A 72,089-nucleotide genomic window follows, 5' to 3' on the forward strand; every position below is an offset into this window, starting at 1 on the left:
CAGTGTTCTGTAAGAAGGAAGTCAGCTCCAGGACGAAACTATCTTTACACCGGTCTTTTTTAGATCACACACATAGAAAGTTAATGAAACTAAAATATGTGTAGTTAATAATGAGCGAACATGTGCGCTCTGCCCTGTCTTGCCTCATAGTATAATAATCTTATGATAATTCATTTTCCACCACTAGTGGACATATGGGATTTTCTCGGATGACGGAGTCATTTTATTCTCATCCATCTAGCCCAGTTCGATTCCTGGCGCTTTTTGACTCAAGTATTAGTATTGAGATGAAAATTGGATTTAAATTCATCCTAGAATCCTAAACCCTTTATATGAAGCAATAATAATAAACAACTCATCAGTGTCTGAATAGTGTCTTGTGCAACTTTTCAAGCAGAATCTTCAGTTCCGTATGTACAAATAATTCACTGCCATTATTCAGGACATTGAACTGTAGGCCTGTTAGCGTAATAATGCAAGAAACTTCATGTTCCATTCATCTGGTCGGTTTTTTTTTTTTTTGGCAAATCACTGCCCCTGTCATTGGATTGGTGTATATACATTTTTTTTTTGTTTTTGTTTTTACACATAGACTCATCTTTACATACAACAAACGCTGTTCACATATTATTAAGTCGTGGTATCCTCTGAGAGGTCTGGCCTAAAATAGAGCTGTAACAATCTGCAGGCAACAGAAGAACGGGTAATCCAACTTATTTCTCAGAGCTCGAATCTTCTGTATTTCCGATTTATATATATATGTAAACTCATGTTCATAAAAACCAGAACACCTTCAAGGACTACAGATAGGAAGTTCATATTCAGAGGACATGCACATTAATATGTTCTGAAGAAATGATTAGCATTTGAACCATGTCAGCCCTCAGGTTCAAGGTTCACAACATCGATATCTCGGCGCACCACCATCGACTGGTTAAATGTGCCTGCGGCTCTCGTTGTCGATATAAACCGTAGGTAATGGACCAGTATGACTTGAGCAGACGTACAGGATGCCTCGGAGACGTATACGAAGACCGTACCTTCAAATGAGTGAGTTTGAAAGAGGGCGCATTATTGGCATGAGAGAATGTGATGCATCTATCCGGGATATTGCTGCTCGTGTGGGACGAAGTGTGTCATCAATGCAACGGGTGTGTACAGAATGGTTCACAGAAGGCCGCAGAACACGACGGAATGGGTGTGGTCGCACCATCGAAACCACCTCCCGAAAAGATCGACACCTCATCCGAATAGCATTGCAGGACAGATCTGTGGCCTCCTCGCTTCTGGCGCAACAGTGTAACACATCGTAGACTATCAGGAGTGACAGCCCGTCGCCGTGTATTACGGTCGGGGTTACCGGCGCGTCGTCCACTTCTCCCCCTACCTGTGATTAATGTACATAAACATGCTGGACTACATTGGTGTATGGAACGACGTCACTTGGGACAGACATGGCAGCAGATAAGTGTTTCAGACGAATTCAGGTTCTGTTTGTTTGAAAATGATGGTCGTATTTTGGTTCGCTGCAGACAGGGGGAGAGGCACCACATTGACTGCAATCGCACAAGACATACAGCGCCAACTCAAGGCCTTATGGTGTGGGGTGCTATTGGGTACAACCACAAATCACAGTTGGTGCGTGTCCAGGGCACTGTGACCAGTTCGACTTACGTGAATGACATCCTGCTACCCGTAGCCATACCCTTTCTGCATGACACCCCAGACGCCACATTTCAGCAGAACAATACATGACCGCATGTTCCTGCATGAACACGTGCCTTCTTGTTGTCACAGGATGTCAGACTGTTGCCCTGGCCCGCCCGATCACCGGACTTGTCGCCAATCGAAAATGTGTGGGATATGGTGAAACGACGGGTGCAACGCTGTGACCCATTGCCAACCACCAAAGATGAACACTGGAACCAGGTGAATGCAGCATTGATGGGTATACCTAAAGACGCCATTCGCGCCTTATAGGTGTCGATACCATCACGCATGGAACAAGTTATCAGAGCTCATGAAGGACCCAGTGCCTAATAGGCAACAGGAACATGCTGAACCTAGATGACTGAAATGCTAATCGTTTCTACAGAAGATACTAATGAACATGTCCTGTGAATATGAATTTCCTATCTCTAGTCTTTCAAGGTGTTCTGTTTTATGAACATGAGTTTATAAGCAAGCATGTTGTTTTGCGTGACTGTTGATATCGTGATCATAGCCACGGGATCTGCACTTTTTCTTTGAATGCGAGCCACAGGGAAGAGGCTTTCAATTTGAAAAACTACACGTGCATTAGCCGAGGAGCTTCTATGCAATTCGGCAATCAGGCCCCTTCCCCCGTCTTTTATGTAAGAAGTGATGGAGTATCGACTACAATGAGTGTTCTGTTATGTTAACACTCGTTTAATTCAGTGCTCAAGGCTGCTGTGCCCTTCAGGATGTTGTGCATGTAGCGTGTGAAACATTGCTCAAAGGATGCGAGTGCTCCATACTGCATACAAATTAGCTTCATTATTATTTGTTGAAGGGGCGTTACCGATGCGATTTTCTATCACTGAATGAGTTTGTGTGGTATACATTATTTTTTAAATCTAGTTGGGCAGTGTTGACGTGTAGGTAACTTGAGAGTGAGACCACTGGATGTAATTGTCATTGTCGTAAAATCACAGCGTAGATATGTAGTCAGATCAATGATAGCTAACGCTCTTAGAGGACAAGGTTATAATGTCTATGAAGAAGTACACGGTCTCTCCAACAGAGGAAGCAACCGACGCATTGACATTATTGCTTTTAAGCCATCCTGTTCTGAAGGTTTCATCATTGATCCAACAATTAGATTTGAGACCAACGAAAACCAGCCGGAAGAGGTCGATGCAGAAAAAAGAAGAATTTATGAAGAAACGGCGGACTTCTACAAGCAAAAATATAAGCTCTCATCCATTTCTGTAATCGGCTTGATGTTAGGTGCTCGAGGAACAATACCTGCATTTTTTGTCAACTTCTGCAATACCTTTGGGCTAAATAGAGATTTTATCTATAACATCGCCATTACCACACTCAAGAAGTCCATCATGATCTTCAAGAACCATGCTTGCGGACCTCAAATAAATGTTTGACATGCCTCACTCGACTGCCTACATTTAACATCATACGAACACATTATCTATTGTATCCACATCCATTATTGTTGTGAAGGTACTCTTTGTCTTTGGGCAACCTGCAGCTGTTGCAGGAAGATTGTATAATAAAATAATAATAGACCTTAGCATAAATACTTAGAATGAGTGGTTGAAATGGATCGTGGGTTCTGCCTGGTAGATCCTGTCTCCAAGATTCTTCTCTCTGATACTGCAATAGATTAATACTAGGTTAAGGCACAAGCTAATTAAAATCCTACAGTCGTAGAAATCGTAGGAATACAGCACGCTAGAGATCACATTCGGGAATTGTTTTAAGGATGATACATTGATGACTGACTTATTAACTACTGCAGTAAGGATTGCAAAGTAACTTTGTTAGTTTCATTCGATGTTACTATACGCAGATAACATTCGTCAATATGAATCAGAGGATGTTCTTTTTGAACGAAACATGCTATTCTGTTACTAATATTTGATTATTTTACACTCCGAAAACCGTAAAAGTGGGTAGTGGGACGTAAAGCCATAATTATTATTAATATTCTACAGCTATGTTATAGTGTTCTAAATGTTATATTTCGTGTTTCGACATACTGGAAAGCCGTTTGATTTGTAACTTTGCTTGCCTTAATGCATACAAACATCTTTATTATAGACTGTTTTGCCTTTTTAGAATTCAATCTGCAATATTCTCTGTTTGTTACTAGCTATGCGGCCTCGTCTAGTTCTACATCTCTTACTTTGAAATAATTAAAAACTGAGCCTCCCTATACTTCTCTTATCCTCCATGACTGAATCCATTATTTCTGTAGATAACCTAATGTATCCTCTTCCATTCGCGTCACATGACCGTACCACCGAAGCTGGTTTACTGTATATGCACAACTTCATCTCTCAAGTTCATCCCCAACTCCTTTTTTTAAGTTACTCTCCTGCCATTATTCTCCTGCAGTATTATTCTCGTTACCTTCATGTTTGTTTCTTCTAATTCTACCCAGTTTTCACGCCTGTACAGCAGAGCCGGTGTGAAAGCAGAAAAATGTATCCGATGGCTTACTTCCTTCTTATAGAATACCGTTGATTTTTTACTGCTAGCTCAGTGCGTTATCTTTGTTGCACCTAATATCTTTTACTATACTACCATCCTGGGAGAATACACATCCTAAATGCTTGGAACGAACCATCTTTTCCAGTTTTGTATTTCCTATCTGAAATTCGATTCCCTTTTGGTATCTTCCGAAATAATACCACTTTAGTCTTGGAAATGCTTATTTTCATACCATACTCGCTGCATCATTTTCAAACTCCAAGAAATTAGATTGCAGGCTTTTAGCGCAGTCTGCCATTAACATCAATTGGCCGGGATGGGCTAAGCTGCTTACTACTTTTCCACCCACCCGAATTCCTCTTTACCATGTTATACCTTTTGGTAAATGATCCGTGTATGCTGTGAAAGATACGTAAATGTGAAGGATTACAGCCTTGTCTAACTCCTGTTTTAACTATTTTGACCCGGTTAGCTGTAAGTAATAACCTACCTGATCCCATAATTCTTCATTGTGGCCAACACACAGTGTCTCTCATATAAACTAAGACCGAACGCACGGAGTTTGTACTCTGCCCTACGGCAGCTGCCTCAGCCGAACTTAGTCGCGCGCGGCCGCGCTGTTTAAAGCTACCTACCTTATAAAAGATGCTGGAAGTGTCGTCCTTCCTGGGTTATACATGCATTGTATTTGGCTGAAGTGAGTGTGTTCTGCTACTAGAATGTTTCTGATTTCATTCGTTGTTTTCAGTTACTCCGGTGATTGAGGATTTGTTCGATACACTTTTTCTTTCAGTTTACCCCACAAGTAAAAGTCACACACTGTTAGATCTGGAGAACGAGGGGGAAATAGACCAGCACTGATCACTCTGTTTGTAAACACTTCCGAGATTGTATGAAGAGAATGTTCTGCTGTATGAGCAGGAACTGAATCTTGATGAAACCACCCACGCGAATTTTTGTTCTTCCGTTAGCAGATGGAAGAACAGTGTCAAAACATCATCTTGGTACCTCTTTGCATTTATTGTCGTCTCGAAAAAAATAGGCCCAATTATTCGTCTTGCACTAACAGCACACCGGATGCCAATCTTCCTATCATAATGAGGGTCTTAATAAACACCATTAGGATTTTCTGCACACCAATAGCGAGAATTATAACTGTTCACATGACCATTAAGATGAAACTTGAACTTTTACATACAAAAATACGGTGTTGCAATGATAACTGTCTCACCATGTTAACGGCTGAGATTTAGACTGGCGACTGATGCTTGCCAGGTCGAACACGTGCAGGCTGCTTGCAAGGTCAAGAACCAGGCGTGCGCCTCCCATATTGCAACTTACGGATCGGAGAGTAAAAACGCCGCTTCGACGGGTTTAGTTTATGTGAGAGGTCCTGTATTTTTCCTGATATTATTGCCTTGGTATATTATATCTAAAATGGTAAAGTGACATAGGGCAGTGACAAGCTTGGACGACATTCAGCTCCTTTAATTGTTTCTTGTATTGTTCCTAACATTCCATATAATGGGAAGGTCTTTTTCATCTGATTTCATTATCGGAGATGGTACATTTTTCTGACTGTTTAGCATGGCCTCCTTTCTAATTGGAAGCCCAATTTAATCTACTTACGCCATAAATCGGAAGCTACTACTGGACATGATTAGCTTGATTATTAGGGATTTGCTCTGTAATTCCTATCATTAATTAGTAATTTTACGGATCAGTGTCTTGCTTTTAGGAAACGTTTCAAATATAACTTGAGTTGTTCTTACCAGGTCGAAACGGCACAGATATTATGAGAACCCGTACCGGCACGTTACTCATTACGAAAAATAAAACCAATCACGACTCAGAAGTATAACAGCATAATGGGCATCGACTTTACAACAACACTGAACACAGATATGACAGAATAACTGAAATAAATATCATAAGCATCTCCGTGTTAGCTAACAACATGAAACGCGCAGTAACTTCCAGGATTGCTATATCTGAGAGTCCTCGCGGTGATGTCACGGTGAAACTCAGCTCAGATGGTGTCACCAACTACCCATCTACGAACGGCCTAAATTCACAGCCTACCTATTGTTTATTCTACTCACCTTGGGTCTAAATCTCTCATCCATCTTTATTTAGGCCTATTTGAAATAATAGAGGGCAACATTTGGTATCCGCGAAAGCTCTTGTAAATGGTGAACTTATTCCTTAAAATAGGGGTTCCTAACCGCTAAGACTCAAAATGTCATTGGTATGATACTTCAAATTAAATATATTTTTCAAAGATTGTTCGCAAAGAGTGAAGATTCTCTTTAAATACAATATTCCTTTATTTTAGGGTATAGCATACGACAAATGCTATCGCTGTGGTGTAAGGACAACGCATCTGCCTGTAGTCGAGATGCTCAAAGTTCACTTCTCGTCCTTAATGCCGGACTGAGTGCTGGAACGGTGGGCACTGAGACTCATGAGACCAACTGAGGAGATGTTTGATATAAGGATATCAGGATATAAGGCCGTGCGGTTAGGAGCGCGCAGCTGTGAGCTTGCATCCGGGAGATAGTGGGTTCGAACCCCACTGTCGGCAGCCCTGAAGATGGTTTTCCGTGGTTTCCCATTTTCACACCAGTCAAATGCTGGGGCTGTACTTTAATTAAGGCCACGGCCGCTTCCTTCCTAGTCCTAGCCCTTTCCTATTGAAGGCTGGAATGAATGGTTTGACGAAACATTAACTTTTGAGTCAAAAGGCTTAAATGAATTTGAAAGACGAGACGACCCTATAGATCTTTATATGAGATTATACCTATAATCAATCTGTCCAGTATTCTCAGGTGATTCAGAATTGACAAAATAATAGTATTAAAATTTATTTAATTAGTTTTGTTTTGTGGCTGATTATATTGATCATGTTGATTTTATACTTAAATAGCTTATGTAGAGCACAACACTTTCCTATCCCATCGTCGCCATAAGACCTATCTGTGTCGGTGCGACGTAAAGCAAAATAGCAAAAAATAAAATAAAAACAGATATAAGGATATGGGAGGCAGCGAATTCAGCGATGAAAGCTAATTTGTACTACTGAGGGCCATTTTCTCCAAATCGAGTTAAACCTGGTATAAATTAAACCTGTTTAAGTTTAGTACCTAGTTTAAACTTGCGTCCATTTTCTCCACCAATTTCTGACACTCGTTTAGTTTAAACGGGCGAGCTGTCGTTGGCGCTAACGTTGGCTGCACTGAAGGAATAGTCGAAGGTATGATCGATTGGAATTGGCCAATCAGAGCCAAGTAATTCAATGACCGACATTTTTGTAATAATATCAGCTGTTTGTGGCGAATTAATGCTATCGTACGTGGTGAATAAAGAACAAATTCGGAGGGATATTAGCTTTACTGATAAATAAATTGTTTACAATTGTGCGAAGTGTTGTGTCGTATAATTTTACCTATTGCTGTCTACAATTTCTTGGAACGCACTTTTATTTCTTATTTTTCTCTGTCATGCTTTACCATAAACAAGTACCGTGGGCCTAATACGTGTCTTTTGATGTCTGTATTGTCTTACGGAACACACTCGAACGTTGAAATATTAAAATCCTAGTCTTTCAGCAATAGGCATACGGTATTCCTTTCCTCAGAAAATCAACATTTATGTAAATTTCAAGTAAACAAATTCCAAGCATGTTCGGGATCTATCTCCTATTAAAATCCATCGCCCTCGGCCTTGGATCCAGCAGACAGACCACTGAGGATGTATTATTTGGAGATGTATTACTTGATTCCATATTCGTTTATAACATAACCAAGTTCGCGATATGTCGTACTGTATGCATAATAGTCTTCTCCCTATAGCATTAATATTTCTATTGCTGGTATGCTGGCAATAGTTACGATGAAACATTCTTAACTATAATTTATTCTATTACAAGTTTACTAGCAAGCATGAAACACTTTAACTATATAATCTAGCGATTAGAAATTGTATACCACCGCCTCTCTTACCGTGCCGGTCAACATTCTGATGGGAAAAAATATTTTCGTCAAACTGTATTCGAACCGTCTAGTCACGGATTCGGACGATGCTGACCTAACGCTTTAGCGACCACAGCCACCAGGCACCATACGAAGAGCGGGCGTATTACACGGCTTATGTAGGAATATTTTTATGCTTCACATTACAGTATTCATACCACCAACAGTAGTCTACAGTATATAATATTATAAGGAGACTGCAATTTAAGGTCTGTGGTCCCCGTTGTTAATAAGAAAAATTCCTGTTGCATCATATCTTAAAGCAACCAGAATCATTGCTTCTAGCGAAATAACATTATTTCGTGCAGTTGACGTTTTAAATGAATCCTTCTTCGATATTAGACAATCCTTGCTGTTCGCTTATGAATTATAAATCCATCAAAAAACTCCGGTACATCCGATTTTCCAGTATTGTAAATTTTTGTTGGAATGCGGCTTCTTAACCTCACTTGCACATCAAAATTATTTCCTATTTAACCAAAGACTTCAATAAATTCTCCCATTTTTCTAATGCTAATACTAGGTTATAATTTTAGTACGTTTTCTAGTAAAGTGCTGCAGAACTGGTAGTCAAAACTAACCCTTCTACTAGGAAAATCTCAGATACGTTAATAAAATGTCAAGAAGGTTGAATATAAACAGCAGTTTAAACCAACAATATAGAAGGTTTAAATTTGAACCAAGTTTAAACTTGATACAAAGTTTAAACCAACATGGGGAAAATGAATGTTACTTTAAACTCAGGCTTAAACCAGATTAAAATAAACCTAGCTTAAACTCATTTGGAGAAAACGGCCCTGAGGATGTTATCCTGACCACATGGCACTAGGCCATCTGACTGTGCAGTTGTCATTTTGCGGTCAAGTCCCTTAACGGATTGTACTGTATGTGTTACAGGTTTGGAAAACCCTGAAGAATATGATTTTTATAGGCTTTCACCTTATGGAAAAGGAACATATCCTTTGAGTTGTGTACTGCGTGAAATGAAGCGTTTGTGAAATATCTGTTTCTTACAGAACTTCCAAACGTTAATTGCACAAATGAGATGCTAGGCCAAGCAATGCTAGATTACTCACAAATTAATAAACCATACTAATTTTCTGCTAAGATTGTTGTTAATGTATCTCGGACTTCGGCGCTTTTTTTTTAGGCACTTCATATTTCTCGAAACGTGTATTATCAGTGAACGTAGTTTTAATTGGAGATGCCTGGGCGAACCGAGTTGTAGTAGGGACTGTAGTCATCTTTCTGACAAAATAAGTCCCTACAGATAAAAATGAAAGATGTTAGATAATGTTCCTCCGAATTATAAAACTCTACTATATGCACGATGAACAAGAGTCCTTGTTTGCTTTATTTTGGAAGAGCGAATGCGAAAGTTATGAATTTATAAGATACTGAGTTGATACTGCACGTATGCTAGGCTTATTTAGAACGAATACAGAAACGTTTACTTTTATTATTAACGTCGCTAGCTAAATATATTCATATTTTTCATCTAGAATTTAATATTCTCTTCATCGGACAAACTAAAGGGAGAAGTAACCAATTCATTACTTGAAGTCTTGGGGAAGAAACAGTAGTATTCATTCGAATTTGCAGAAAAGAAGAATAGTACATTATTTTATTGTTAGTGTAGACGGATGCAGTACTTTTGCATCTGTCTCTTGGTATAGGCTAGAGCAAAAATGTTGCTTCCACCGAAGTGACAATACGGAAGCTGCTGGGGCATGGGTGGTGCTGAGTAATGACAGTCGTAGCACGACCAGTGTGTCTGATTGTTATAAAAGTTGTTGCTCATAGGGCCGGTCGTGCTGTAGTAGCACTTTCTGGCCCAGTGAGGAAACCAGTGGTGAACTGCCTTACTCCTTATCTGCTTAATACGCCTCATTTTGGTGCCGCCATCAGTTGTTGCGGTTTCCCTATGACCGAATAACCTTTGGTGGTGCTCTTTGAGGATCCAACCAGCATCTGGGCTGATGACGTAACAGACTGACAGAATTGTTAATGACTGGTGTGCTGGAGGTGGTAATTATTGTTTTAAGAACTACAGCTGGGCACCATGCTATCTTTACGCTAAACAAAGGTAAAAAAGAAGAAGAAATAAGTATGAATCTTTAGAGAATGAAGGTGTGGGAAAAAAGAAAGGGTAGGCCCACGAAGGGCTTGAAAAAGAAAGACTCTGTAAGCCTCACAAACCTAATATCATCGGGGCCGGTGTCCGGCTCCATGGCTAAATGGTTAGTGTGCTGGCCTTTGGTCACAGCGGTCCCGGGTCCGATTTCTGGCAGGGTCGGGAATTTTAACCATCAGTGGTTAACTTCGCTGACACGGGGGCTAGGTGTGTGTGTTGTCTTCATCATCATTTCATCCTCATCACGACGCGCAGGTCGCCTATGGGAGTCAAATCAAAAGACCTGCACCTGGCGAGCCGAACATGTCTTCGGACACTCCCGGCACTAAAAGCCATACGCCATTTAATTTTTTCATCGGGGTCGGATGAAAGAATTGACAAATGGAGGCCTGATAGGGAAGATGAAAGTGAGGAGCCTGGCACTAGTAAGTGGCAGTTGCGTCAAACCCAACTAGGAGAACCGTGGTTGCCAATCCTTGCTCCCAAGTTGAGAGCCCCTGGTTTCCCTTTTAGTCGCCTCTTACGATAGACAGGGGACACCGTCGGCAACTGATTGGTGGTCATTATAAACAGAAAAATAATGGAAATGTCAATTCATGCGAAGTATGATAGTCCAGTTTCGAGAATGACTGTTTCGACGCCAACGTTGTGTTTTAAACCTTCGGTTATAGGCCTATGTCCGGGAAATATAAAGCATGCTGGGTGGTTTCGTCGCTTCAAAGTGTAGTTTATGTTAGGTTGGTCTGACTCACCAAGTGAGTTTCCTGATGCACCGCAGCGTGTGAGCGACTATACAATGCAGCCCATTCAGCTCAACGCACAAGCTTGTGGGTGGCCAGCAGCTCGATGGGAAAGCAGCCAGGCTTTCTGGCATGATCTGGCTCATAAATAAGCGAAGTGCTAATCTCTGGCTGGATTGCACCTTATCTGCCGTCTTTGGGGAACTGTTAGTATAGTTAAGGCCTTTCGTTTATTTATTTTAATTAATGTCACAATACTTGGCGAGAACAATTTACACTGAAACGGGTTCCGGGTCATTTACGGTAAGGAATGATCAGGTGATCCGTACTGGTAGACTTGATGGACAGGTGGCTACGATGGTATCCAGATCCTTCTACGTGTTTTAGTAATTAGCGCCAACAAATGCATTTTCCAGGAGCCTCCGTGGCCTATATGATATGATACTATCTCGGATGTCAGACAGTTACGTTGCCTGAAGCTGACCAAAAAAAAAAAAAAAAAAAATTAGAATTCAGTTGTATCACAACTAAGAGAATAACAATTTACACAGTGTTGTCTGTTAATACGAATTCACAGAACAACAACAATACCGGTAATAATAATAATAATAATAATAATAATAATAATAATAATAATAATTACAAGGATTCCATTGTAACGGGTGTTACATTCAAATAGAAGAACGGTATATTTTCTCCATATATACATTACAAATTCACATAACCAAATTAATAGTTGTGAGATACTAAATTATACCAACTAAGCACAATATTGGCCCTAGTAGAGCTGTAACGGGTGTTAGAGAAATTGGACACAGCTTTACGTTATGTACCAAAATACTGTAAAATTTCTGTGAGTTTTCTACTTTTAAAGTTTCCATAAAAATTCTGAATGGAAAATATCAACATTGGAACGCCTGATGTTCACCCTTTATTTGTAAAACGTTTTTTGTACTCTAACAGGTGTTAAAAGAATTCTAAAATGTTTTCCAGGATACAATCGAACTAAATATAGTTTGAAATACAAGAATTATTAAACAAACAAATGATAATCTACAGTGATTTGATTACTTGAGACACACAGAGCAGTTATTAAACCTAACAACAAACAAACATAAGTGTCATGATCAGTCATTTACATTAACGATTGAATCAAATTCGTATACAATTCTATTCTGACTTTAAACTTTAATGGCTGGCAACTTTCCAGTTAACTGAAAAAAGTTCACAAGGCTTCATCATGTTCTTCAGTCTTTAATTGTTTCCCCACACATAATATACTGGGGGTCACTTTTTCTTGAAAACAATGGATAATAATAATAATAATAATAATAATAATAATAATAATAATAGCACACTAAACCAGAAAGACATCTGAAAGCTGTAACAGGTGCGAAGAACAATTTTCCCCAGGTTCTTTAGGGACAACAGGGACTACATCCAGCAAATCGGTATGTACAGCGTGCGGCAGAAATACCTGACGAATTTGAGACGTAAATAACTCACCAACGCAAAAGGCCATTCACAATTTTGTTGCGCAGCTTAAAAGAGCAGGGTTTGCCATTTATGTCACGTACAGTAGATTGGAGCGAACTAAAGGTCGTATTGGCCACAGCTTTCATACAGGTGTTATTGTCGTGGTGCGCGCGGTCTTGGCCTTGGCTTTGGAGAACACGTGTATCGTCTTGTCCGGTGTTGTATGTCCGGCGCTCCCTTTCTCGCTTCGCCAGCCAGCTGTACGCGCGCCTGTGTATCATTCTGCTAGCTTCGACGCGCAGCCCTCAGTGCGCGTGCCTGACCATCGAGTGTACTATAAATAGGAGCTCCCTGTCTGCTCAATTGCCCACTTGCCCCGGTGTCCAGCTCCAGAATACACCCTACGTCGAGCACGGAGGCTACTCCTCTTGAAAATGTGCTTCGACCAGGTGGACTGAATTTCTGGCAGTACGAGGTTTCACCTCTGGTCACCGCTCCCTTACCTGTTTCCGCTGCCTATGTTCCGTAATTCTTTTACAAGCCATTTTCATTCCCTAATTTATGCAAGCTCCCTTAGTTTCGCTAGGTGGAATTTCTTCAATCAATTGAACTTGCTTTTTAGGAATTCAGGCACTTCAACAAACAAGGACTCTCAAGGACATTTATGTTAGTGTGCCAGATAGTTTTCGACTATCAACGTGTCAATTCACAAAGACTATCTTTTCAAGATAGAAGTGTATATAAAGACTGTAAACCTGTACATATTGTATAAAGACAGACTTTTCTCAAGATTCAATATTCCTTCTTGCTTCAAAATAAATTTCAGTTATTTGTGTAAATATCATAAAGTGAAGCAATAAAAGTTGTGTTTTGTAAACTTCAACCTTGGTTACAACACAACTCTATGGCGACGAGGTAAAACAGCAACTCTCCAATTCTTCGCCCCAGTTGCCAACTCTATAGCGACGAGGTAAAAAGCAACAAACTACACGTCATCAGCCCCAATCGCCAACTCTATGGCGACGAGGTAAACACGACACTACAATTCAACAGGCCCAGTTGTCAACTCTACGGCGACGTGCTAAACAACAACGACACTCCAACCAGTTCTGACACACAGCTTACCTTACTCTTTCTTGCACGCATCTCGCAATGGCTACTGCGGAACAACTCGCTACGGTCTTCCAAGCCTTACAGCAGCAACAACAACAGTTTATGCAACAACAACAGGCAGCATTACTTCAGGCTATTCAAGCTATTTCTATCTCTATACAGCCATCAGCTATTCCTCCGTTCTCTGCTTCTGATCCAGCTAAGGAAGAATGGTCAGTTTATTTAGCCCGTTTACAACAGCATTTCATCTGCCATTCTGTCACAGATGATCAACGCCGCCGCGCACTATTTCTTAGTTCGGTTGGCAATGCTACGTGTGAATTACTACGTAACTTAAGTCCAGAAGAACACTTATCTGAGGTACCCTTCACGCAGCTCTTGGCCCGTCTCACGGAACACTATGCCAAAGCTCCTCACATAGTGGCTGCTCGCTATAAATTTTTTCAGAGCAGAAAGCAACCCCATCAGACACATACTGAATGGATAACTGAATTGCGTGGTCTAGCTAAACCCTGCCAGTTCATCTGCTCCAAGGACGGTTGTGGTTCATCCTACACTGATTCTCTCATTCGGGACATGATAATTTTACATACTCCTGAAGACAAAATACGTTTTGACGCAGTCAAGCAGAGTAACCCTTCTTTAGAAGACGTCCAGCGTATTGCTACGGTTTATGAGCTTACTACCAAGACTGCCGCAGCCATAGCTTCTCCACACGAAGTTGCACAAGTCTCGCCTCAGGCCCGCAAGTCCTCTGCTACAGTGAACCGTACGGATAAGGCGCTCTCCACCAAGCATTCTCGCCAGGTTCCCTCTCGTAATGCTACACGGAAGCCCAATTCTAAAAGCACCTCGAAACTCCTGCCTTCCTGCCGAGGTTGTTTCAAGCATCATGAACGTCGTGACTGTCGTTTTTTCAAAGCTACTTGTGAACGATGTCATAAACTTGGACACATTAAGACTGTCTGTCAAAGTTCGCTCCGCCCTGCTAAGACTACTGCAGCACGCCGGAAGCATATACAGCCCCGCCAAGACATGGAAGTTGATCAGATCAATCTTATTCTTCCCACAAAGGATTCTCACAAAATCATCATTCCTCTCTCATTCTCTGATCGATCTGTCGATTTTCAATTAGATACTGGATCACCTGTCTCTATTATTAACCTGACTACCTACCACGACTTAGGTTCACCTTCATGCTCTCCAGCTGACATCCAGCTCGTGACATTTAACAAGAAGAAAATTGACATCAACGGTCAAATCAAGCTTCAGGCTAGTTATAAAGGAATCCAGAAGGCCATTCCTCTTCTCGTAGTTAACAACTACACTGCATCAAACATTATGGGCATGGATCTATTTAACTTATTTGGTTTCCAGATACATGACAACATTAACGTCGTATCTACATTGCATCCTACTTCTGATGTTACCGCTCTCCTAGCGCAGTTTCCTGAAGTCTTCGACTCTCAGCTCGGAACAGCCAAAGACTATACAGCTCACATACAGCTGAAATCCGGAGCTAAGCCTCGCTTCAAGTCCAGTACCCCTAGCACTTCAAGACCAGGTCACGAAAGAATTAAAAAGATGGATACAAACTGGAATTGTTGTACCAGTTACTTCTAGTCAATGGGCTACTCCACTCGTGGTAATCAAGAAACCGGATGGTAATGTTCGACTTTGTGGCGATTTTCGATCTACAGTCAATGCACAACTCGACACAGATATCTTTCCTATTCCACGTCCAGAAGACTTATTCCGTCGTCTCTCTGGTGGACAATTCTTCTCTCGAGTTGATCTTAAAGAAGCATATCTCCAGCTACTTTTAGACGAAGAATCTAAGAAATTTCTCACACTCAACACTCCTCTCGGACTGCTCCAGCTCCAACGGCTCCCATTCGGTGTTTCATCCTCAGCGGCTATTTTTCAGCGCTATTTGGCTCAACTCACCGCCTCCATTCCCGGTTGTGCTAACTACCTGGATGATATTATTGTTACTGGAAAAGATCATCAGGAACATCTAAACAATCTACGCCTCCTTCTCCAGACATTGAAAGACAATGGCCTACGAGCGAATCTCGCTAAATGTACCTTCTTTCAGCCTCAAGTTCACTACCTAGGACATATACTTGATAAGAATGGAATTCGTCCTAGTACACAGAATGTCTCAGCGATAGTAAACATGCCAGCACCTCAGAACCTCAAGCAGCTTCAGTCCTTCATAGGCAAAGCGAACTATTATAATAAGTTCATTCCACGCTTCGCTACAGTGGCAGCTCCATTAAACGCTCTACGTAAAAAAGGTGTTAAGTTTCAGTGGACTCCGCAATGCCAACAGGCATGGAAAACAATCAACAACGCCTTAATTCAAGCTATACAACTCACTCATTTTCAGCCCGACAAGATCATCACGCTAGCTACTGACGCTTCAGACTACGGTGTCGGTGCCGTTCTCTCCCAGAAGGATCGTTATGGACAAGAACGCCCCATCGCCTTCGCTTCGAAAACACTTAATGACCATCAACGTCGATACTCACAGATAGAGAAAGAAGCTTTAGCCATCATCTTTGGTATTCGCCGTTTCACGCCGTACCGGCGTATTTAGGAGGGGAGGGTGTTGTATGTCCGGCGCTCCCTTTCTCGCTTCGCCAGCCAGCTGTACGCGCGCCTGTGTATCATTCTGCTAGCTTCGACGCGCAGCCCTCAGTGCGCGTGCCTGACCATCGAGTGTACTATAAATAGGAGCTCCCTGTCTGCTCAATTGCCCACTTGCCCCGGTGTCCAGCTCCAGAATACACCCTACGTCGAGCACGGAGGCTACTCCTCTTGAAAATGTGCTTCGACCAGGTGGACTGAATTTCTGGCAGTACGAGGTTTCACCTCTGGTCACCGCTCCCTTACCTGTTTCCGCTGCCTATGTTCCGTAATTCTTTTACAAGCCATTTTCATTCCCTAATTTATGCAAGCTCCCTTAGTTTCGCTAGGTGGAATTTCTTCAATCAATTGAACTTGCTTTTTAGGAATTCAGGCACTTCAACAAACAAGGACTCTCAAGGACATTTATGTTAGTGTGCCAGATAGTTTTCGACTATCAACGTGTCAATTCACAAAGACTATCTTTTCAAGATAGAAGTGTATATAAAGACTGTAAACCTGTACATATTGTATAAAGACAGACTTTTCTCAAGATTCAATATTCCTTCTTGCTTCAAAATAAATTTCAGTTATTTGTGTAAATATCATAAAGTGAAGCAATAAAAGTTGTGTTTTGTAAACTTCAACCTTGGTTACAACATCCGGACTAGTCAGTCAGTCAGCCAGCCAGTCGCTAGCATGGCGTGGAGTGGTGAACATCGAGGTTTCGTGATTGAGACTTATTTAAAAAATGCCGACTCTGTTACCACAACACAGCGTTTGTTTCGCAGACACTTTGGCTTAGGTCGACATAAGAAAGTTCCGAGCAGGAACACCATTCTGTTATGGGTGAACAGTTTGAGAAAAAGTGGTTCGAGTGTGAAAACGAAGCTGCCTGGTAGGCCTCGTAGCGTCCGAACACCAGAGACCGTCCGCGCAGTGAGACATGCCATTACACAATCTCCTCAACGTTCGGTGCGTAGGCATTTACGTGCTCTGGGACTCTCGTATCGCACCGTAATGAGGATTTTACATGCAGACATGAAGTTCTATACCGTACAAAATGGTGGATGTTCAGAAACTCAGTGAACGTGATTGGGCCAACCGCAGAGCGTGTTGTGAGAGTATGATGGAAGGTGTAGCAGCTGACACCCGTGTCCTGGCAAGTGATGAAGCGCACTTTCATTTGTCAGGCTACGTTAATAAACAAAATTTTCGGTACTGGTCCACAACCAATCCTCAACATATCCATGAGCGACCTCTCCACAGCGAGCGTGTTACTGTTTGGTGCGTTGTCGCTGATACTTTTTTGAAGAGGAGGACAGAACTGTAATAGTAACATCGGATCGTTACGTACAGCTGTTACACAACTTCCAGCAGCCGTCACTCACTGACTTAGGGAATCCTGCTGTGTGGTTCCAACAAGATGGTGCCACTGCACACACAGCCAGGGCATCGATGGGTCTCCTCAGAGAAATGTTTCCAGGACGTCTCATATCCTTACGGGGTGACGTTCCATGGCCAGCCTGTTTCCCTGACCTCGCCCCGTGCGATTGCTTTCTCTGGGGATATTTGAAGGATTGCGTCTTCCGACGTAAGCCGCGAACACTACATGACCTGAAAGCTGCCATCCGTGAAGAAATCGAGGCAATAGCACAAGACATGCTCAAGCGAGTCATGCGGAACTTCAGGGAGAGGCTTCAGAGGTGCATCCAACAGGACGGTCGGCATTTGGATGACATTATTTTCAAAACCTAGTGGGTATGTGTATGTGACGCAAATGACAAACACTACTCTTTCCAACTGTGCAATAAATCTTTAAATGGCCTGTTGCGTTGCCGAGTTATTTACATTTGAAATTCGTCAGGTATTTCTGCCGCACCCTGTACATACTTTAAGTAATGCATTTATTTCCATAAAAGCAAGAGCTGTGGCAAAACCATTCTTACACAGTCACCAGAATTCAGTGTGGTAAAATATTTTGAGTCTTTTTTTTGCTTATTTTATAGTATTTTTCCTTAAACTTAAGGGCATTTTATTGATCATTTTTAGTGATATTTTGTTCATCAACATCCACTCCCTAATAATAATAATAATAATAATAATAATAATAATAATAATAATAATAATAATAATAAACTCCGCCACTGTCGGTCACAATCCCGGGACCTCATCTTGCATCTAACACCTCGTAAAAAATCCTGGGTCCATCTGGCTCCGGATGGTAGCTCCCTGTAAGGGCCCCTGCCTAGGGTTACAGGTGAAACCTGGTCAACGGTCTCGGAGGCGGAAGAGGAATCTCAGATTCCCTACGGTGAAGAGAGGGGAAAACCTAGTGGAGTAGAGCCTAAATCACGAAGAAAAATCAAGATTTCGGACTAACAATCCGATCTTATCTTGGAATTTATTTCCTACTCTGTACTATGTACAATTTCAATTGCAGAAATGGAAAGTCCCCTGAAAGAAAGCACTACCCCAGGTGGTAGCTTGGAAGAGGAATGCACCATTGCGTTATGCAATGCATCGGGCCCTAGGGTTCTGGGGAGTCCCGACATCTGCAATACGGATGTGTCGGAGCATCCTTGGTATCCTTCCAGCCTCCGATATATTAATTGGACGTGGGGAAGATAAATGAACGAGTCCAGGCCTAATTTTCGCGGACGATGTTCTGCTGATGACGTTAACGGCCGGAGGCATGCAAAAGAGCATCAATGCTGTGGCAGAGTTTTCTAAAAAATGGTCATTAAAAATTAACATCTAAAAGACGAAAGTTCTGATTTGTAAAAAGGGCTGTAAGCGAGCGAAGAATGAACAATGGACGATAGATTGATGTCAAGTGGAGGTCACGAATAGATTAGAGTACTTGGGAATATATATCAAATAACGGGAAAATGGAAGGGTCTTGCAACATCATCAGTAATTACAGTTCTTGAAAATAAATTCCCAAATATAGATTATAAGGTTCAGAAAAATGTCCTGCGAGCTGTAGTGAAAAATCGACTATTATATGGAGCTGAACTATGGGGCGTACTGAAAGAGTGTGAGATGCTGAACCAGGTAATAAGTAAGTTTTGTAAAATTATAATGGGGTTACCAAATTGTACAGTGAACTGTGGAGTAAGATTAATATGTGAAGAAAGTATTCAAGTATATATTCTAAAGAGAATTTTGAAATATTTGTTAAGATTGAAAAGAAGGGAGGGTGGCGAGCTTCTGCAGATTACATATCAACATCAGAGAGAGAATATTCAGGGAGAGTACTGGCTAACTAAAGTTAAAAGTATACGAGACAGGTTGGGATTCGGAAATTATTGGGAGAAGGATCTCGAGAGGTTGGAGGTACTGACGAGTAAACTAATCATTATACGACTTAGGGGTATTCAAAGACAGTGGTTGGTATCCGAATGTAGGAGCAAGGCGACCCTCTCAGAGTTCATTTGGATAAGGCAGGGTATGAGCATAAATATTGTGAATGTAAATAGAAGAGAAACCCGAGGTTTGATATGGTGGATGATTGGAATTTATCAGAATAAGGGATGGATTAGGGAGAAGGATACAGTGAACAGTTCTCTGCAGTGAATATAGAGAAGAATTTCACATGCTCAAATCCTGTAAAGAAACCCTAGCAGCTAGAAATTTTTGAATAGCAAAGAACAACATATGATAAGTGAAGATGAGAATGGGTATAGAAGTATTAGGATGATAAGCAAAGAATGGTGTAAGTCTAGTAATCTCAGTAAGTTATTAAATGTAATTAGAAATTTATATAGAAGAAAGTTGCAAGATCCTGTAATGCGAGTAGAGCAGATTACGGATGAATGTTTGAGTTAGAACCGGTTAGATAAGAATCTGTCAATAGTGGTAATAAGTATAGTGGTTATTATCACTGTATTGTCGTTGTTATTAGTACTCCATAAAATAATTAATTGTTAAATTGCATGTAATGGGTCAGGGTCCAATAGATAGAATGTTTCTTCTCAGCTGCTGGTGTTCCGTAGCTGTAGGATGAGAACATTCATTCAATCATTCATTACCCCATCCATTCGCTTTCATTCAATAATGAGGGCTCTCTCCGCAGTTACTGGTTATCCGTTACTGGGAGTGAAGAGTTTACTTTGCTTTTCATGCATGGATGAATGCCATTCATTCTCTCTGAATGGGATAATCTCTGCATAGCTGCTGGTGTTTCGTAGCTACAGGCTGTGTATATTTAATTCATTTATTCATTCATAAATCCGTCCATGCATTCATCCATCGACTCATTCAATTAGGAATGCTCTTTCCTCAGTTGGTGGTTATCCGTGACTGGGAGAGAAGTGTTTATTCATTCATGCATGCATGACAAGTTCAGTCACGCAATCATTAATTCATTCATTCATGCATTCATGTAGCCATTCACTTGTTCAGTTCATGCTTAGTGTCTGTTGAATATGGAGGAGAACTCTGTACAAACTTATGACAAATAAATATATATGTATTCCTTCCAGCCTCAAGTTTAAGAAGACATTTTTTGCAGGTACTTTGTATGTAAATTCCATATTAAAAACTGGCAAACAGAAAGAAATGAAAATTATTTTAGATAAACATGAAATACAAATTCTAGCGATACAAGAAACAAGATTTTTGGATGAAAATGTAACAGAAACCAAGAACCATAGAATTTTTAAGGGTAAACCAGCAATCAAAATTATGAAAGGAACGCCACTACTGGGTACTGCTTTTTATGTTCATAAAAATGTAATAGATACTGTAACAGAATCAAAATCTAGTTCAGAAAGAATCATCTCACAATTAAATGCAAAAATAAACAGTAAACATTTGTAAATTGCCATGCACCAATAAATGAAGATTTTTAAAAATCCCAGTAAGGTAGAATTCTGGGAACTTCTGGAAGAGGATATATCCAAAATCCCAAAATTAAATGTTGTGATACTAATGAGGGATTTTAATGCACAGATTGGGAGAGAGAAAGCTTTTCGGAAAACAGTAGAGGAATATCCATCCCATAAAGGAACGAACAAAAATGGACTGAGACTAATTAATCTCTGTAAAATCTTTCAGTTGAAATTAATGTTGACTTTCTTCACAAAACTACAAAGAAGAGGTAAAACATGGATATCTCCAAATCCAGTGTTAGGGGAATTCAATTTGTATCATGTGGCTATTTCTCAAAGGAATAATAAAGAAATGATGAATGTAAACGTAGTTAGAAATAGAGAATTTGACTCTGATCACTAATTCTCTAAGGTTAAACTCAAACTTCTCTCTCATAAAAATCAAAGAAGACAAAAGAAATTATTGAGATAACATAGACAGACTCAACATCACACAGGAAACAATAAAACGTTTTCAAGAAGAAATTCAAGTAACTCAATATAATTATCCAAAGAAATCAACAATGCAGCAAAGATCGTATTCGGGTCAGCAAAAACTAAAGAGAAAGTTTGATGGAATGAAACTTGTGAAGAAGCGCTAACAGAAGGAACAAAACTGTGGAAAAATGGAAATACTCTGGAAAGAAAGAACACTTTGAACAATTTAAGCAGCAAAGAAAAGAAACAGCAAGAAAAATGAGTAGCACTAAACGATCGTTTGGAAAATCACAACTTGTTGACATACAGGATAACTTTGCAAAATATAACTCACGAAATTTCTATCAAACGTTTATAATCAACCTGAAGGGCTATCAGGCTACAAGTATTTGCTTCAGAGATGAAAATTGCAGAATAGGTCTAACCAACATCGTGGCCTGTGAAATATTAGCAAAACACTTCGATCAAATTTTGAACTGTGAAAAACCGAACCACAAGTTAGAATTTCCAGAGATTCATGAAAACTTAGATGCAGATCCACCACCTACTGTTGAAGAAATTGAGAAAGCAATTAACATCCTAGTAAACAACAAAGCTAGTGGAGAAGATTGCATTACAGCAGAACTTATAAAATGATCTCAACCAAAAATCATAGATGATCTTCAAATCATATTTGAATAAATCTGGAAAACGAAGAAGATCCCGGAAGAATGGAAAGTGGCTTTATACATCCTTTGCATAAGAAAGGTAACAAGCACGACATCAACAACTGTAAAGGTATGTCCCTTTTGCCAGTGGCTTATAAGATATTTTCAACAATATTACCGAACAAGGTAGAAGCACTCTTGACAGTCATTTGGGTGAATATCAGAGTGGATTTAGAAAGGGCAGATCCTGCTCGGAACAGATATTCAACCTGAAGTCCATAATCCGTCACAGATTAATGCACTCCAAAGACATAGTAGTAACATTTATAGATTTGAAAAAGGCTTTTGACTCTGTTGATAGGGAAACTCTAGATAAAATAATCCAAGGTTTCGGAGTTAAAACCAAATTGGCAAACCTAATCCGTGAAATCCTCACAGACACTATATCAAAATTAAAATTTGTGGATGAAATATCTAAACCATTCAGAATAAATACAGGTGTAAGCAAGGTGATGGTTTATATCCACTCCTATTCAATTGCGTTCTGGAAAATATAGCAAGAATTTGGAACGAAAAACTGAAAGTACACAAGTTATCACCAATAACACTGGGAAGAAAGAGCAGAGGTTTTGAAATAAACTGTCTAGTATTTGTAGATGATTTTGCTATACTTTCAGAAAACCTACAAAATGCAGCAATACAAGTTAATCTCTTGGAAGAAATAGTCTACGGAACAGGTTTAAGAATTTCTGTAGAAAAAGCACATTTTTTCAAATATAAAAAAAATGCTTCAGAATTTCTAATTACAGAAATTGGTCGAATAAGAAATAAGAAATTAAAATATTTGAGAAAAACATTTTAAGAATAGGTTTGGAAAAGTCCGCTGTAGAAGAAAGGATACACAAGATAGAAAGAGCATACGGTATAACTAAGAATATCTATAACAGAAAATGTTTATCTAAAAACCTCAAATACAACACTACAACACAGTAATCAAACCGGAATGCCTATAGGCGACTGAATGTCTAGTACTGAATTACAAGCTGAATAAATTAGAATTACTGGAAAGAAAAATGATATGGAAAACACTCGGTCCGCTAAGAACTACAGAACTCTGGAAATCAAGAAGTAATAAATATACCGGAACATAGAAAACATAACAGATACAATACGGAAGAGGCGATTGATATTTTTTAGACATTTATACAGAATGGATGACAACAGATTAACCAAACAGATCTTCAAATATCTTTGGAACAAGAAACCAACAACAACCTGGATTCATGAAGTCAAGAATGAATTGCAAAGAAACAACATTACGGAAGAAGAAGCAACAGGTCGGGAGGGAAAGAAAACAGGCTCAAAATGGTCCGAGGAGAGGAAAAGGAGGCATAGTGAGCAGATGAAGGAGCACTGGAGGAAGAAGAAGGAACAACAAAGGATAAAGCATTGAAATTGTCACGTGGTCCCTAGAAGACCCTAACGGAGAAAGGAAGGAATAATAATAATAATAATAATAATAATAATAATAATAATAATAATAATAATAATAATACACTGATTAATGAGACCTCCCTGTGAACCATGTGACCGGGCGAGTTGGCCGTGCGCGTAGAGGCGCGCGGCTGTGAGCTTGCATCCGGGATATAGTAGGTTCGAATCCCACTATCGGCAGCCCTGAAAATGGTTTTCCGTGGTTTCCCATTTTCACACCAGGCAAATGCTGGAGCTGTACCTCAATTAAGGCCACGGCCGCTTCCTTCCAACTCCTAAGCCTTTCCCATCCCATCGTCGCCATAAGACCTATCTGTGTCGGTGCGACGTAAAGCCCCTAGCAAAAAAGTGAACCATGTGACTTCGCGGTGGGCAGTTTTGTGCGTCTTGATGAAGCAGATAGCCGAGCAGTAGGGGCAATCATATCGGATGGATATCTGTTGAGAGACCGGGTAACGAATGGTTCATCGAAAGTGGGAGTGGCAGCCTTTCGGAAGTTGTAAGGGTGGCAGTCTGTATGATTGACTTGTAATGATGTTTAACATGGCTTAGCCGCGTTGATACTGCTACACGGCTGAAAGCAATGGGGAAACAACAACCGTAATTAATTCCGAGGACATGCAACTCTGTTTGAATGAATGATGTACTGATGATGGCTTCCTCCGGGGTAAAATATTCCGGAGATAAAATAGTCCCCCATTCGGATCTCCGGGTGGGGACTATATGAGAGGGTCAATCCTCAGGAAGATGAATACTGACATTATGCGAGTCGGAGCGCGGAATATTAGAAGGTTCAGTTGCTGTAGTAGGTTAGAGAATCTGAAAAGGGAAATTGATTTACTAAAGTAAGATCTAGTTGGCATAAGTATCATATGTTGGCAGGAAGAGCAGAATGTTTGGTCAGGCGACTACAGAATTACCAACAAAATCAAACCGGGTGAAATGCAGTTGATTAAATAATGAATAAGAAAATAGGGCAGCGGGTAAACTGCTATGACCAACATAGTGAACGAATGATTGTTGTCACGATGTCCGGCTGCATGGCTAAATGGTTAGCGTGCTGGTCTTTGGTCACAGGGGTCTCGGGTTCGATTCCCGGCAGGGTCGGGAATTTTAACCATCATTGGTTAATTTCTCTGGCACGAGGGCTGGGTGTATATGTCATCTTCATCATCATTTCATCCCCGTCATGACGCGCAGGTCTCCTACGGGTTCGAATCGAAAGACCTGCACCTGGCGAGCCGAACATGTCCTTGGACACTCCCGGCATTAAAAGCCATACGCCATTTCATTTCATTTTGTTGTCACGGTAGACAGCAAGCCAATACCCACCACCAAAGTGCAAGTCTATATGCCTACTTGTTCGGCATAGAAGATTTAATACAATATGTAAAACGAGACTAGAATGCAGTGGTAGGCCAAGGAAGAGAAGGTATTGCAATAGGAGAATTCGGACTGGGACAAAGGAATGAAAGAAGAAGTTGGATGGTTGAATTCTGCACCGATTATTATTTAGTCCTTGCTAGTACAGGGTGGGCAAAATAAAACTGGCACGGAAAATATTTATAAGACTGACGCGGAGTTGACACTTGTTAATGAACAGAACTGCCCATCACAGGAAATGCTGGAAACCGTGATTTCGATGCACCAATCGGTTGCTGTCACATGTCTGCGCGTGCGCATCTCCCGCATGCTCTGTCCCGAGTACGTTGCTGTCATTACGTGTGAGTGAGTGTGTGCGTGAGAGGAGCAGAGGTGTTTAGTGGCCAGTTGAATGCAACACAAAATGGTGCTCACAATAAAACAGCGCGTGTTCATTGTCGAGTATCATGCGAAGCACGATTCGTGGAAAACCTATGTGGAACTCTTTTTTGCAATTGTTTGAGAATGGAAGTGTTTTGGCAAAACCTCCAGCGAAGTCTGCAATCCAAAACTTACTGGCAGAATGGTGCGAAAGTGGCTCTGTAGTGAATGAAAACCGTAACTATCCGAAAAGAGTTCGAACACCAGAAAACATTGCTCGAGTGAAGGAAATCCTGGAACTAAGTCCGATAAAATCTCAACGTCGTTTATCTGTGCAAATGGAAATTAAAAGATCGTCGGGTCGAAGCATCAAAAAGGACCTGCAACTGTATCCTTACAAATTTACTGTTGTGTATGCGTTAAAGCGTCCAGACGAACCTTTGCTACTCAATCCCAAGCCTCTTTAAGACTAAAAAGTGAATTACATTTTGTTTTTCAAATCTCTGAACATTATTAACAGAACATGATTGTAAATAAAGATACCGGAAATGGCCACCGTTGACGTCCTATTTGTAAATATTTTCCGAGCCAGTTTTATGTCGCCCGCGCGGTACTTGGTTCAAATACCACAAACGACGGCTGTATAAGTGGACGAGGCCTGGAGACACTGGAAGATATCATTATGATTATATAGCTCACAGTTTTCCCTTTCCTGCACTGTTAGTGTACTTTCGAAATACTGTACACCCACCCTGTAGATTGGACACCCCCACTACATTGGACACATTTTTAACGAACCGTAGGTGTTCATCTTACAGGGGTTTCACTGTACAATAACAATATCATCAGCAAATCTCAAGAATTAGGCAGAGATTCAGAAAGCAGGTGTCGAATTTGAATACGTTCCCAGGAGTAAATGTGGAATCTGACCACAGCTTGGTAGTCATGAAATGTCATCTGAAGCTAAATAAATTGAAGAAAGGAAGGAATGAAAGAAGCTGGGATCTGGATAAGTTGAAAGAAAAGAGTGTGAGGGATTGTTTCAAGGAAAATGTTGCACAACAACTAAATGAAAAGGCTGAAGGAAACACACATATTATTTACAGAAGAATGGAAAGACAAGTTGAATCTAATTTGGGAGATTATTTTGCCTTTTCATAAGAAATGTAGGAACACGTGAAGCAATCCTGACTTAACGTCTAATCTAAGAGGATCGAAGTAAGGGAATACAAGCCCGCATACATGGCATTCGTAGGCCTAGAAAAAACATTCGTTAATGTTGATTGGACCAAGCTATCTGAGATTCTGAAGACGATCGGGATCAGTTACCGAGAAAGAAGAATCTACAATCTGTATAAAAGTCAGTCTGCAGTGAAAAAAAAGCAGCAATTCAAAAAGGAGTGAGGCAAAGCTGCAGTTTGTCCTCTCCCTTTTTCAGTGTTTATGTAGAACAGGCGGTAAAGAAAATCAAGGAGGAATTTGGAAACGGAATCACAATCCAGGGAGAGAAAATCAAAACTCCTGGGATTTACCTATGATATTGTATAGTGAAACCCCTGTAAGTTGAGCACCCACAGTTCGTTACAAATGTGTCCAATGTAATGGGGTGTCCAATCTACGGGGTGGGTGTACAGTATTTCGAAAGTACACTAACAGTACAGGAAAGGACAAACTCTGGGCTATTGTACTGTATATTGCATAATGTATATAGATTATAAAAGCACATGTTCTGTGAATTTATATACACAGTACAGTACACTGACTGTCAGGCCTATTGAAATTGAAAAAAAAACTATACAGTATTGTCCTGTTTTATTTTACATATTGTACTGTATAGTACTCACCCTTTACTGCTTAGTCACAAGACGTTGTTTTTGTATTGCGATTTTTGAACGTGCCCATTTGGATTCAATTTTCCGACGTAATCCAAACAGAGTTTCAATCATTTCTGGTTGGTTATACACAAACACATAACGTTCCAACTCATTAATACACTGCACATTGTTTTGATGAGTAGGTGGTTCCTTGGGGACAGCAATTGTTTCTTCCTCTTCTTCTTCTGAAAACATCGCTTTTTGTAACACTCCATCATTTTTTGCAGGAACATCATCGTTGACTTCCAACACATTTTCGAAATCACTAAAACCACGAGATCGCTAAAAATACCAACGTCCGACAATTCACTGCGAAGGATTTCAGGGAGACATCTCAATTCCTCAGTTAACTAGATGTTATGTATGTAATATGGTTATTCCTCTTCAGGTGATTGGGGCGCAAATTCTGCATGTTGGAAACTTTTCGCAATTGTTTCTTCAGACACGTCCATCCAAGCACCATGGATCCAGAAAATTCCCTCTAAGACCATCACACTCCGTGTAAATTCGATTGCATTGTCGCACTTATTTGCTGCATTGTGTTGACGGCCGCATTTGCTGTTTCCTGTACAGTAATTTTACAACTTGAATTATCCCATTGTCTAGTGGTTGCATTTCACTAGTTAAGTTGGGAGGGATAAATTTTAGTGTCATTTGATAAATTTAGGTCTTCGTGGCTTGTAGCACTATCGACAAATAGCAGTATTTTACGCTTAGCCTTCTTCATGTTTAGATGGATTTCTCTTAACCATTCACCGAAAATATCACCTGTCACCCAAGCTTTTCTGTTTCGACGCCAAAATACCGGAAGACTGTCTGTCTTAACATTATTGTTTTTAAATTATCTTGGACAGACAGAATTTCCAATGACAATATTAACATTGCTTTGCACTAAACCGGACTCGGCCCGCGAAGAAATTTTATGTGGCCCTGGCCGAGTTTTTATAATTTATGTTTTTCGTAGATACCGGAAAAACTAGATAATAAAAACTTTATTGTAATTTACGGAGAAAGGGGATAAAACCATAAGATAAATCTCTGAATTATGCGTAGTTTTTTCTTGACATGATGTTTCTTTTACTGGGCTGTATAACAGTTCTAAAATGCATAATTATTCCCATCTTAAACGCAAGTAAGAGTAAAACTTCCTCTGTTCATTTCTTGGAATTACAGCTGCAGGCTTGCCTGAAGAGTGAAAGGCCTCCTGAATTCCACGGGGGATTAAATGGGTGCAGTTATCTTGGGACATCCACAGGAAATTGTCAGTTTATACTCGGAAAGTGCTTTGAGAGGTTCATTGTGGTTTACCACTTTACTGTGAACTAGCGTTCTTACGAACTGCTGTTATTCAAAGTAATTTTAATAATTTATTTGTGAACAAAAATGTCCCTTTCCAAACGTAGAAAAGCGGATAGTGAGTGTCGTGTTTTTAAGGAAAAATGTATAGTGGGAAAGTAATGTGTCTGATATGCAAGGAAAATATCTCCGTTTTTTAAATACAACATCAGGCGGCATTATTATTCGAAGCACAAATCTGTGTATAATAAATACGATGGGGTATTTCGGAAGGAAAAGACTTCAAATTTAATGAAAGGTCTCACCGCTCAAAAACAGATGTTCACGAAACAGATCGAGGAAAATATAGCTGCAGTCCGCGCTAGTTATAAAGTTGCACATTTATTAGCCGCGAAAGGGAAACCATTTTCTGATGGGGAGTTTGTGAAGAACTGTATTCTTTCTGTAATATAAGTAATGTGCCCTGAAAAGAAACAACTGATAAATTCGGTCAGCTTGTCCCTGAGCACAATGACGAGAACAGAAGAACTCGGGGGCCAATTTATGTTAACTACCTGCAAAATCTAAATCATTCGAGTCTTTTTCGTTGGCTTTGTTGAAAGTAATGACGTCCATGATACAGCACAATTTTTAGTTTTTATTCATGGGATTTACAAAGCATGAGAAATAACTGAGCAGCTGGCATCTTCAAGAATCATCCATGGAAGTACAACAGGCGAGGATTTGTTTCTCCAACTGAGTGAAACATTGAAGGATCTCGATTTAGGATGGGATGGATTGGCAGCTATAATAACAGATGGAGCAAAGAATATGAGTGGTACAAAAACTGGATTGATTGGAAGAATAAAAAACGAATTTACTAACAGAAATACTGATATGCATCTTGAATTACACTGCATTATTCATCAACAAGTGCTATGTGGAAAAGTATTAAATTTACAACGTGTGATGAACACAGTGATATCTACAATTAATTATATTCGATCGCATGGACTCACTCATCGGCAGTTGCAGGATTTCTTAAGAAATTTGCTCACTTCGAACATTTATATGTGATTTAGAAATTTTTTGAAGACTTTCGTCTGGAGCGTGGCGTTGTATGAAAGTGAAACATGTACGATAATTAGCTCAGTAAAAAGGGAATGGAGCTTTTGAAATGTGGTGTTACAGAAAAATGCTGAAGGTGAGATGGCTGGATCGAATCACGAATGAAGAAATACTGAATCGAATTGGTGAGAGGAGAACGATTTGGCGAAATTTGACGAGAAGAAGAGAGATAATGGTGGACATATCTTAAGACACTCAACCAAGACTTGCTCAGTTGGTTTTTGAGGGAAGTGTAGGTGGTAAAAACAGCAGAGTTTGATCGGGGTTTGACCAAGGTATGACCATGAAATGCAGATTATAGTAGAAGTAGGATGTAGTAACGTATAAATGAAAAGATTGGCACAGGATAGGGTGGCATGGAGAGCTTCATGGCCCAAACAACAGCAACAATCAGTGAGGATAACAGACGTAATCCATAGAGAGCGGAATAATTTAGGAACCTTCTTGAGGAGCAGATTGAGAATATACCAGGTAAGAATATCAAGGCTAAAAGTCAATCAAGATGTTCTGGAATAGTATTACCAGCAACTGAACTTTGAATCCAATATATTGACAAACATCACCTCTAAGATCTAGCAAGCAGCCAGTGCTGCCGTTCTGGCAGCTAAGGAAAGGAAGCACAGATGGTGGAATGAAACATGTGATGAAACGCTGACCCGTAGAACATATGCCTTGAATAAATGAAAATCGACCTGGAGACCTAAAGTTTTCGAGGAATTCCGTGAAGCTAGAAAAACGCAACCAGGATGTTCCGAGGTGCAAACCGGTCATATGAGCAACAATAGTCAGAATCGATTGGTCAGAATTTCCGAAAGAACAACGTCATGACGTTCTACCAAACATTCAAATCTAATCTGAAATGATACCAAGTCCCTATTTAGTGGCATAACTGCCGAGGCACTGAAGGCCATAGGTAAAGTTGGATTTAAATACCTACCACTCTGTAATACAATCTGGAGTAAATTATTAACAGACGAAATACAAAGGTAATGATTGTCGACAGACAGAAAGCCAACCAACCAAATGTAAGGGCGATTGTTGGTTTTGAGGTCGTCTAGAAATTTGTTTTCTTGGGCTCTATGATTTCCAATACAGGAGAGTGTTCCGATGAAATCAAGAGAAGAACGGTCATGGCCAGGGCAACCACAACAAAGCTGAGTAGGATATCGAAGGACCGTACTGTTACAAAGAACACAAAACTGCAACTAGCTCACTCTCTCGTATTCCCCATTGCCATGTATACAGCTGAGACATGGACAATCAAACAGGCAGATAAGAGGAAAATAGAGAGCTTCGAGATGTGGGTTTACCGACGCATTGTCCAAATTTCTTGGAACGAACACCAAACTAATGATTCCGTGCTAGAAAAACTAGGCATCTAGACTAGGCTTCTCGAGCGGATCTGCCAGGCTTACCTCCGGTAGTTCGTACAGATCGTCAGAAGAACAGACACTCTGGAGAAGCTTGTGGTGGAGGGAAATATTAATGGCAGAAGATCGCGAGGAAGACATCCAATCATATGGGTGGACCAGCTGCAGCTGGTGGGGAAATCTTCCCACGAGGCAACGCGTATAGCGACAGACCGCCAGACTTGGAGAAAGAAAATCTGGACAGTGAATTCATGAACGCCGCCATGCCCTGTCAAGTGTAGAGGATTGAGGAGAAGGAGGAGGAGCCTGTGCTTTAGAGATGAGTCTGACCAAGAAAGAAAACTGCACTAATATGGCTCGGAAGTTTGATAAATTACTCAACTGTAACGAACCAAAAGAAAGCCCAGCTAGCAAAATGGAAATTGAAGAGATTGTTATCAGCCTGAAGAATATTAAGGCAGCTGGAGAGGACTCAGTTGTAGCAGAACTACTTAACCTGGAGAAATGAAGAAACTCTGAACATATTAGTCGAGGTCTTCGAGGAGATCTGGAGAACTGGCAGGATGCCATCTGAATGGAGGTTGGTACTAATCCATCCTCTACATAAGAAAGGTAACAGAGATCCAATTACTATAGGGGCATTTCAATATTGACCGTTGCGTATAAGATTCTCTCCAAAGAGCTCCAGAGCAGAGTCGAAGATCATCTGGAAAGACAGATTGGAGAATACCAGACTGGCTTCAGAAAACACCGTTCGTGCCCAGAAGAGATTTTCAACCTTTCTTTTTCAGGTGTAATTCTGTTACCGTATGTTTTCTTTTTCAGGTAGTTTATAAATGTATTTATTCAATATTAGTTTCGGCAGACTGAAGAACCTAACAGTTATAACAATAAAAAATTTAAAATGTAATGAAGGGGTGGTGTACAGGAAGACAGAACCAATCACAGGATCGATTAAATACAGTTATTCTATGGACTCATTTTCAGAATATCAAGATGACCAACAAAAAGGATATGGAGTTTCATCAAACCAAAGTCAACAAGGCAAAGTGGTTCCAGGAATTTGAAAAGGGTCCGAGACAGATCGGTATCCCAGAAGGTAAGATTAATGACAGGGTTAAATTTAGACAGATGCTATACATGTACCAAGGCTTTAAGTTAGCGTCAACGCCTAAAAGACGGAGAGAACCTATACCTGGAGATCACAAGATGGCGCTGGCTGATGGGCTCAAGAAATACTGGGAGGTTGTCAAAGCCGGGAGAAGAACTAGACACTATCAAGCAGTCCAAAGAGGCTCAATAATTACCAAAATAATAATCCTAATCTTACCGCCTCAGTGACTGTGTGAAGACATATTAATTTCACGCCATTTAAGCTGTCTGCGCGTCAGTTTTGACTTTCCGTTTTACGCTACCAGATGACAGAGCAAACCGGTTCTCTGTGGGGTGGTATTTGGGTGAGTGTTAATTAAATTTGTCGGATAAACACCAGTTGTGCCACCAGAAACCTTTTTAGATTACTTTGTATGAGATTGTCGAATGGGCGCTTTTTCTTTCACCATTCAAAAGTCCAGCTGTCTCTTCCGGGTTTGAACCCGTGATCTTGGAATCCAGAGACTGACACTACTAGTGTTTCACCGAGGGAGCTTTCCCTCTGCTGCCTCTTATGAGACAATTCATGTGGTCGCATGAGGGTGAATGAACCCACTTTCAGCTTACACTCCGGAATAATAATAATTTCGTGTGGCTATTTCTAGCCGAGTGCAGCCCTTGTAAGGCAGACCCTCCGATGAGGGTGGGCGGCATCTGCCCTGTGTAGATAACTGCGTGTTATTTTGGTGCAGGATAGTGTTATGTGTGGTGTGTGATTTGCAGGGATGTTGGGGACAGCACAAACACCCAGCCCCCGGGCCATTGGAATTAACCAATCAAGGTTAAAATCCCTGACCCGGCCGGGAATCGAACCCGGGACCCTCTGAACCGAAGGCCAGTACGCTGACCATTCAGCCTACGAGTCGGACACTCCGGAATAGAAATCCTTAAACTGGTCGGGAAGCGAATCCGAGGCCTCTGGGCAAGAGGAAGGCTCGCTGCCTTTACTCCACGGGGCTGGCTTTATATGCACTGTTTTCCTTTTAAATATTGCTATGATGCAACTTAATGAGTCGGCTATTCTATTTTTACGTACAAAATTTGCTTTTTTTATTTCAGTTTTATTATTTCCAGTAGATGTTCGAACTGTAATACTGTAGCATTATTTTTTATTAATGTCTCCTGAAAGGCAGGCAACGAACCAGAACTCTTTGCATTGCAAAACGTCTGCGTTACTACCTACAGGCGGATCGGGTCATGAGTAGAGAAAGTGGTCCGAAATTATTCTGAACAAATGATTCTACTCTAAATCCGAGAAAACATAATTCTTAAATTAGAAAACTGAAACGTTTTCTCTATATATTATCGTATACTTCAGACAGTGACAAATAAACATAAAAATAGTAATACTGAAGATTTTCAAAGAAAAACATTAAAAGTCTTCAAAACTCTTTCCATCTGTATTTCAGCAAGAGGAAGCCACAATTTGCCAGTTTTCGTGTTTAGTTTTATAGTAACTAAAACAATCGGTGATCTAAATGAATGCAATGTTCCGCTTATGGCCGGAATCTCTCCCATCCTTATTCTTATCATCGAGCATTAAGTGCACCTTTCACACCAAATTATGCAAGGCACTGTTTTATTCTGTTTTGATAATATTGAACTTGCAGGATTTGGGTAACCCGTCTACCTGAACATTTCATTGATTCTCTCTGTCGTTTCAAGTTTTAAATAAGTATTAACGAAAACTTTTTTTCTTCTCTCATTTCACACAGAATGTACCAATCGTAAGGAAGAAATAGTGGTGTACCGAAAAGGCAGTTTTAGACTCCCGGTTCCTTTCCAGACCTGGGATTCATTCAGTCAACATCACACAGCTCTTAAACATGTCACCTGATCATGTGCTGAACACGCCAGGTTAAGCTTGTTGAACTCACCACGCGAGGAGATAGTATTAAATCTCAGACCAGGGCCTCTCAAACGCCCAAGATCTCACGCGTGCAAATTGTGGCGCAGTGTTCCTGTGCACAGTGCATCGGTCCCCCTCGGCTCGGCTCGGCTCGGACCAACGCTTCGTCTCTGGGCTACTCGTCTTAGCTCGTCTCAACTTGGTTCAACTCGGCTCGGATGTGGAGCGCTACGGAACAAGTGAGGAAGAGGGAAAGAGGCGGAACGAACGAGACAGGCGTGAGGAAAGAGAGAGACAGCGCTATTGCTCCAAATCGAGGAGTGGGGGTCTGCACTCTGGTCAACCAAGCGAAGTCGTCTTTTGCACCGTGCACAGTGCATGCACTCTGAGAGGCCTTGTCTCAGACGATAATCAGCGGGTACACGACTGAGGATAAGGTAGGAGGAATTGAAAAGTAGTGTTTCCGAAGGATTTTCAAAAGTGTAATGGCAGTTTCAGTTATACCAAAAGTGAAATGTGAAATGAGTGGAAAATGAAAATCCACCCCCTGTTTTCAGTCATTTGACCGGGTCAGGGGTGGAATGAATGAATCCGCCATCTAGCAGCTTCCGAAGCCTGTCGCACTCCTGGGGCAACAATTAGTGACTGACAGATGAAATGCAATGATATTGGAGAGTGTGACTGGAATGAATGATGGCAGGGAAAATCGGAGTACCCGGGTACAAAAACCTGCCCCGCCTCCACTTTGTCCAGCACACATCTCATATGGAGTGAGGGATTTGAACCACGGAACCCAGCGGTGAGAGGCCGGCGCGCTGCCGCCTGAGCCACGGAGGCTCTGATTGGATAAGTAAAAAAAAAAGTCATCTCCGTACAGGCCATGGAAGCCCTTGTAGGAGTGGAAGGTAAAGGCTTCCACTATCCGTAACCTCGGCACTTGATGAGGTAGAGTGGTTAGTTCTACGCCCGGCCGCCTTTGCCCCCAGGAATTAACCTGGTACTCATTTTTGGTGTGGGCTCAGTGAACCTCAGGGCCATGTGCACCTCCGGAAGTGGAAATCTCATTTTTTAAATTTTACGACTTCCTTACGGAGATTCGAACCCACGTCCTTCCGGGCGAACCTAGCACACCTTTACCGCCTCGGCCAGGCAGCCCCTTGATTGGATAAGTAATGCTTGATAATTACTACGAGGATGGAAGAAGGCTATAAAAAAGTATGATTGTCAAGTAAATAACTGAGGTAGGAAGTTGTTTGAATCGACGATAATCAGTCATTCATAGGATTCTTTCTTAGAGAAACTCAGAAAATGATGGAACGATATGCTCCTTGAGATTCACAAGGTGTTCTATTAGGACTAAATCCGTTCTTTCCATAGCGTCGTCATTATTACTGTTGCATATTTCTCTCTCTGTGTGTGTGTGTGTGTTTTATTGTTCTGTCTACGTTGATGCGAATACCTACGTCGTTACAGAATTAAGGATAGACGATACTTGCCTTGAAATTAATCTCTAGCCAATCATTTTCCTTGGAGTGAGTGTAGGAAACCTTGGTAATGAGCACAGTGTGGCTGGGCGGTTGTTAGTACCGGTAATTATTGAGATCTCCCGTCTGTCTCGTTTTTCTTTCCTCTTCATATTCGGGCAACACACTACTCTACCAACCACCACAAAAACACGCAATGTTGATTACATCCCTCCATATTGGGTTGGCGTCAGGAAGGGCATCCGTCCGTAAAACATGTCCAAATCCACATGTGCTACACAGTTCGCATCCGCGACCCGACAGATATGGGGAAAACGGTAGAAAAAGAAAAGAAGAGTCTGTCTCGTTTTCCGTCCAGGCTACAGCACTGGGTACATTCGTTAAGTATACGCGTCCAGATATCTTTTCGTCGTTTTTCCGTGTTGAACCGTTGTTGTTGTTTTCTGTACATTCCGTACAGTTTGCCGACGTTTCGAATACATTGCAGAGGCGAATTAAATACCCCTACTCGATCCGAGGTAATCAGTCTCCCAGGCAGCAATCACACTCCGAGAGTGGTTCCGGACCTTGGCCTTTTTCGAAGGTGTCGAACTGCGTAGTAGCTTTGTGAATATCCTCCCCGTACGGGATTCGTATCTTAGAAGTGATGCTCCCACGGTGTGTAGAATTATTTAGTTCTTTTTCCGGGTTGAACAGTGTTTTTGTTTTCTGTACATTCCGTACAGATATGTTAATACCCATATTTGCCTAATTTTGAAAGTATCAATAATGACGTAACTAGTTCAGAAAGAAAGAGAATAGAGCTTGTGAAATGTGTTTTTACAGAAAATGCTGAAGGACAAAATCAGGAAAGAACGGATGTACTTTCTCGGAAGTATAGTTTTTCCCTTCCCCTAAGAAGTGAGAAGAAGTGACTTAATTTCTTTCTTCACCAACCGATTAAATTATAGAATAAGAAACTTCCGTCCTTGATTTATTCTTCTTGTTACATTTGTTATATCAATTCGCTTCACTCTTTACGAGCTAATATATAGTAATGTGGTGTGAGTTGACGAATGACGAAATGAGTCAGAATGGGGCATTGCATCCATTTTCCCCCTGTAGAACGACGATAGACTTGTTTTATGTACGTTTACAGCACCAGGCTTACGTTTTATCCCTTTTGTTTTACGTGTCTATCTGCAGTACAGCCAAGTAGATTGGAATGCGCGTGTATTTTCTTCTGTCGTATGGCACAGCCAGCTGAGGCATATGGCTGCGAAGTGCGACACGTGTGGGGTGCTGGGTTAAGCATCTGTTCGCTCGGATGGAACACACCATACCGAAAGTGTGCAACCATCCTTCCCAAAGTCACAGTATAATTTATGTCCATAGCACTAAGGTCTAGGCGTCAATTTGCTTAGCCAGTAATCCTCGTGTTCGAGTTTCTTTTTGTACAATAATCATACTGTTCGTGGACTTGACGTGCTCTCCGATGTTACTGGCCATAAAAATTTTAATTGGCGGTTATTTAGAGATGGCTGAATTTTCTTGTTCCTTTTACGGCAAAATATTTTATGGGGCCAAGTTGCTAGCCTAGCGCCCAGCCCTCCTACTACTTTCCCATCCGGGCTAGCGACCAGCGGAGCTGAAAACCTGGCGGCTGAGCGGAGAAAACGTGTTGCCCGATATGCTACACAGCATTGGAGGAACTAAGTCTATATCGAGATCCCTTAAACCGAAAATACACCTACCGAGTACTGGGCCGAGACAGTGCATTCGGCTGAGTGCTCGGCTAATGTGATAAGTTCAGTCAGACTCGGCCAATAGCGAGCAAGTGATTAGGGCGAGACAGTGGATAGAAACGTGCCCCAACTACTCGGTCGAATAAGTAGCCTATCCCCACCATCTGCCCACGCACCTTGGCACTTCACTCGGTCGGTGTGATCAGTCAAGTCAATTGTGTAGGGGTGTTCTTGTGTTGTCTGGCGCTCTTTGATTCGATTTATTCAATAACCTGTAATTTCACTTTTGTTGGAATAACAGGTTGCAGAACAGTGTCTTCGTTTTGAATTTTAGGAGTTATCATTACAAGCAAAAAGTGAAACTCATCTAACTCCGATTTCATAAAATAATCTACATTCGTTGAGATCTTCACTTTTAAATTCCCTTAACAGTGTTGGAGTTCCTCCTTTATTATCTCTTGATAGGATAGTAAGTTACTTTCTAATCCCGTTCATACCCCCAGCCTCGAAGTACAGGGTCTTTCACTCAAAGTGGGGCCGGCCGTTCGGCCGGCGCAGTGCAGCGGGTAGATGGACGAGCTGAAGGTCAGACGAGCACACGGCAACTCGCTGAGCTTGGGGCCGGGAGAGTGCCCGTATGAATTTTATGTAAATAAGAGGCATACATAATAATGCATAATCAAAGTAAAATAATTTCTCACCTTGTCACAGAAGATGTTGAAAATGCCCTCCAGCTGCATCAACACATTTCTGGCTTTATCTATGGACATTTTCATTCATACGCATTAGTTCATCTACCGAGACAGCTTCATTCTCCCTCGTGATATTTTGTTTGAGTCCATCTAGAGTGTGAAAATGGGAATGTTGGCGGCAGTAACTGCAAACAAGATAATAGGGCCTATAGTTTTCGAAACCACAATCACTGGCCAGACATATAGGAATGACATTGTCGTACCATTTTTTAACATTTGACGGACAATAAATGCCAATATGCATATTTCCAGCAAGACTCGGCAACCGCGTACACGGCTAACGAGCCATTACGTTTGAGGACATTTTTTTACAACGGTAATTAGTAAATCATTGTGCCCCAGATCTTACGGTTTGCGATTTTTATTTATGGGGAAAATTAAAAAATAAGGTTTATGCAACAAACCCTCACTCAAACATGATCTAGATAGAAATCGCCTCGAGGATGAAAGGTCACCATGGACTGTGGAGTGTAAATTTGTTCAATTTATGTTCATGTCGACTTGGGTTTCTCTTCTGTAGTAAGTAGAGAGAGGTAAGATTGATGGACGTGGCGCAAGAGGGTAAGGGAAGACGACGACGGCTAACCTTCATATTTACTGATTTGAAGGTAAGACCAATGATATAATGTGTAGGATTGGACAAATGAGGAGGAATAAAGGAGTAACATCTCTTTTCAAAAATCTTTCGACTGGCTGGTAGTACCGTGTACGAGCCTTTTGCCGGGGTTACGGAGAAGTCCTCAACATTAGGTTCGGTGGAGAAGTCCTTCAGTATGGCGAACTCGGTGGAAAAGGTGCCCCGGGTCTTCTTGGAGTTAATAAAGAAAACAAGGGAGAAGCGTCTGTACCCACATTGGGTGGCTCCAAACTGCATTTGGCCCTCACTGGGGGGGGGGGGGGCGGCTGATTATAAATGTGTGGATGGGTCAAGGACCGCACCGCACCTATCAATGCCCCTAGAAATCAAAATGAAATGGCGTATGGTTTTTAGTGCCGGGAGTGTCCAAGGACATGCTCGGCTCGCCAGGTGCAGGTCTTTTGATTTGACGCCCGTAGACGACCTGTGGGTCGTGATGGGGATGAAATGATGATGGAGGCGATACATACACCCAGCCCCGTGCCAGCGAAATTAACCAAAGATGATTAAAATTCCCCACCCTGCCGGGAATCGAACCCGGGATCCCTGTTACCAAAGACCAGCACGCTAACCATTTAGCCATGGAGCCGGACAATGTCCCTAGAAAATCATCATGGAAGTAAGATGGAATCTCCGACACTGGTTCGACATCTACAATACAACTCTGATACGGGAAACATAGAATAGGAAACATTACTCCTACCTGTGAGGAAGAGGAGGAGGAGGAGGAGGAGGAGAAGAAGAAGAAGAAGAAGAAGAAGAAGAAGAAGAAGACACGTAGTAGAGGAAGCCTCAGTGCCGGCGGACTATAGACGGAAGCGCTGAGCTTATTCACAGAAACCTTTTGATTACGTAGTGAAGAACAAAACTAATAGTCCATCGTGGTTTTTTGTGTTATTTTCACGTCACAACCGAGACAGGTCTTATGGCGACGCCAAGATAGGGTTGGGCTAGGACTAAGAAGGAAACGACCGTGACCTTTATTAAGATACAACCCCCCAGTATTTGCCTGGTGTGAAAATTGGAAAGCACGGAAAACCATCTTCGAGTCTGCCGACAGTGGAATTCGAACCCATCTTCTCCCTAATGCAAGCTTACAGCAACGTGACCAGAACTCGCTGTGTTATGAAATTCTTCGCACTGCGTGTACCAATGCACGTCTGTTTGTACGTATAGCAAATCTGATCTGCTTCTGTCTGGAGTACACTGGCTTTGTCTCGCCAACATTAATAATAGACTTTTGCTAGCTGTGGGAAAGCATTTGAAATGAGTATATCAACATGACATGCTGGATAAAATATGATATCGATCATTGTTCGCATTTCTAAGAATGTTCACGTGAAGAAGCGTGAGTATAGGCCTATGTTCTGTAGCAACTCTTAGTCGTTACAGGACGGGACGACTACTATGTACCGCCAACTTGTACACCTTGTTTCTCCTAAAGCCCTGAGAGTTTGTTTACTACAATATTATTTATCATTGTCTCGCAATTCTCCACTGTTAAGGTAAGATCATCAGCGTATGAATCAATTAATTAATACTGTAAATACTGACTGTAAACTCCCTAGAGATATTTGAACATTACTTTGTGGTTTTGGCAGACAAAACAATTTTCTGCCTGGTAATGTCATACATTATGAATTCGAATGAAATGTGTACAAATTGTATGTGATTAAATACAGTGCTTTTAACAGAGAATTCCTTTGGTCAAATATCACCTTGAATTCTGTTAAGTGACGCGTACCTATCGTAATCAAATATATGAATTCTGTTGAAATATTGCCTATCGATATTTCAGTATTAGGTTGTTGCTGACCAGGCGAGTTGGCCGTGCGCTGACGGGCGCGCAGTTGTGAGTTAGCATGCGGGAGATAATGGGTTCTTGGCAGCCCTGAAGATGATTTTCCGTGGTTTCCCATTTTCACACTAGGCCAATGCTAGGGCTGTACCTTATTTAAGGCCATGTGATTTTTGAAATGAAAATCTCAACCCAGGATCGACCTGGATTCGAACCTCAGCCTTTCGTATGGGAAGCCAGCAGCCAAGTCACTGTCATCCAAGGGATTAATTGGACAGTCACTGGCCTTCGACATGCTATACATATCCATTTTACCGGCTATCCGTGCGCTTTATGCGGACAACAGTTTTACTTCCTGCACGATAGCGCATTACCCTCCCACCGCGACGCCGACGTTAGAGCCTATCTTGATGACATGCTACCAGGGCGTTGGATAAGACGAAGAGCTGCTGGTTATTTCCCGCCATGTTACTCAGACTTAACACACCTCGACTTCTGTCTGTGAGGATCCTTGACTGGTGCGGTGTACTATCGAAAACTAGCCACAGTACCTGCCTACGGAAAGAAATTGAGACGACCTGTACAACAGTCCCTGTGAACACTTTAGCCACAGTTGTTCGTGTAGTGTTTCGCGGTAATCGGAAGTGTCTAATGATGGACATTTTGAGCACCTTAAATGTTTACTGTATTCAAAAGTAGCTTGAGTATTGACATAAGTCTGGTACCTAAAGCAAATTTCATGCCGATATTATACATACATTTTTCATGCTGAATTGTATGTACATTTTTGTACCCCTAGTGGGTAAATGTGCATGAATGATGCTTTATAATTCATCGACAGCGTTACATATATGTAGCATTATATTGGTTTATAATATATGTCCAACCCTTGTCTCGTTTCTGTACGGCAGGGCCTCTCAGGGTGCATGCGCCGGTGCACTGCACGGCGCAAAGTGCAGGAGACCCCCACTCCTTCTTCCCTACGCCCGTCTTACCCGTTCGGCCTGTCTCCGCCTTCCTCACCTTCCCCGCTGACCCCCCCCCCCACTGCGAAATGTTTACGTGCGGTGAGCGGAGACACTCCGTTGTATGGGACAAGGTTACCGGTGTTGAAAATCTCTTTCTTCAATTTGGTTTGAACAGACAGTTTATCTTCTCTAGCTCTTCCTTTCCTTTATCTTTGCAATTATGCCAGTAATGTCTGGAACAAGGGATCGGCTGACAGCAATTCTGAGAGCGTTATTTAAATTACGATCAGAAATACTCGCATACAATCTAGTTTTCGTACAAGTCAAAAGTGAAGAAACCTTTCACATATGAATGTGGAACCAAACATAGAAATAATGTTAGCTGCTTCTCGATGCAGCTTAGGAAAATCTTCCTTCGACAAATTCTGGTAGAATTCAAGCAAAGTTGTTGTATAGAAAAATAGTTCTTTTTGATGATCACGTAATTATTGTCGCACAGATTGAGCATTTGGCTTTATCGTCACTACTGACAAAAAATACGAAAGTTCCCAATTCGATTGAAATTACTTTCGAAAGTCTTTGCTTTCTTCGGAAAAGGTTGCTCCATTATTATGTTGTTGTCTTGCGCTTATCTATTTCACTGATAAACAAGCCGTCTATCACCGAACGCTTCATCGCTCTCAGCGCATTACACCATCCAAGTCAGGCCGAGCTGAGCCAAGTCGGACCGATGCACAGTCCAAAGAGCCTCTCCGCCTCGGTTTGCACGCGTGAGATTTTGGGCATTTGAGAGACCCTGCTCTACGGGGTTGGATATGAAGTGAGATGAATATTCGTAGAGAGCTTTTATGATTGGATACCCCTCCTGACGTCAACCTCTTCAGAGGAGTTAATGAGATGAAATTAATGAAGTGATACATGACACTAGGAAGGAAGCGGATGAAACCCGGTGTCAGCACATAGCTTACTCCTGTCGAATAGCACCAAGGGGTCTGCCCAAGGTTTAACGTCCCCATCCAACGGACGAATCACTATGTACAGAATGACATGCCCTCACTCCATATGAACACTGCGGAGAGGTTTGGAATTTAATTCGGGCTTTTGGCACGCAATGTGGTGATTAGAAATTGTATACTACCACCTTCCCTACTCTGCCGGTCAACATTCTGATGGTGGTTTTTGTTTACCAACGGCGTCAGACTATATAGACTTGACACCTTAACGACCACGGCCGTTAGGTGGGCCTATTCATTTATAATATTAGTCTCATTACTTCTGGTGCTCGGAATATTTTAATCTGGATTATATTGCTCAAAATTTTAGCATATCATGATTTCCCACTGTATGTGACATGATACCTCAAATATGTTTATAGTATGCCCTGTAGGCCAATGTCTGAGACTCATGGTGACACTAAACCCTGATTAGGTTTGGTATTTGTCCGATGGGGGGTATTTGTCGTGTCGGTCAGTTTAGCATCACTTCAAAGGTATGGTGTTTAGACAGCACGTGTAAGACCAAAGTAAACATGCTATCGGCCGGATTCGAATTATGACATTGCTGCAAGATGGTGACAAATAGATGTCGCCGCTCGTGTTGGAGTGAGTGAGAGTTATATCTTTAGACTAGAGTTTGGAAAAAGTTTAGGACACACATGGTTGCTTTTCGACAAGGTATGGGATGCCCACGCTAAACAACTCGCGAGGTGGATCGGTGTTTGTTGCTTTCAGCACATCGTAGGCCTACTGCTACTGCCACTTTTTTCCTCTAGCATCTTAAAAGGGCCACCAGAGTGAATGTGTCAGATCAGACACTGAGAAATCGACTGTACGACGGACTGATATCAAGGAGGTCTGTGCCAAATGCTACTCTTAAAAAGACACCATAGGGCAGCTCGTGTGAGGTGGGCAACAACTCATAGCCCATCGTATCAGGAACAGTGGAAGTGTACGCTCTTTTATAATGACGTTACCATAAGCTTGTACCCATACAACATGAGCATTAACATTCTGGAGACGAACCGTTGAGCCTTTCCGCCTGGAGCGCCAGCAGCAGCCAGGGGGTTTCATCATGTATTTGGGTGGGATGATGTTTGAAGGTCTCTAACTCTTATACAGAGTAACATGATTGGTCTGATATACAGAAATAACATCCCCCAACCTGTTGGTAGAGGATATGATGCTATTGTGAAAGAAGGCTTTACACTAGCGTATAATAATGCTCATGCCCATGTCCATCACGCCAGAGTGGTCAGTTAGTTCCTTGAGATGCATGGCATACAGCGAATGGTTGCTTGCATTTGCGAGATAGTGGGTTCGAGCCCCACTGTCGGTGGCCGTGGTTTTCCATTTTCAACCCAGACAGATGATGAACCTATACCTTAATTAAGACCACGGTCGCGTCCTTCCCATTCCTAGCCCTGTCGTGTTCTATCGGCGCGTAAGAGCTGTCTGAGTAGGTGCGACGTAAAACAAAATGGGATGGGGAAAACAAGCTAATGGCATGGCCGACATATTCTGCGAACATGAACTGTGTTGAACATGCATGGCGTGAAATGAAGAGAGCAATTGCTTGCAGTCCTAAAACTTTTTTTTTTTGCTACTTGCTTTACGTCGCACCGACACAGATAGGTCTTATGACGACGATGGGATAGAAAACGGCTAGGAGTTGGAAGGAAGCGGCCGTGGTCTTAATTAAGGTACAGCCCCAGCATTTGCCTGGTGTGAAAATGGGAAACCACTGAAAACCATCTTCAGGGTTGCCGAGAGTGGGATTCGAACCCACTATCTCCCGGATGCAAGCTCACAGCTGTGCGCTCCTAACCGCACGGCCAACTCGCCCGGTCTGCTAACTTTTAGCATCTGACTGAAGTTGCTATCCGAGAGTGAGATAATCTACAAGTTGGATTCTTGGGTACTGAGTATGCCTCGTCGTGTTCTAGCGTGCCTCAGAGCCTGAGATAGGTATACACAGTATTGATTTGTCACACAATGAGCAATAGTTTTATGTTCAAAATTCCACATTAGCAACTTCCGTGCATTTATTAAGTTTCTGTTGCTTTTGCGTTACCTGAGTGCGTGTTGTTTCTCTTTGTATCTACTCTTCGCAACGCATAATGTACTATACATACATACATACACATAACAAAATACAAAGTGCATTAATTCATAATGTGTGATCATTTTTGAGCTTTGTAACTTGATAACATTGCGATGAAGTTCCTTGGTTCCTCATCAGTTTGAGAGAAACGGTCGTCAACATGTGTGGAGAGTTCCCTCCGTGTACTTTAGGTAGATGCGTGGAGGATATTACTACGGCTACTTGTTGTCAACAGTTGGCCCTGCCACCTCGTAATCAGCGCTAATGGCTTTATATGTTTGGAGTCATCAATCTATTGGTTAGATTCGTTCTGAGAAGTGGTTAATGCTGTAGAAGCCACTGAAGGTGCTATGAAGGTCGGTACATGCGATTAATTTACCTATAATGTTGTTTAGAGTCATTAGTCATTACTGTATTTCACTCGGGACCTGCTGCGTCGTGTAGTCTGTTATGTTTACAGCCACGTTAAAGCATCCATGATCAGGACACTCTGGCATCTCTTAAGATCGACAGTGGCTTGAGACGCTAAATATATATCTGTATTATTGTTATTATTATTATTATTACCGGGATTTCGTGATTCGCCGGGGAATAGGAAGCGCCTGGGCTGAATGGCTGGACAGGGGATCACTTGGAGCAAACATTTACTTTAACAAAATTCGGAAACTTTATTTCTTTCCTTCCTTAAAATTCAGAATGAGTAATTCAACGACATAACAAGGAACAGTTGAAATATTAACAACGAGCTCGTAAGCTCCAACAATACATTGGACTTAGAAATCCTAAATCAGGTACAAAATAAATCGAGAGACTCCCAGTTGTTAACTTACATACGAAAGAGCATAATATTGCTCCTGACAGGTACAATATTATGAAGGAGCGCACTTTATTTGAACAGGTACAATATTGTAGGAGTCTCATCTCCAGGATACAGTAGAGGCTAGCCTCAAACTAGCAATCAGTTGCTGTTTACAATCTCCGTTACACTCAGTAACCCCTAGTGTGATCCCACTTCAAAGTGTTCATACTCTGGTTGCCCCATGGTGGGCTTACTTATTACAAAGTTACACCATTAGTTTTTAAGTACTGCATACCTGACAACACTTCCGATTTACCCGGAAACTTTCCGTTTTTTAACTCGTCTTCCGATTTTCCGATTTATGTTTACTTCTTCCTATTTTCGACCAATATAACCTCTAGCACGGTCAATACTCTTCTCCTGGGATAATGGATAAATCCTTATGTGCTTTTGTAATTTACGCAACTTCGTGTTCAAGCGTATTTATTTGCTGCTTTATTTCGCGAGTGCATCGTCCGACGCCTGCGTGTATCGTATTTCCCGCTTACCACAGCAGCGTGTGTGCGTTACAGCTGGGAATTCGGGACGGCAATCGTCCTACAACAAGGGAGGCTAACGCGCGCTAGCGGTTCCGTTAATCGGGACAAAAGACCGAGTTTGTTCTTGTGTATGTGTGGTTCGCGCGTTGCTAGCATCATTTCTGTGCTTAGTTTCGTTGGAGTTTTATGTCACATATTTATTCTTGCAGTTCTGTGCTTTTACCCCTGTTGAAGTCGTATGTCAATAATGTATGAGACATATTGATCTGTTTTGTATGTGGTAGTTTCGCGTATTTCAGCGCATTTGTATTATTCTTACTTCACAATTTTAATGAGTTGAATATACAGTATTTCAGTGAGTTGTGTCGGTGACAGTTTTTGGTACTTTCTCTTCACGTTATGGCCACAAAACATAACAAACGTTATCTCCAGGTGTTCAGAGATACATATAAAATTGAATTTCCGTTCATTTTATTGTCTGATAAAGGTAACTATTGTGCATTTCGTTCCGTATGTCGATGTGATGTAAATATTATTATTCGTATGTATGTGTCATAAATGAGAATGATTACCTATGCACATTTTCTTGTAACCATTTCTGTATTTCTCAGTTCAGGATTTTAAATTAAATGGTTATTTCGCATTGCAATTGTAGATCTGTATGCCTTTTATCTTGTCCCTTTTTCACCGAGGCCGTGGCACAATATTCGTGATGAAATACAAGAATTTAAAAATCTGACTATTTTTTTATTTCTAGAAGTGGCAGGCGTGGCACTGTTTTCAAACGGAACCAAAACATCGATACGGTTACCCTAAGAACTATAAGAATATACAGGGGCATAATTACCCATACTACAAGGCCTTAAGAATAAACAGAAAAAGGTTACACATAACAGGCCATTAACATAAGGCAAGGAGACGAAACACCAGCACTCCTTAACGAACATTCTGGAAGAGACGAGAACCTACGTGAGCTTAAGTCCCAATGATGCAGAGGCTAATCCAGTACTAAAATGGGTGACTAAAGAGGGAAGTTTAAAAGCCGAGACAAGATTTCTAAAATTTAGAGGTTGAAAACTTTAGTCGTCCAGCTCAAATGTTGAAGGGGAGAGATCTGAGTGTCACCACTCGTGCTACCCTACATTAAATGTTTTCCCAGTAGGGAATATAAATAATGTCTGAATACTGCCTAGAAGGTCCTACATTTCAGCCCCAAAAGAAAAGATTACATGTTAGATATTAAGAAAACTTCTGAAACCTTCCCCTGGAGCTACCCGCAGGCACAAACACATGTTTACGTAAATTCTGCCATTACCTTATAGCGCTGGATCTTCTTCAAGCCGGCCGTGCCCCTGCCTTCTGCCTTCTCTCATCGCTGTCAAGTCGCACTCCCAATATCCGGAGGAAGTCAGACAAGACGGCCCTAAAGTGCTCTCCTTAAATAGCCGTAGGGGAAAGTTTCAGACTAAATTAAAATACAAGGCACTTATAGGTAGAGCCCTGCGTGGTTATACAAAATAATACCCGCATGCGCACTTCCTTCATTCGCATCCGCAAAATGGTTATCCGCGGATATTGTAAATATTTAACTACAGTATATTACACCCAAGGTATTGAAACGGATATATCTATTAACATAATACAATAAGCCTAACATCTGGCACCAATCCCCCTACAGTCACAGGTTCATGAGGGATTTTCTCTTGCGACGACTACCTGCATATTGACCTTTGTTCCTTCCCTCCACTAATTGCGGGCAGGAGCCAGCTAGGCTTAGGTCAGATTTACTGTTTCATGGTCTCAGAGATCTTTATATCACCATTCTCACATACCAATATCAAGGGTCGCCTAAGCACAACCAAAAACAAGAGTATACCTGAGTGAAAATAAGTAAACGTCATTATTCAGAAACTATCAGCAAAATTATCCGCACTGCAATACAGTTTGTATACGCCAAGAAATTAACTTCGCGGTTATCCGCAGATTTATCCGCGGATATCCTCATCCGTGCAGGTCTGTACTTATAGGCTAAATTTCCATTCACACCCCCGGGTTTGATTGGCTAGAGAACATAGTTACAAGCATGTGATAGGCAGATTACAATAGAGGAGGAACCAGGTGAAGTTTTGACAACTTCGGTACATCATATCCTCGAGAAAAAAGGTTGACCAACTACAAAAACAAAAAAATCTTCAGCAGTTAGTTTGTGGATAGTACAGTCATCTAACCGTCGAAGAAGAAAGTATTTGAAAGTTTTTAAAAGTTCATGTTCTTTGACATAGGTGGCCATTGAGAATGCGCGCAGTTTAAGTAGCCGGGAAAGGTGTATCCCTGGTATTATTATTATTATTATTATTATTATTATTATTATTATTATTATTATTATTATTATTATTATTATTATTATTGTTACTAATCATTAGCTCCCCAACATTGTGTTGTTATCTGTCTTATCGCTTAAAAATTATTTAAAAACCGTTCTTCAACCCTAGTTTGAAGAATAACGGAAATCGAGTAGCTGTGCTGCTGCTAGTGAAGTCGTTTAATGAAAATAAAGGGGGATGTTCATTGGGCCCCATTAGTTAAACTGGTTGTAGGGCGCTATATTGACATGTCAATGGGGGGTGGGGGCTGGCAGAGTAATACTTTAATCTTTATGTCAGCTATCCTAGATATTGTTTTCTGACATAGTGTATACTGACATACCACCTTACCTGAATGGAAGAAAGATACAAATACCACCTGTGAGTGGGGGACGCAGACGAAGAATACACCAACGGTATCTAAAAAGAGGTGATTAAAAGGGGCGACCAAGGGACGATGGAATTTGGAACCATGAGATTACTTGTGTTTAATACCATTACGTGAGGAACAGTATGAGTCGACGTTACTTGCGATTACTACCATTATGTGAGAAACACCGTGGGTCTGGGCGTCGCACAGTGTGCCGAATCCCCGTTCTAACTGGAAAAAATTAATAGCATCGTTAATAGTGTAGGGATCCTATTAAAAGTTGGCACTATACCGTTTTCGAGGTCGCTGAATTCATATCTGGCATCATCTAAAGTGTACGATGTTCGGGGGTAAATATATAGGGGCGTGGGGCAAGGGGATGTTTAAAAATGACCGAAAGCAACAAAAGAATCGTCCATTCACGGGAGTAAAAACACGATTTAGATGTGTATAGTTTATAACAGTGGTAAACATACTATTTAAAACTGGATAAAATTTGAATAACAATGTGAATTTCAGTCCAGTATTCTTGTTACATCTTATTTGAGGGAATAGACGAAGGCACTGTATGTACATTCTTCCAGATTGAAAACGTATTTTAAATTGGTATTAAACATAGAACAACGAAATATGAACAAAAATTAACATTTAAAAATAAAATATATTCGTCAAAACCATAAGAATATTTCTTTATAACAAAATTTCATTTTCGAGTCCTGTTAATGACGTCGTTTTAGTGAAACACACCTTACACACGAAAACAATAATATATATATTAATATTTCCATATTAAAAAGTCAATCAACATTACACTCACAAACATTTCGTAGAAGACGTGAAAGGATCATATTACAGTATTTACAAGTAATTGTCTCATCAATCTCATCCCGTTCATAATAACAACATGTCCAATGTTCATTCGTCCCCTGATTCGTCTGTAGAGTCCAGAGAATCATAGTCGTTGCTATACTGGTCTTCTTCATTTGATGTGAAAGGATCTTGGGAGTCAGTAAGTAACTCAATAGCTTCCATAGGTAGATTACCAGGAGTTTTACGTGACATTGTTTGGTACTTGTTTAGTAAGGGATTTGATGTAATCAACAACATCTTAAGCAAGTCTCTATTCGTTGAATTCCTGCTACATTTTCGAGTATGAAGTTCACGAAACCTCCGACAATCTTTATTTCTAGCTTCTTGAGCTTCTTCAGATAAAGTTCCTATTGGCACAAGAAAATGTTTAATTACTTGAGTACTGTGTACTAAAATGTTATGCAGTTACCGGCATATAATACCATGGATATAGTTTAACATACAAAACCGCAGTTTGCGCACCAAATTCTTTGAATATATTCACATTTATTTCAGACCCAGAAGAAAGAGCAGCTAGTAATACATGATATCTTTTTATTAAACCTTCATCTTTTCCCGCTTGATCGAAAATAATCTTCAGCAGCAAACGCGACTTCCTCCAAACTACGCGATTTGGTAATATCACAAACATTTTGCTTCTTCGTCTTTACGGAAGAGTCCTTAAATTCCTTAGGATGACGGCCGGCTTTGTTAGGGACACAACTTGTTTTCGGATCATGCGTTGGATCAATGTCGTCTTGTTCACTTAACACGATGAAATCCGTCACATTTAACCAATCACCGAATTTCTCTCGTGCACTCTCCCATTTTGTTAATATTACGGGATATCAATTTAATTTTGTTTCTTAGCTCCTGAAATTGATTGTCAGTAAGAGTTGTAGGCTCTAATTTATCCATAACATATTGAAATATGACTTCTGAACGCCCCTCTTTACGACATGACCGCCACGCGTTGAAATATTCTTCTCGCGGTAACGCCCACCTAGTAACTGAAAATAAGAAAATAAACCATCATGCACATTCGTGCGCAACCAAACCACTACAGATCCTGAATCTACATTAAATTTCCCATCGAATGACGTTTAAAGTAAAGAGGCACTATGAGGCACTCATAAAGTTTTCTTCGAGCAAATCCTAAAAACAATCTAATTTTCTACAACTGCTTCCTTTTACAACGCACTGTAAATAATTTATTTAGTGCAGAACGCTTGTATTATGTTTGAAAGTGAGAACACATACCTCTTTTCACTATTCCATGAGCCACAGAATACAATACATCCTTGAAATTACTAGAAACACAACGTTCGGTTCACTCTGACACCTCCTATCAACTGAGTCGATAACTGCCAGGAAGACGTTTCAGCACCTGTCCCCACCCTCGTACGCACCAGAAAGCGGAAAGAAAGACTGAAGGTCACCATCTGGTTTATTCACGATCGAATGAGCCAGGTTTCGCTTTGATTTGCGACAGTGAATTTTTTCCACCTAGATATGGGATTCGACACACTGTGCGTCGCCTGTGATTAGTACCATCGTATGCATTCCACCGAGGCGAGGCAGCAGGTGCGCAGCATCGCGGACTGGCGTCCGTGCATGAGGAGCTGCCGTGCGCCGGGTTGAATTGCGTTGGTTCTCCTGTATTCAGAACGAGTCTGCGTTGCGTATGAGTAGTACTACTATATGACGAGCACCATGGAGCTGCGTTGTCTGTGAGTAGCGCTTTTATGTGAGCAACACCATGAGTATACGTGGCCTGTGATTAGTTCCACTGCATGAGGAACACCATAGGTCTGCGTTGCTTGTGAGTAGTACCCTTCTTATGTCAGGAACACTGTGGGTCTGTGTTACCGGTGAGTGGTGCCATTGTGTGTGACATACCATAGGTCTACATTACCTGTGATTAGCACCACCATGCGAGGAACACCGTGAATCTACATTAGGAACACCAGGTGTCTACATTACTTGTGATTACTACTCTGTACGACGAACACCATGGTTCTGTTTTATCGGTGACTAGCTGTTACCCACGGCTTCGCTCGCGAGGATTTCGTGGATAAAAAATTAATTGTTCCTCGGTACTGCACTGAGACCTTATCTGAAAATCCCTAAAGTATAAATACTCGCCGAAAAATTGCATTTCATTTACGCAGGAACGTCTTTCTAAACCACGTTTGTGGCATATCCTTTTGGAGCTAAGATGACCAAGCTACTGGCAGAGATAAATCCTGAACATGCGACATGGAACTCTACATGTGAGAAACAGTAAAAAAAAAGGGGGGGGGGGGTTTCTTTATTTCTAAAGGAGATTACAAATACGAATTTTCACGCCTGTAACATGTTAAGTTTGAGATATACTGTAGATATACTCATTTTAAAAACTGCCCCGTTCCTTGGCTGAGAGTTCATCGTTGAGGCCTTCGGTTCACAGAGTTCCAGTTTCGATTCCGGGCTGGGTCGGATATTTTAATCGCCTGTGATTCATTCTTCTGGCTCGAGGATAGGTTGTTTGTGTTTCTCCCAACACTCTCCTCTTCATATTCACTCAACACACCACATTACCAACCACAACAGGAATACGCAATAGTTATTACATCCCTACACATAAGGTTGTCGTCAGGAAGAGCATCCAGTCGTAAAACAGCGTCAAATCCACATGTGCGACACAGTTCGCACCCGCGACTCCACAGGTGTGGGGAAACCGGTACAAGAGAAGATTACTCATTTTAAAAAAAAATCACCCCCTCAAGTAGATTTTCCAGAAAACGTGCGTTCATTTATTTTTTTAAAAGAGATTCCAAGTACGGCCTACCAATGTTAACGTCTGTAAAATCTTCCGTTTCTGAGATATATGTATCCTCATATAAAGAATGCAACTCCTTCCTCACTTCTTTTCAACCCTCATCCCTTAAGTGAATTTTCTGAAAACAAAAATTTGTATTCTTTTATTTTAAAGGAGATCCCAAATGCCAAATTTTATGTCTGTAACATGTTAGGTTTTTGTGATGTATTGTAAGTTAGATAATCTCGCTGCTGTAAGCATACTGGAGCTGATGTTGCCATGGTTACGGCAGTTCATTTCTTTATCCGATTTCTAGAGCAGGGGTAGTGTGGTGCCAATATCTCAATAACGGTTGGTTTTAGGGCCTTAAAATATGGTTTTCGGGCCCGTAGGGCTTATCGAGTTTTGTTCTTTTCGTTAAGGTGCTTAAAATGAGCTTTCTTCTCGTCCTTGTACGACAAATTCGATATTTCGCCTATATTAGCCTAATATTTTTATATCTCCCCACGTCGCCCTCCCCCCTCGAATTGTTTTGAAAATAAAATATAGCCTGTAGCACTCATGGATAATGTATCTTTCTATTAGGGAAATAATTTTTAGAATCGGTCCAGTAGCTCCTGAGATTAGCCATTACATACAAAGAAACTTGACCTCTTTATATATTAGTATAGATTAGTACAGTTATGAGGGGCCGGTGACCTGGATTGTGGACCTCTTTGGACAACAAGCATTATCTCAGAATATGAGGTGTTATGAATTGGATCCATTGATTGTCTTGAATTCATGGTAATCTTTTCATCATCATTCGTTTTATATTTTAGTCGGTGGATACATTTTGAAGTTTTAATTGTCGTTTTTTCATTTCGTTGCACCTTGTACCGTTAGGAGCCGATGACCTAGCTGTTAGGTCCCTTTAAACAACAATCATCATCTTCATTATCATCATCAGATATACAAATATGCAAGAATGAGTAGAACGGATTGAGCTAATAATCTTATAAATAAAGTTGTTCGGGGTCCACTATCTGTATTGTCATTTATTTCACCATATTTTGATATATTTATCCATTTTAGGTCAAATAAAGATCATATCAGTAATTTTTAGCTTTCGTATTTGTTTGTGTGTGTGTTTGTTTCACCATCACGGGTAATCAGCTGAATAATCTCGACCAAACTTCATATTTAGAGTACTCATCCAGGAGCAGGTTTCGATATGCATATAATTTAAAAAATCACTGAATAGACTGGGGGTTTATAAGAATACCAGGGAAATTTTTCAGTTTTCTTACACTGTTGATTATATATCTCGACCAAACTTCATATTTAGAGTCTGGCGAACTGTGGCCGAGTTCTTTTATTGACTTTACTATCGAATAAACATAAATGTGTCACCAGAGATTGTTTACATGGCGACATCGCATAACATGGAATGTCGAATGAAATAAAGTTTTCCGCCCTTCAAAAATCCAAATACCTCTGCCAGGTTTGAACCCTTAATATTAGGATTCGGGGATCGACACTTCTCCACTGTTCACGGAGAGAACTATGGACTGAGCTAATTGGCTGCTTGATATGGATTCAAACTCCTCCGTCAACAGCCTAAAGTTGGTTTCCCGCGGTTTTCCATGTTATTTCCAGGCAAATCCTGCATTTTAAGTAAGTCCATGGCCACTACTTTCCTAGCGTAGCCTCTTCCTATTCAACGTCGCTCAAAACCTGAGTTAGTTCGAATGTAATGTCGATTTAATCCCATAAAATTGTTATTGCTACATAATGGACACCAACATTAAAGAGTTAAAGTAGTTTTATTTTTAGTACTGTACGTACAATATTCAGGCATGTTATTATTTCTATATGTAAAAGAAAAATACTGCCATCCTAGCACGGAATTACCTCTCTTCGAAAGTCGGATGATCGTAGGGCCGAATGCCTTTCTTGCCCGATCCAGCATACACACTTAGCAATATGTTCTTGAACGTCTTGAAAGTTGTAGCTTTTCTCTTGAATGAATTGCACTATCGTTTCAATTACTTTTCCACTTCCGAGAAACGATACGACAATGACCATAACGAAAAACAACCATAACACATGGTTAATTCAGGTTTTTTTCCTCTCCTAACCACACCTCTCCCTAGCGACATCTTTCTTCTGTCAGTCACTTGGTACAGTCATTTATACTCTTTGTTTCACATAATTAACCGCACATTCGTCCCTGTTCAGCTCATGTTTCCCATGCCGTATGTTCTTCCTTACCCACTGCCCCATTTCCGCTTAAAACTCATTTAACTGTCCTCACGGGGGACGACTTCCGATGAGGGGTAGCGTGCAGCCCACTCTCGCGTTTCTCTTTTTCCAAGAAGCAATTCGTGTATACGCTAACTAAGCCAGACAGAGCACAACGTTTATTGTTTACGTTGTCAGGCGAAATAACAAATAATAATAATAATAATAATAATAATAATAATAATAATAATAATAATAATAATAATAATAATAATAATAATAATTTGCCTTTGCAGGCAAGGTAGTGTTTACAGTGCACTATGTCTTCTGGTATGGGCTGGAATAAATTTGTTACTTTCATTGGTCTGTTTCAGTCTTCTCCTTGGCTTTGACAATATGAAAGTGGCTGAGGTATGAGTGATTCTAGTAATGCCATTCCTTATGCAGCCAGTCCCTGCTATGAATGGTGTGAAAATGTCGCTCATAGGGTCGGTTGGTGCACGCATTTCAGTGGACTTGGCAGACTGATATGCAATAGCAACTTCTGGCTCAGTGAGGAAAGCAACGGGAAACTACCTCATTCCTCATTTCCCTGGTACGCATCTTCAGTGAGACCTAGGCCATCTATGACAGCTAATGATAGAGCTGTTGAAGATCCAAACAGCCTTCGGGCTGAATACGCAACCAACAAACAAACAAACAAACAAACAAACATACATACATACATACATACATACATACATACATACATACATACATACATGAAAAAAGTCTTCCGTGCATCATTATCATCATCATCATCATCATCATTGCCACCACAAATACTTCGATGCGCATGCCGCCCATAGGCGTTAGCTAGAACAGGTCTTTCCGAAGACCACATGATATCAACTTAAAACATTCATGCTAAGGTCCTACCATTGTGGCACAAAATAAAGTCAGTGGACGAATGTATATGAACCTGCTTATCCTTATTCACTGGATGGGCATAGTATGTGTTAACTTCTGTTATTCTAAGCGCATAGCAACTGATACTGCATTACACATCTCATTCTATTATGTAGTTGCAGTAGACCTACTTTATATTTCAAGTTTGCCTGTGTCGTTAAACGACAGAGCACTGAGTTTCACTGCGGTCTGGACATCTTCTCTGGCTCTTTTCTCAGTTCCTTAGGGTCGGCACTTCAGGTGGATTTGGCCCAGTTTTATGGCGGATGCCCTTCCTGACGGCAACCCTATGTGGAGGGATGTATTCACTATTGCGTGTTTCTGTGCTGGTTGGTAGCGTGGTGTGTTTGTTGTACTGTCGATAAGGAGATAAATCTACGTATTAAGACCAACATAAACACCCAGCTCCCGAGGCAAAGAATTAAAATCGTCGGGATGACCATTCAACCAATGGGCTGGAGCATTGGTGAAAGATTGAAATTAAAATGGAATACCGTACAATGTTTTTGCAAATTACTCGACTAATTACAACTAACTTGTCAATATCAATAACAAACGTAGGAATGAACTCACAAGCAGACGTTCATCACGTGGGTGGCATTAATAATAATAATAATAATAATAATAATAATAATAATAATAATAATAATAATAATAATGTTATTTGCTTTACGTCCCACTAACTACTTTTACGGTCTTCGGAGACGCCGAGGTGCCGGAATTTAGTTCCGCAGGAGTTCTTTTACGTGCCAGTAAATCTACCGACACGAGGCTGTCGTATTTGAGCACCTTCAAATACCACCGGACTGAGCCAGGATCGAACCTGCCAAGTTGGGGTTAGAAGGCCAGCGCCTTAACCGTCTGAGCCACTCAGCCCGGCATTATTATTATTATTATTATTATTATTATTATTATTATTATTATTATTATTATTATTATTATTATTATTATTATTATTATTCAGATGTAATGTGCGTGCGGTGCCATTGTACGATTGGATTGTTGGTGGGGTCACAATTATTCCTACTCCGTGCTTCAATGAAGCTTGCGCATTTGCAAACCCGTTACTTGTGAATAATGCTTACAGCACGTGAATAGAATAATAATTTTCCACGAAGACGATCCGCGTTGCTTCTGTGGTATATTTTCTGAAAGAGTGTCATGGCCGCGACCGCTCCCTATGCAGTGGTTATTTGTGTATTCCGATGTTTGCAGTCCTCACGATAGTCCAGGCCTAGCGTATGCGGGTCAATTACCGAGTTGACCCCGTCTTGTCTCATCTCATTGCACAGCTCGGGACTGGTGGGGGGCGGACACGTGTGGGGCGGACGGACAATGACCGTACCTAACTGGTGTGTACTCGCATCTCCATTGACTGGAATTCACTGCTGCTCACCCAGCCTAGTGTCTTAAGTTGGATGGCCGGGGGTTGAGTTCCCATCTCACATGTTATCCTGTCGACAGTTTTTACACATTTCCGACCCATTGAAATGAAATGGCGTATGGCTTTTAGTGCCGGGAGATCCCAGGACGGGTTTGGCTCGCCAAGTGCAGGTCTTCTGATTTGACTCCTGTAGGCGACCTGCGCGTCGTGATAAGGATGAAATGATGATGATGATGAAGACAACACATACACCCATCCCCGTGCCAGGGAAATTACCAATGATGGTTAAAATTCTCGACCCTGTCGGGAATCGAACCCGCGACCCCTGTGACCGAAGGCCAGCAAGCTGGTAACCATTTAGCCATGGAGCCGGACTCCGCCGACCCATTGCCTTGACCGCTTGCCGCTTAGCAAGGAGCAAGTGGAAAGTCTCGAAAAAAAAAAAAAAAAAACCTTCCCAAGCTCATCTGAAAAGTACTCCGTGAAGATTCCTTTCGAAATTGGTGCATATTACCATCGAAGGGTAAGGAAGTAATATTATTTTTCCAATGGAAGAATGGAAATGCTTGGATCAGTAATGACAGATGTACTGTATGTCATGCGGACAATGGAGAGAAGCAAATGAACTGTAATATCATCCCAGTTTGATCTCTCCCTGGAAAGAGCCTTATTATACATATCCCGTTGCAGAAGATGCAACGAGTTCGAAACCTTACCTCATATGTTCTGTGTAAGGGAGAGCTGATGAGAATCAGTCGACACAATACAGTTCGCACACATTGATTGCTGGAAGCCTTCGTAAACAATGACATTTGGAGGTCTATGAAGTTGGATGTCTTTCCACAAATGGATCCACAAGACGAGCTGACATTGTTGTAATTGATGATCGGGCAATAGGTGCGGGTACGGTGGTTGATCCCACTATAAGATTCAAGGAGCATGCACCAAGGATCTCGGAAACAAGCATGATATTATAAAATTGAAAGTCATTGGGCTTATGATTGGCGCTAAAGGGACAATTCCCGAAGAGACGCTGAACTTCCTAAGAATTAAAAAATTTCCCGGACGTCATAATCCAGACCACAGCGGATTCTGTGCAAAAACAGCTTTGGCGATTGTTAGATACCGTTTGTAGTCTCTGGCCTGAAACACCATCTATTGGATTCTCTTTTTCCAATAAAATCAGAAAGAGAAAATCGCCTGCTGGTTGACAATTTTAATGTTGAGTTTTAACTGAAACCTCGCTTACAATCCTACAACAGATAAAAGAAATATTCTTCATATGAACTGATTAGGAGACCAATCATTTTGATACCGTAATAGGGGCGGCTATCAGGTGGATTATCTGTCTTAAATTGATCAGAAAGCCTACATTTCATAAAATGCAAGAACAGGAGCTATCAATAGTAAAATGACGTTAAATAACTACAGGTATAAGAGTATCTCAAATGAAACTGAAGAATTTGGAAATAATTTAGTTGATTACGCTTTGGAGTTTGAAAAAATACTATGTATCACCAAGAAAGTAAAGCTATCATTGACCAACGAATACATGAATGTATAATGCTTAGTACTAATGAAAGTGACACATAACTCATATAATTATCGTCCTTTCCTCTTCATCCTCGTGATGTATCTACTGTAGACAAGATCTCTTCCCATTCGAATGGTAGGATTAACAGCTATTGCCTCTTGTGGGTTTCTGTATATGACCTTTATATATGCTCGCTTGTTCGAATCGTTTTCGTAAATTACGTAATTTTTTTCCTGTACCTGACTTCTACGTCTGAATCATTAAAAAAAACTATCTATGAGCTGATGAAGAGCACACTGCAAAGGGTAGATAAGGTGGTTTATTTACGAGCTTTAGTTCCCAGGAGTTACGTTGGATTGTTGAAGCCATGCGGTAAATACATAGTTTGTTTCAAATTACAGGGGTAATGAAACAAGGAACAAAGTCCTAATAAATGTAGATCTAGAAACCAACCGCTTCTGAGATATGTTGTAATGACATTTGTAACTGATACAGCGTTGTTCATGTTTTATATCCTGGCAGTAGGCTCCGCATTAGATATGAACAGCGTCTTATACTTGTAGCGGCATATGAAGCAGTTGCCATGCCACTTTACACGTTGGCACGTCCATTCATGAAATGGATGTCGGCCATACTTCGTTAGAAAGTTGGTATTTGAATAGAAGATACTGGAAAGAAAACTAGACTGAAAATGATTACGATATTTCCTAAGTTGAGTGGAAGGAGGAATGGTGGTTTAGAGGGTGCTCCTGAATGTTTTTACGCGATATTTCCTCGAGCCATTAATGGAATAGGGCCTATATATCGTCGTTGCCGGGACGAAACCTCCTATGTGAAATATTTTAGCTTGAAACTTTGGCTGGTAAGGTTCTGTCATCTAAGGTGCAATATTGTGTGAATACGGTCAAGGCATTCTCGCTCTTCATAATGTATGTGCTGCGTGTCAGTATATCTCCAAAAATATTATCACATAGGAGGTTTTGTCCAGGCAACGACGATATGAAAACCTGTTATGTGGTGGGGTAAAAGAGCCGTAAATTGTTCACCTTCCTAAAGTAATCTACCCAGGAAATACTTCTAGTGCTTCAGACTAGTCGTCGGATTGATAGCTGAATGTGACTTTTAAAGAATCAGCCATGGAGTGTGAAAAATCCACAGCCTGTTTCCAGTCATTCGATCGGGTCAGGAATGGAATGAATGAAGCCCCATCTAGCGGCGAGAATAGGAATTGTGCCGGCTCCCGAAGCCTGTCGCACTTCTCTGGGGCAATGATTAATGAATGATAGATGAAATTATATTGGAGAGTGTTGCTGGAATGAAATGTCAGGGAAAACCGGAGTAGCCGGAGAAAAACCTGTCCTGCCTCCTCTTTATCCCGCACAAATCTCACATGGAGTGACCGGGATTTGAACTACGGAACCCAGCTGTGAGAGGCCGGCGCGCGGCCGCATGAGCCACGGAGGCTCTGAGCTATGAAGTGTAAAGAGTTTGAAATTTCTTTATTTTTTTTTTTTTTTCCGTAGGTGGAGCGTCTAAGAGTCAGCATCGGCCTACAGCAGAGTTTGACGCTGGACACCCACTTGGAGGTGTGGATGTTTCATTCTTGATGAAAGGTGAGCACATCTTGTCTAATTGAAATTAATGATCTGCATTAAAACCATGATGTTTTCAAAGAGCTCATTCTTGTAATTACAGTAATTTATAATGCTTCTGGTGATAGTGGTTAGGAAAGTCTTACTATGTAAATGTTATTTATCATCTGATATTCACGGCGCACAAAAAAGAGAAAGAAAAAAAGCTGTTTGAAAAATGTGATGTACAAAAATATTTGTATTAATGAACCAAACATCAAGTTCAATTGTGTTTCTGTTTGTTGGATCTTATTGTTGAACATACCACATTATGCTAGGAAGAACAGTATACATAACACATACTCGTACGTTTTAAAATATAGTTTTCCTACCTCCGGGCTTCAGGAAATATGGTAGTAAATATTATAGAAAATATAATTTTTATATTTCCAAGCTTCAGGAAATAAGACAGTAGATATTACAGAAAGACAATTGATTTCTGAAATGATTATTTCAATATCACATCCCGTATTAAACTGTAAACATTTACTCCAGCGGTTCCAGCAACGTCTCGTATGCCAGCCAAGCATTTCTACAAGTTCTGCATAAATATCAAGAGGGGTTCAGAGGGACTTAAGAAGAACAGGTTTTTCTGGAATTTTTATTCTGCCCAAAAATCCATTGCTATAAAAATACTGTATGTTGTTGTGGGTCGTTATTCTCGTGCGTGTCACTTTACATTTATTTTTCTCTTTGATGGCTACCTTCCAATGTAACGCAACACTATCTCTCTGAATTAACAGTCTCATTGTCAGGAAGCAAACCATAATATAGATTTGTGTTTCTTAGTTGGTGTGTCACATGGTATTGTTGGTTGGTTGGTCGGTTGGATGGTGTAGTTGGTAGCTGCTTAAGCGCTGGCGTCCATTGCTCAAGGTTTTGAGAATCTGGTCCCTATTGACTATACATATGGTTTTCTCCCTAGCATATCATGCCTGCGATCTTAAGTAAATAGGTTTTTATTTTTAACATTCTTATTGTGCCTTTGTTGTTTTACTGGGATTTGTTTCGATCATAATTTCAATAACCTTTATACAATCGGAGTTGGAACTGCTTGCCTTCAGTCAGCTGTTATTGAAGGCAGCACTGAGTCGAGTGTTATCAGCGTGACATCATCATTGCATGCTTTCTTTAAAGGGTTCGTCGTTTCTAAAGAAGGACTTTATGTTACTCGATTGTCTTTGCGTCCCTCCCCCACAGCATGACAGTATGATTCCGTGCTTTTTTTTTAAAGAGCCCCGTAGTTTCACACGAAGAACTTTGTTATTTAATTGTCTGGTCGTACCTCAGCCACAGCCCTTTTACGTATCGGATTGCTCAATCTATCGGCTTCACATTGCGCATAGATTTACTTTAATTCTGATTTGAAGTTTACTTGAAATGAAAGCCTGGGGGAGGGGAACAACATATATATTTTTATATGCTTCTTGAGTCATGTATTTAAAAGTAATTTATAAAAGAATTCACAATGGTGTCTTGGGAAATAATATGGAAGAAACTATTTTGTCTGTATTTGTGGCTTTCAATTTTTAAAGTATCACTGGTAATATAATCCACGAAAACCACTAAGCGGAAAGATTTTGATTTCAGCATATTAATTGGTTTCTGTATTAATATTTTATAACCGTTTTTGTTTCATTTCGATGGTGTCTTGCATTCCTTGGGACCGAATGTTTACTCCTCCTCCCTTAAATGATTAGCTGATACCATCTGTCCCCATGTCTGTTACCAAATTAGCATTTTGATATCTTAATCTCGTAAGTATGATTTATTTATTTATTTATTTATTTATTTATTTATTTATTTATTTATTTATTTATTTATTTATTTATTTATTTATTCGGGCTGAACCCTGTTATCGTTTTATGTCCCTTGCGTGCAGTTACCGTACTTTTTAGTTGATTTCAGTAGCCTGGGGAATCTGTTAAACTCGGTTCGAGTAGGGGTATTACAGTCGCCTTGACAAAGAGTACTGTAATGTACTCGATACGTCGGTTCAGTTCGGAAGAAGAATTAAATAATTTAACAGGCCGTGAAAGCTTCACATCTAAGTATTTTTTTTCTTCCTCTCCCGAATTTGGCCATCTATGGACCGCATAGAACTTAAAGCTTCTTGGCCTATCTGCTCTTCTCTTCCAAAACCTCTCCATTCTTTCGCTTCTCATCTTTCTCTCCTCTTCGGAAATGATCTGTTCGGGCTTCCAGTTTTGTGGTTTCTCTTCAGATGATTTTAGATTGTCCACTATTCTTCTGAAATCTCTTCTATTGTGGATCATCTGTAGTGTAATTCCAAATTCTTCCGCATCCTTCTTGACCTTTTCTATCCACTTGGAGGTGCTCCATAATCCGATGATGTATTTGAAGATGCTTTTGGTCAGCCGTTCGTAATCCATTCTTACTAGGTGTCCGTAGAATTCCAGCCTTCTTTTCCGCATTGTGTCTGTGATCTTTTCAGTGTACTTGTTGAGCTCCTCATTTCTCCTTTTCTTCCAAGTCCCATCACTAGTCTTTTTTGGTCCCATAATTTTCCTCAGAAACTTCCTTTCCTTCTTTTCGAGTTCTCGCAGCTTCCCTTTTTAATTTAAAATCAGGCACTCGGAATCGTACAATCCCTGGTTTCATTACCGAGTTATAATGTAGGATTTTGGCCTTGAAAGATATTGCCCTTTTGTTATATCTGTTTTGTGTTACCTTGTAGGCAAGATCTAGTTTTCTGGCTCTTGCTTTCTTAGCCTCTTTATCCAGTCCGTTGATTCACCCAGGTATTTGAACTTGTCTGTCTTTTTAATCTTGTCATGTTTAACCTCCATATACCTCTCGCTTTGGTGCTTGTACTCCATATATTCAGTCTTGTCATAAGAGGCTTTAAGACCCACTTTCTCGCCGATTTCATGCAAGCTCTCCAGCATCCTTTGAGCGTCTTCTCGGTTTTTGGCTAAGATGGCAAGGTCATCTGCAAAAGCTAAACACTTGATTTCTAGGTTCTGTCCTTTCTTCCCCAGGTGTATTCCACTTATTCCTTCCAATTTCAGAGCTTCTTACCAGGTTTTCGCTATTTTCTCTAAGGTATTTATTTATTTATTTATTTATTTATTTATTTATTTATTTATTTATTTATTTATTTATTTATTTATTTATTTATCTATTTATTTAAAGAGGCTTGTTAATGGCATCCTTGGGCATCCTATGCAAATCTTCGTGTGTTTCTTGAAATATAACTGCTTTCACCATCCATCCCTCCTGTACTGAAATTACTTTTCCGTTGTGCTATTATAAAAATAAGACTTCGAGAGGAAGAGGAAACCGAAGTTAGTTCAGTGTAACTCCTGAAGAATGATCGAAATCTACCAGCGAGTTAGTTTCAAGGTGCTGCAGAAAGTGATCATGGGTAATTTCATCTAATCATTTTCATCATTATATCGTATTTAATTTTGCCTTACCTGCCCAGTTAATGTGAAGTTAATTATTTGCTGGACCTCTGGATCACATGAAGTAGAACGCACACTTTCAATAAATATAGGTTCTTCAATTATTTAAGTTTCGAAATTAACAAGTACACTTTGCGGTAGTATGTTCCTAGCATGCTGGATCTATTATATTAGTTTTGCATTTTCGGCTTACCTGATTGCGTCGTTAGCTATTTAGGCTCTTTCCCAATTTGTACCAGGTTGATTTAGTCCCTTTCCCATTACGGCAGCAACGGTAGTTCCTTTCTAGAGCCAGGAATTGAATTGGATAGGAATACTTTATTTACTCGCGCATATCTCGCACTTTTGTGGGCGAAAATTCGAACTTAAGAATCGGCGTGCGAGGTATAGGCGTATAAAGGTAGTTAGTAAATCGAACTTTTTAACAGTAATAAAGCTTCACGATTTCTCATAATAGTTTGAATTTGATTATGTTCTGTAACGTGTTATTGAATATTAACAAAAGTATTTAAGTTTGTAGGATTCTATTCGTTGCCGAATACGCTCCCTTGCCGTTTACACCACGGTTACTAGACTGGACGGTAGGGGTCACGTGCAAGCTGGCTTTGGCTGATGACGTCATCTGGTCTCCACTGCGGGGCTTGCAGTGACCGCGACCCTTTGTAATTGTGCGTTTCTGTTAGTGATTTGATTGTTTTTATTTAACCACTTTCTTAATATTTTTCAGTTTTATCAAATATAATTGCCAGTTGTTATGTGTAGATAATTATGTTGTAATTTGAGTATTTTTCAGAACATTACAAGTAATATAATAACACTGTGCGTAACGAACTATTCCAGTAGCTTTCTCAGTACTAAATTATCTTTTGCCTCGCAAATAAAGTACTTGCGGTTCGATTTTCGTATTTTTCTATCCATCCAGTGATTTTAGAACGATTTTATACATAGATTTATTTCTAAAACTAGTTACTAAAATTAAAGAAATAAGACCAATCGCACGGGATGCTTTTTACCGTTGTTTTGGCGGATTGTTGGTGTTAAGTAGTATTGTAAACACCTAATATTATATTTATGTATAAGGAATTAGGAATTATTTATAAATGTGTATTGGCAGGTGGAATGTTGGTAAAAAGCCCCTGAAGAAACGTCAACCTCTTCCATCATATCAGGGGTCATTCTTTCAAGGGGGGGGGGGGGGCTTCCACAGGCTTAGGCCATATAGACCTGTGGTACGGAGAAAACCATGTCAGAAAATGCGATCAAAAGTTCAATATTTAAAAACATTTAATTATTATTATGGTGGTAAAACTGTATACGTATTTACATTATATAGATACCACACAAAATACTTACATCTACATATTATTTGGTTGTTTTACAGTACTTCAAAAATCAGTCTATCCAACAACTTTCTTAATTGTTTTCACACTTTTCCTTTTTTTCATTAGGAGTTTGTTTACACCTCTTGTAAGAATTCATGTGCCTAAGTTTGTTTATGCTTTATATGATATAGACCGTAAGGTTACCGCCTTGGCAATGTCCTCAGATGACCAGCTTGAGCATCTTCCTTTTACTAAAGCTTGCTGTTGACTTTTAGAAAAAGTACCCTCAAAAACTTGAACTTCAAAAATGTTATTATCCCGGTACCGGTATTAGCTGCACTAAGACGGTCCCGAAGATCTTTATTTTGCTGTTTTAAGTCACAATTTTCTAGTCTAATTAACTCCAATTCTGCAGTCACTTCAGCAATTTTCTCATTACAGAAATACTGATGTTTACTTTTGTCATCTAATTCCTTCCTCAAGATTGCATTATTAATATTTTCTGCTTCAATTGGCGCCTGTGATTGTAAAGTTTGCCTTATCTCCTTACGATGATTTTGCTTTTGTGCCCTTATTTCACGATATTTACAGGACTGACTCGCTAAATCATTACTACTCAGTGGCAAATTTAAATGTGTTACTGCGTCAGGCCTTAAATCACGTCTAATTGGAAGGTTTAACAACTCACCCTTCAAGGCCCTTATGTAGTCCGAGTTTTCGAAGTGTACAGAGCACACACGAGCATTCTCAATAGTAAACGAGTCAGCCCGTTTACTGGCATTAATCCACTTTAATTTAATGTCACTGTTCCTTGGAAAACGATGAAATTTAATGTCTAAATCCTTCACACCATGGCACAGCACAACACAGAAAAATTAAACTATTACACTGTTGACAAGGTAAACACCATCACTACACTAATGGCGCTCTGCTTCGTTTAGCGGACACGGGGACCGTGTGACGTCATGAGGCGTGGCTTGCTACTGCGCACCCAACTGATGACTCCTACCGTCTAGTCTATATAGTAACCGTGGTTTACACTTCCTCTTCATGAATCGGGTTCATTTTCAGTTCCGTACGGTTACACCCTGCTTTGTCGCTATTTCACGTGCTTTTAATAGTAGCATTTCGTCTGAAACGCCATCACTTAAACATTTCGCATACTGGAGCGGTTCATTTTGAAACTCAGGAAACTTTACACGTTTCGTCCCCTGGAACGCTTTTTGATTTGTTTATGTTTTGAAGAGTAACTCTGTTTTCGCCTGTAAGGTTCACTTAACTCCATCACATTACATTTTAGGCCCATGGCACGACTACCGTGTTTCTCCGTAAATTGAACTACTTGCATTTTAAAACTTGTTGTAAAACTGGGAACCATTCTCTAAGTAAAGTAACAGTAATACACAGGATTGGATCATATAACTTACGTCTCGCACAGGCCGTATAGGCTATACTTGTATACTGAAACTGCAGCCAGTTCAGCAGTGTCACATTCCATCTAGTTCATTAGGCCAGGGAATATCCTAGGGTCCGGAATTATCCACCTGTCTTTAGGTGAGAGAGCTGTTGCGACTAAGATAAGGTGGGGATTATGAGAGACAGTTCGAACCTGAACTGAGAGCAGGCGTACACGCCGCAGGGTGTACCTTGTGTATATATATATACATATATATATATATATATATATATATATATTTTTTTTTTGCTAGTTGCTTTACGTCGCACCGACACGGATAGGGCTAGGAGTGGGAAGGAAGCGGCCGTGGCCTTAATTAAAGTACAGCCCCAACATTTGCCTGGTGTGAAAATGGGAAACCACGGGAAACCATCTTCAGGGCTGCCGACAGTGGGGCTCGAACCTACTATCTCCCGAATACTGGATACTACCTTGTAATTTATGCTGACACATAACAAAAACCTATGCGAGATATAAGTAGGAATTATTCTCGCTCAATTCCATATCAAAAATTACGGCGCGCGATATACGCGAGTAAGTACGGTACGTTCGTTAGAACACGATGCCAGTCGTACTTCAGTCATCCTGCGTATTTATACTCAATAAGATACAGTACATTTAAGTGTGATAATGTAGTGATGTACTCATTTGTCCTGCTCTTTGAATGAAAGGTCACTGTTGAGACCTTCAGCTCAGAAGGTCCCGGATTCGATTCCTGGCCGTGTCGGGGATCTTTACCGGGTATGGTTAACTCCTTTGACTCAGGAACTGAGTGATTATGTTTGTCCCAATACACTCCTTTTCATATACTCGTACCACACTACAGACAACCACAAAAACAGGCAGTGAGTGAATACAACCCTCCACATAGGGTTGGCGTCAGAAAAGACATCCGACAGTAAAACAGGAGCAAGCCCACAGTTCGCTTACGTGACCCTGCCCTGGTAGGGAAAAAGTGGCAGAAGAAAAAACGATTAAATTATTGTTTTTGTTGAGGTAGGTGCTGTTTGCATCTCGATCAGCACATAAAAAGTTACCGAAATGTATGAACATGTCCCTATAATTCCTATTCGGTGTAAAACACGTGATTTCTAGCATATGGTCGGTCTATTTTAGCCTTAATAATATTTAAAGTGTAAGTGTACTTGTTTTTTGGACCCATAACTAATTGGTAATTAGGTCGTTTTTAGGACTTTTTGTTGCTCCAACGTATTCCATTTTGTTCATAATGCACGCCCTTGACTGTAAATGATACTATGTATTTATTATATTATTGTTACTAGTTGTCGGACCTGTCGTTGACGGCGTAGTCTTTGTATAATTGCGTCAGTATTATTCATAATCAGTCAGTGTAAATTGATAAGATTAAGGTACACCCAATCGCACAAAAATTGACCGTCGAAGAAGATGACTTTCTCTCCCATCTTCACCATAAGACATATTTGTGTCGGTGTGACATAAAGCAAATTTTAAACAAATCTCATTCTTCGAGTGATAGTTCCTTTATGTTGTTTTTCCCATTTCGATAGCTGTCTTCATTATCTTCCTGATCAATAAAGCATAATGACTACGCTGTCTTTCATTTTATAAAACAATCACAACAACCACCACCATCTGCAGCTAGTTCATTCTTCTTATTATTCTTATTATTATTAGTAGTAGATTATTATTATTATTATTATTATTATTATTATTATTATTATTATTATTAGTAGTAGTAGTAGTAGTAGTAGTAGTAGTAGTATTAAATACATCGCAAATGGGAAATATCCCGGTGGCAATGGTCACTTACAGTAGTGTAATAATAAAGTTAACATAATTACCCAACAACAAACAAACAAACAAACAAACAAATAAACAAACAACAAGAGTACAACAAACAAATCCTTGGAAAGAACATTTTACGAGAAATACTACTAGTTTAACATTCTAAATCCAGCATCATTATATACAAATTCACACACAACTTAAGTATTTTCAGTGCTTAACACTACAGCTTACAATACTGTAAGTTGAGATAACTACTAGCTTAACACTACAAGTGTTGCCGCAAGTGACGACTGAACAGTATTTCCGCGTCAGCAATGCTTGCCGTTGATGGACTTGAGAAAAGGAACCTAAATTCGTGATAAGTTCATGTATTATAGCTCGAACAGTAAAAATGTATCAGATATAAATGTTTGAACATTATTTTCTAGTATTCCTATTATGAATACTTTTAGATAGAACTGATATTACCAGAAATATTTGGAAGTAGTGAAATATTGTTTTTGAAGACTTTCATCTGGAGCGTGCCATTGCATGGGAGTGAAATATGGAGGATAACTAGTTCAGAAAGAAAGACAATAGAAACATTTCCAATGTGGTGTTTCAGAAGATGCTAAAGGTGAGATGGGTGGATCTAATCTCGAATGAAGAGACACTGAAGTGAATTGTTGAGAGGAAAATGATTAAGTGAAATTTGATCAGAAGAAGAAATATAGTGATAGGACACATTTCAAGACACCCAGGACTAGTTCAGTTGGATTTTAGAGGGAGTGTGTGCGGTAAGAACGGCAGGGGTAGACCAAGATGTGAATATGACAAACAGATTAGAGTAGATGTAGGATGTAGTTGTTAAGTAGAAATGAAAAGGTTAGTACATGATAGGGTGGCATGGAGAGCGGGATCAAACCAGTCTGTTGGACTGATGATCCTAATAACATTTGGAAGCTAGTGAAAATGTTATAATAGCATCTCCGTTATTATTAGTTGTAAGGCGTAAGTGCTGCATCAAAGAATTTAAATTCTTTACGAAAAAATTGACATTTCCTGTTTTGGTTCCCTTCATCTTACTGCACCATTATATATTAATCAAATAATATGTAGCTTAGGGCACTCTCTTGGTATCCCTAAATCTTAAATATCCAGTTTCAAGAAATTCTGTCGAGCCTCTTTCCAGACAAACATCCCAGTCGGACAGAAATTGAACGCAACATATTTTCGACTTTTGTATCCCTAATCGTAGATACACACGAAGTATGAGATGAAAATTTGAAGTTTATAAATAACATATGATTATATTTATATGTTATATTTGCATTATTATTTCTTTAAATCTACTACATCTTTGTAAAACTTGCGAACTATTAATTACAACCATCATCAGAATCAGATTCAACCATCGTAGTTTCCGCAGTCATCTATTCTGTATTCATGTTGCCAACACTCCGTATTATACATGTGACAGTGTGTGTTTGGAAAATCCAGATCATATTTTTTTTCTGTGCAACTGATTTACTGCTCAGCAACCAACATTTCTAAAGACAATAATAGAACTACATAAATCACTACCAACCAAAATATGAACTATGCTCGCTAAAAAAAAAAACCGCTCTGCTGTGTACTGCGCTATCCAGAAATTCCTGAAGAATACATGCCTCTTTTTATAATACACTTTTTGAACAATTCTTATATTAACTCGTCAATCTGTATGCAAGCCTAGAACCTGAAACATGATGGTAACAACATGAGCTCATTGTGTATATGTTATGTGATATGTGTGCTTTTCAAATGTGTGTATTTTGATGTGTTTCAAACTATGTACTTGCGCTGGCTGTATGGTCATCACCAGGCCGAAAGTCACAAATAAACTTATAAAAAACGATTGATGTCCGCCTCTGTGGTGTAGTGGTTAGCGTGATTAGCTGCCACCCCCGGAGGTCCGGGTTCGATTCCCGGCTCTGCCACGAAAATTTGAAAAGTGGTACGAGGGCTGGAACGGGGTCCACTCAGCCTCGGGAGGTCAACTGAGTAGAGGTGGGTTCGATTCCCACCTCAGCCATCCTCGAAGTGGTTTTCCGTGGTTTCCCACTTCTCCTCCAGGCGAATGCCGGGATGGTACCTAACTTAAGGCCACGGCCGCTTCCTTGTCTATCCCTTCCAATCTTCCCATCCTTCCACAAGGCCCCTGTTCAGCATAGCAGGTGAGGCCACCTGGGCGAGGTACTGGTCATTCTCCCCTGTTGTATCCCCCGACCAAGAGTCTGAAGCTCCAGGACACTGCCCTTGAGGCGGTAGAGGTGGGATCCCTCGCTGAGTCCGAGGGAAAAGCCGAACCTGGAGGGTAAACAGATGATGATGATGATGATGAAAAACGATTGATTAGGTCAGAGAGGGAGAGTATCCGAATTCCACAGTAGCCCTCTCAATGAATGTTATTGTCTTGCCCCAACCCTTGCAGATCCCTTTGATTGAGTGCGATAACTTCAAAGTTAGCATTCCATCCGAGTAATAGTTTATTTTTAACCACATATAAATCATTTAGGCAGGAATTTTTTTTTTCCTTAGAGCCGCAGGTAGCCTACGTAGTTCAGTTGGAAGTCACGGGAGTGCGTACGCTGTAGTGTCAACTCACTGGGATGGAACGAGTCGGCTTATGTAGTGTAATCGTTAGTTACGAGATGGCGGGCACATGTGGCGTGTTGTGCCAGTCGACTTGCGGGAACGACTCTGGTCTGATCGATCCTGATTTTACGAGATTCAAGTTTACGTTACATGATGCTGTTCTCGGAAATTTTATCATTGGTTATTTCAGAAGATGACGTCGGAAAACGAGTTGGATTTTGTCATATATGTTAATATGACCTTTTGTAATGTTAGCTAATCTTTACTGCTCACCTAAACCGTAACGCTTTTAATACTGAACAAGATCATGAATAATAACAGTAATACAGTTACTGCATTTACTCTGCCGAGAAAGATTATTCTTCTGTTATACTGGATGTGAGGGATGTGATGGTAGTGGTGATTATTGTAAGAGGAACGTGAAATGGCCAAATACAGTGCTGTCTTTTAAAATCGCATATGCCTATTTATGTTAAATTAAGCTGTTCAAGGGTAATACACAAGAGATCAAGTTGAAACGATGTTCTTTTAGGGCTTAGAAACAACACGAGCATCAATACCATATACGTATATGCGTTTAAAATGTCTATACACCTGTTTCGTTCCTGTCACGGACCAATGTTGCCATACCTTTTTTTATGTTTTATTGTTTTTATTACCATGAGGAATCCATTTCTGAAGTTTTGCCGTTGAGTTCTGACACACCACCGAGGGAGTGGTTGCGTGATTTGGGTCACGTAGCTGTCAGCTTGCATTCAAGAGATAGCGGGTTCGGACTCCACTGTCGGCAGCCTGAAGATGGTTTTCCGGTGTTCCCCATTTTCTCACCAGGTAAATACTGGTAAATACCATAATTAAGACCACGGTCGCTTCCCCTCCTGATACTAGCTCTTTCCTATCCCATCGTCGCTATATGACTTATCTGTCGGTGCAACGTAAAGGAAATTATAGAAAGACATTTACAAATATGATACACTCTGTATAATAGATTCTATTGTAAATGAAGGTCGTGTTATTAGATTTGTAAAAAGAGGTATATGATGTGAGTTTTACAACACCTGGGAACTTGAAATGGCCATATAGGGCCTATTGTCTTTGCCTATTTGTATTAAATTACACCATTCAAGAATAACGAACAAGAGGTCAAGTTAAAACGATGGTTTTTTTAGGGCTTAAAACAATACTATCATCAGTCCCATTTACGTATATGGGTTTATAATGTTTCAGCAGGGCCGATGACCTTAGATGTTAGGCCCTTTAAACAACAAGCATCATCATCAATGTTTCTACAACTGTTTCGTTCCTGTCACGATACCTTTTGAGAAAAGATAATGTGTGGGAGCGTATGGCGCACAGCTGACTCACTGGCTGAGTTGGCGTGTGCGTTTAGATACGTTCCGTGAGGATCGGACTTCCATGGCTCTAATCCTGA

This window comes from Anabrus simplex, chromosome 1 (assembly GCF_040414725.1).
Source record: "Anabrus simplex isolate iqAnaSimp1 chromosome 1, ASM4041472v1, whole genome shotgun sequence".
Taxonomy (NCBI): domain Eukaryota; kingdom Metazoa; phylum Arthropoda; class Insecta; order Orthoptera; family Tettigoniidae; genus Anabrus; species Anabrus simplex.